Source organism: Lepisma saccharinum, chromosome 8, assembly GCF_977018435.1.
Source record: "Lepisma saccharinum chromosome 8, izLepSacc3.1, whole genome shotgun sequence".
Taxonomy (NCBI): domain Eukaryota; kingdom Metazoa; phylum Arthropoda; class Insecta; order Zygentoma; family Lepismatidae; genus Lepisma; species Lepisma saccharinum.
Genome location: NC_139236.1, coordinates 46,417,021 through 46,489,109, shown reverse-complemented (window position 1 = coordinate 46,489,109; position 72,089 = coordinate 46,417,021). Strand labels below are relative to the sequence as shown.

The 72,089-nt window shown below is 38.9% G+C and overlaps 1 protein-coding gene across 1 annotated transcript; it reads right to left on the bottom strand.

Annotated features, from left to right (window-relative positions):
• Positions 1–13,908: 13,908 nt before the first annotated feature.
• Positions 13,909–60,871, bottom strand: LOC145991450 (methyl farnesoate epoxidase-like). Its single transcript, XM_083127455.1, has 9 exons — positions 60,756–60,871; positions 27,661–27,771; positions 24,526–24,774; positions 19,675–20,093; positions 18,498–18,603; positions 17,654–17,834; positions 17,153–17,267; positions 15,325–15,463; positions 13,909–14,338 (listed from the first exon to the last, which is right to left on the bottom strand). The coding sequence occupies exons 2-9, from the start codon at positions 27,737–27,739 to the stop codon at positions 14,157–14,159; spliced, it is 1,470 nt and encodes a 489-aa protein (XP_082983581.1). The 5' UTR covers positions 27,740–27,771; positions 60,756–60,871; the 3' UTR covers positions 13,909–14,156.
• Positions 60,872–72,089: the final 11,218 nt, after the last annotated feature.

Genomic DNA, 72,089 nt, shown 5'->3' with positions numbered 1-72,089 from the left:
CTATATACTCTTTTCCATCCCTACCGATTTCCCTTAGGTCCATCTCAACGTTGTCCCTCCATCTTCGTGTTGGCCTTCCTACAGGTCTCTTACCATCAGGTTTCCCAACAAGAATCCTGTAAACTCCTCTTTCCTCTCCCATTCGTGCCACATGGCCTGCCCACCTAAGTCTTCTTGATTTAATTATTCTAATAATATCTGGACATGAATACAAATTATGTAGTTCTAAATTATGTAACCTTCTCCACTTACCTGTCTCCTCATCCCTTTTAGGTCCAAATGTTTTCCTAAGGATCTTATTTTCAAATACTCTCAATTTATGTTCCTCTTTCAATGTAAGGGACCAAGTTTCACATTAATATAATACTACAGGCAAAATTACTGTTTTGTATATTTTAACTTTTAGTTTCTTAGATATTAAACGAGAAGACAAAAGTTTATGAAGAGCGAAGTAACATGCATTTCCTGAATTAAGCCTACTTCTTATTTCCTCTTTAATATAATTTTCATTTGTTAATATTACTCCTAAGTATTTGAATTTGGGAACTGGTTCAAACGAGTTGTTATCAATAATTAGATTTTGATTATTACCTAACATTTGGTTTTTGCCTGTAAGCATATATTTAGTTTTCTCTTTGTTAACTTCCAAACCTATCTCTTTAGCAGTTTTGAAAAATATTTTAGCATTATTCTTAATTGTATTCACATCATCCCCGAATAAGTCTACACCATCTGCATATGCTAACAACTGAATCAGACAATTTAATTTTAATCCTTCGTTAGTCTCTTTTACCTTCCTAACAGCATATTCTAAGGCAAAATTAAAGAGCAATGGAGATAATGCATCTCCTTGTTTTAACCCATCATGAATTGTAAATTTGTCAGACATATTAATACCCACACGAATTTTACTTTCTGTTTCACTGGTGCATATTTTTATCATACTAACAAGCTTCTTAGGTATTCCAAACTCTACTAATATATTATATAATTTATCTCTTTTGACCGAATCATATGCTTTTTTGAAATCAATGAATAGCTGATGGACATTTTGATTATATTCCCACTTTTTTCAAGTGTCTGTCTGATGTGAAAAATCTGATCTGTAGTTGATCTGTTACGTTTAAATCCACATTGATAATCACCTATAATTTCATGACATTCATTATCAAACCATGGCTTACTTTTTCTCGGTTTATGGTAACCTATACTACTTTCTTTAGCTGCTGATTCTATTGCATTACGTATGTGCTTCCAATTCTTATTTACGTCTGTTTCATTTATATTTTCATCATCATTTAAATCCTGCAAAACATCAAATCTATTTGACAGTTTAATTTGGTAATCTTTCTTAATTCTTTCATCAGTAAACTTTCCTGAATCAAATTTTATAACTTTTAGATTTTGTTGCTTATGATTTATCACTGAGAGTCTTTCTCTTAATTTAGCAATTACTAAATAATGGTCACTGGCACAGTCAGCACCTCTATGTGTACGAACGTCAATTATACTAGTATGCATTATGAAGTGCATTATGCATTCGGGAAGTTCGCATCGCACGAAGCACTCATCGGCCTCCATGCAACAGAGTAGCACTAGAGGGAGCCTCTTGCATTGAAAAACAAAACAAAACAAAAAAAAATAGAAAGTAACTGGGGATGTTGGTTAATGAATGTTGTGAAAACCATATCCGAGCAAGTGTCGCTATTTTTATTTTACAGAGTGTAATCTATCATAGAGTCAGCGACTAAAGTACACTCAGAGAACTAAATGCATCATGTCGATTGATGCACCAGAATGCATCGATTGATGAACTAAAGTGTGTTTTTTGGCTTCTTCAAGGAATCAGATTCACATTTGATGCATTTGGGTGCATTTTTGTATGTAGTGAAAAAAACACCAAAGTGCATCATTTGATTCAAGTGTTGATTTATTTCAGTCGAGATGCACTTCTATGTATCAGTTGATGCGTCTTGATGGACTTTGATGCATTTTGATGCACCAGAATGCATCTATTTTATGATGCACTTAAACGTTTAGTCTAGCCCAGACCAAATGTTTAAGTGCATCATCAAAAAAAAGATCCAGGAAGGTGCATCAAGGAACATCAACTGATGCATTGAAGTGCATCTCGACTGAAATAAATCCTCACTTGAATCAAATGATGCACTTTGGTGTTTCTTTCACTACACACAAAAATGCACCCAAATGCATAAAATGTGAATCGGATTCTTTGAAGAAGCCAAAAAACACACTTTAGTGCATCAATCGATTCATTCTGGTGAATGAATCAATATGATGATTTTAGTTTTCTGTGTGTAGTTGTAAATATACTCAAAGAAGTAATGGAATATAATTTAGATGAAGTGATTGATTTACGGAAGGAATTAAAAAGCAAAAACTGATTGAGCAGTTAGAGGGGAAGATCGTTAAATTGCGACAGCATGAAAGGAGAGATAGCCTTCGTATTTTTCTTAAGTGAAACAAATAACAGATCATACTGATACAGTAGCTCTGAAACTGCTCGAGGAAATTCTTGATCCATCACTGAGAGATTTCTACCATTAGGAATCCCAGATTTATCATACACAAGATATCAAACTTCCAATCTGTTAACAATAAAAACTCACAAACCTGAATTGTATAGGCGGTTCGAGACTGGAATGTACTCTGACATGAATTAAGAAAAGAAAATTTAATATGTATATTTAAGAGAAGATCAAGAAGAAGCTTTATGAGTTATTGACGAATAATTAATACATGTTTAACAAAACTAAATATTTCTCATGGTCTGCTATATGTGTATGTTTCGTCTATATGAATTGCTATTTTTACTGTGGTTTGTCTGTTGTGAAAAGTGTATATATTCATTGTTTTTTGAGTTTATATGGGAATCATATTATGAATGTATATTATATTATAAATTTATTGTATAGGTGAAATGTAAGACTAGACATGAGCCTTAATCTACGACATAGGGTAAGTGGGGGGAAAATGGGCACGTGGGGAATATGGGTACACGTAAGGTTTTTACGTCATAGTACCAGCTGTGTGTGGTGAAAAAATCTACTGCAGGTTGGCAACATCAGTGGAGACCAAGTTGTCGTCTGTGTTGGTTGTCACGTCGCAGCTGAAGACAAGGAAGATTGTGTGTTTGTTGAAAGGTAAGTGCTGTTACAAATTATAGTCAAATTCACGTGATATTATTTTAGAGTAGCTGGAGTTAACATCTGAGCTGAGCGTAACGTAAAATAGCGGGAAACTGACATAGCAAACAACGAAACTACAACAAAGGAGCATGCAATGTAAATGGCATCACCCGGTGTCCCGCGTTGTGAATGTAGTAGTACAAACGTACGTAAAATGTTGCTAGTTGTGGAAATATGAGCACATCAAGTCGGGGTAAAATGGGCATAGGAATTCTGATAAGTGGAAGATGGGCATTTCATAAACAAATAATTCAGAGACATGGAATATATTTCCAAACCTCAGAAATCTCATTAGGCTGTAAAGAAAAACTGCATCCTATGATATGTTGCTCCTTATAGTATAGATTCTGTGTGAATCGTTTGAATTGAAAACTTTAAAACATCTACAATCATTGTACTGTGGACTGGTAACGGAAGTGTATAGAAATGCTATCTCGCTCGCGGTGAGCAGGTTGGTATCAAACATACGTACCATAGATAATTGTAGTCCTCCTTTGCTGATTCTTCATCCTAGTGACCTCCTGGGATAGATATTTTCTTGCCCTTGCTAAGAGTTGTGTTACATTCATCCACGTATCGTGTCCCTTGGTTTTGTATGTTATTCATTGTTTCACTCTTGCATTCCAGATGCCATGATACAGACGGACGTCCAATAGGCAAACCTGACAAGCAGAGCACATGGAGAACACATGATGAAAGATCCTTATTGCAAGACGACACAGCCTCGTTCAACCAAGAGGCCCAACCAATTCCAAGCGGAAGCTCTCAAGTGGTCATGGAACAGTCTGTCAACAGTCCATCCTGCTCAGGATCTCAGAGGTGTGAATCTACAGTTCCTGGATCGCCCAATGACGCTGCTTCTCTTACATCTTCACATGCAGTAAGATCAAAGTGTGCAAACACGCTTACACGCACAAGATATTCACCTCGGAAACTTGTGCGCACATTGTCACCAATTCCTGTTCTTTACAAGCCACCTGTGACCCGAAGAAGGCAACCAAGAGAAGCAAGGGAGCTTATCTCATCAGAAACTATTTCTGCAGTCAAAAAGAAGCGTCTCACTCAAGTGTCTGCACGATCCATGGAAAGTTCAGGTACTATTCCATCTACAGTTGCATCTAGCGGCGAAGATAGATATACAAGGGTTGGTATCATTGCGACAATGAAGGTGAAGAGTGGATACGTTGTGAACACTGTTCCGTGTGATATCATAATAATTGCGTTGGCATAGAGGAGGAGGAAGTACATTTTATCTGCCCTGCTTGCCGCGGGCGAAGGGCTATTTGAGCGATACAAGTTAATTTTATGATATGTACCGTATTGAAGAATCATTCAGTGTTATATCGTGACTTGCCTTTAGTCTATATTTTGTAATATTTACTTTCAAACTCATCATGCTCATATTCCCCAACAGTGTGCTCATATTACCCCCACGGTTCGGGGTAAAATGGGTTTTGTAGTAGTTTTTTTTTTTTTTTTATTGTTTCTCATTTGCATGAAGAGAGTTTCGCTCATGTGTACTACAATGTATTGCGGAAAGACTATTGTAAATTTTGCAATATCTAATTTTTCTGTATTTCAATACATCTCTGAAATATTATAAATTTTGTCTTAAGGTGGTCATATTCCCCCCACTTCCCCTATGCAATAAGAGAGAATTTTTAAAATTTTTAAATTATTTATGGGTCATTAGAAAATTTAGCCATTTGGACTATTTGTAAATAAAAATCACACTTAACTTACTCTTCCACAAAAAAAAAGAATCTCGTCAATCATAGATATATGTAGTCGTATCTAAAAAAACTAACATTAATTATATAATGAATAAATTAACATTTTTTTCATTTAGTGTCCTTTTTATGCAAAGTTTGGATAATCGCGACGATGGGGATGACTGATGATATGGTTAAATTGATGAAGGGGCAACCATGCACAGGCTGGGATTCGATCCCAGAATCAAAGCGCAAATGTACTAATCACTCCGCCACCGATATTTTGCGACCGGCCAATTTGCCACCAAAATCGACCAAGCGGAAAATTTGAAATTACAATACTTATATGCCATTGATAGATGTTTAGAAGTTTGATTGGTATACAAATACAAAAGAATACTAAGATAAGAATATAGTATAGTGTCAGTCATGTATTATTGGCACATATTTTTTAACATTAAAATTAATTCAATCTAGAGTAATACGAAATACGATATAATAAACGTAGGCCATTTATGCTGGTACTTACTCAAATTGGTCGGTGGTCCGTTGGATCAGGCTTTGGGTTCGGCCTAAGAGACGGTCACTGCTTCGAGTCTCCTGAGGGGAGGCGTAACAACTTTTCTCCTGAGATTTCGTCCTGTGCATGGGACCGGTGGCCACCCACCATCGTGAGGAAATTTGGGAGCTACGAATGAGTAGTGTAACTCGGCCACGGAAACCTACATCAACGACGGGGGTGGGGTCGTCGTGCTGACCACACGTCACCCCGTAACTGGTTGGATGAACAGGTTTCTAATATGAGCGAGAACTTGATATGGGGCAAACCAAACCTCCTAACATTATTGAAGTAACGTTCCCTTTACTTCATTTGCAATTAAGACTCATCATAGAGTGATGTGAAGGTAGGGCCCCACACGTTCACGATCTGGACCATTTCTTTTGCAGGTGATGTTATCAGCACCACGTCCCGACCACCTCTCCCACCCCTCCCTCGTTACTTAATTATTAGAGGTTGATGAATGTGAGAGGCCCTCCATGCAGAAACAAGGTAGGAAGAATTTTGATCCTAGATCACCCACTCCGAGAATCGAACCCATGTCCCCTTCCTACTATCAGGACCACCCAGGCTCCCATTTAATTATTGAAGCATTGCTCAAAAATATTATCTGATAAAAATCTAAATTTGTCAACGACAGGCTGAAACCCATGTGATATGTTTTCGGGCTTACATTCCTAACATATTCCCATAGTTTCCTATGTGGCATTAATGACAGAGGTATCGAAGGATATGCGAAGTGCATAAGAGTCATTCCATGCCAAATCAACACAGATTTGTGCAATTTACAACCTGACCATCTCCGATTTTCATGAAATTTGGGGAGTTAAAACTATGAATGGAACTTAGTAACTATGAAAATTTTTAGTTTCGTGCGTCTTGTAATTGTTAAATTATTCAAGGTCAAAGTTAGCATAAATTGCCGTTTTGAGTCCGCTTAGCTATAACAAATGTTTTGTAACTCCGCCCCTATTTCGCCTAGGTAGCTCAAATAAAGCTTATTGTACAGGGAATTGAACAAGATTTCCAGTGATATAAAACGAGCCTACCTTTGGATAAAAATATAATTTGTCACATGATTGACCTTTGAAATTGAATATCTCAAAACATGTCATCACCAAAAATCGTGAAAAGAAGTATATTTGGTCCCTCATGCCATACTATAAAACATATCAAAAAATCATTCTGGGACTGCAATGGGATCAGAAGATACAAAATAATAAGTGTAACTATATGAGTGATAAAAGCCTCATTACATGAACTATGACGAGTCAAAAGTCTTTTAACACCCGCTACAAAATGTAAAGTTGTTATCGTGGTCATGAAAGAAATAGGTTAGGCACAGGGAGATCCCTAGCTGTGTGTGTCAAGTGCAGGTCCAGCATATTGTGACCGCCATATTGAAATCAACGAAAAAATTTCAAAGGGAAGGGGGTGATATGATATATCAAATCAAGCTAGAATTTCACATCAAATGAAGTGACAAAGGTTTTTCCAACATATATTTAACCAGCAAAAAGTTATTACTGTATTCTTGTAACCATTTTATCCTTTTCGAGGTGTCAAAAATAAAGCATTAGAATGCTCCTAACCTGTTAGGAACTCATCGAGATCACACTGATATCTCGGGAGAGAAAGAAGTATACGCACCATTGCATATGATTTTAATCAGCGACATTCACCAAATAGTTGAATAGTGAAGAATATTGGAAAAAGTATCTCAAACAAATACGTGACATTTCCTTTGGAATGAAAAATTGTTCAGTGATGAGGCTAATTTTTATGTTCACGGTGAAGTTAATAAAAAGAGCATGCAATACCTGTGATTTGATAATCTACAGTAGACAGATCCCAGCCGAATGGTTGTTCCTGGTAAGCTAATGATGTGGTATAGTGTTTGGAGAACGGGAATGATTGGTCCATATTCAACAACGGAACCTTAAATGGTGAGGGCTTCTTGGATTTGTTAAGTGAACATGTTTTTCATCCTTGATTACGGAATATGGCACTTTTCCAGAGTTTTGAAACTGGACAGAGTGTGACCACACTATGTGAACATTTTGGCAATTTCTTCATGGTAAATTTCTAGGTAGATTGATGGGAAGACGGGGATCTATTAAAAGATCTGCTCATTCCCTAGATCTAACATCTTAGGAGGACTTTTACCTTCAGAAACATTTGAAGAGAATGGTGCATGCACTAAAAGTCCGTGATATTGACCATCTGAGAGAAGACATAGTTGCTGTTTGCGATGATGTTGCACCTGCTACATTGCCAAATGTTCTATGTGAGTGTGAGAGACGTCAACGAGTGTGCTCATAGGAACATTGGCAACATTATAATGTGCATATATCGTAAGTGAAAGATATGCGTATAACTTTTTGCTGGCTAAAGATAACGTTGGAACAACCTTTGCCGCTTCATTTCTCGTGAAATTCTAGCCTGATTTGATATTTCACATCACCCCCTTTCCTTTGAAATTTTTGCGTTGAATTCAATATGGGGGTTAACAATATGCCGGACCTGCGCTTGACACACACAGCTAGGGATCTCTCTGTGCCTAACCTATTTCTTTCATGACCACGATAACAACTTTACATTTTGTAGCGGGTGTTAAAAGACTTTTGACTCGTCATAGTTCATGTAATGAGGCTTTTATCAGTCACATAGTTACACATATTATTTTGTATCCTCTGATCCCATTGCAGTCCCAGAATGATTTTTGGATATGTTTTAGAGTATGGCATGAGGGACCAAATATATTTTTTCACAATTTTTGGTGATGACACCTTTTGAGATATTCAAGGTCAAAGGTCAAGATCACGTGACAAGATTATATTTTTATCCAAAGGTAGGCTTGTTATATATCACTGGAAAGCTTGTTCAATAAGCTTTATTTCAGTTTCAGGGGAGGAGTTACAGCACATTTAGTATAGCTAAGCTGGGTCAAAAAGGGCAATTTATGCTAACTTTGACCTTGAATAACTTAACAATTACAAGACGCATGAGACTCAAAATTTTCATAGTTACTAAGTTCCATGCATAGTTTCAACTCCCCAAATTTCATAAAAATCGGAGTTGATCAGGTTGTGGGCTGTGTTGATTTCATATGGAATGACTCATAAATTGGTTGATTTGATATATTTTGCTTCGCTTTTCTTCCACTTTTCGCTAATCGTGAAGATGAGGATGAATGGAGATGAGAAAAAATGGATGAATTTGAATTTGAATTTGATTTTAAAACTTTGGGTGCGTCAGCACTTAGGCTATTTTGCACCCGTCACATTATACGGGGTGCAGCCCCTTATCTTTACGAAGAACAACTCTAACGTTGCATAAGTAAAATCTTAAAAGTTTAAAATGTTCTGACTTTCGTTAAAAGCTGAGGCTGTACAGGGGCACTCAGCACACAGAAGGACAAAAAACAGGACAACACACACAAAATTATACTGGCCAGAGAACCAGTCGCCAGAGCCTCGTTCGTCTGCAAAACGCAGTCCAGGGTGTACTAACGTGGAAGTGAGGTTGACAGTTGGGTGTACTACGTGGAAAATCACCCCTTACACCCAAAAAAAAAAAAATGGATGAAAGAACTATCACAAACACATATGGTGAGCACCTCCCCCCCCCCAACACAAGTCCCACAGAAGATTATACTGGCTGCCAGTCCAGACGCCACAGCCTCGCTAGTCTGTTAAATGCAGTCCACGGTGTATGTACATGGAGTGAGTTTACATTTGCGTACCTTCGGAAATGGTAACACCATACACCTCGCGAAATACACATGGAGGTTCCCGTCACATTTCAAAGCTGTGCGATTCCTACTTTGAAACTGTAGCACAAAATGGACTTATACATTACCAACTGCGCACTTCACTTTCTTAAACAGTCGGCACCCTTGGGTAAGTTAGTGGTTAGCACAGCTCAGGGGTCGCGGGTTCGAATCCCGGTGTGGGCATGGGTGTTCTTTGTGAGTGTCCCTTCATCAAATCGTCACTGATCCTCTCCTTCGCGATTAGCCAAAAGTGGCAGAAATGTAAGGTAAAGTAAACCAATCATTCATTCATTCACTTTCTTAATGACGCAGCACAATACAGAAGTTTCGTAAACACGAAAATAGAAGGGAGAGAATTATGCAATCGCTCACTCGCTTCAGGTGTTGGGAGTCCCAGGAAGATTCGACAATGACCTTGGACAAACCTGTTCCTGGAGATGAGACGAACCTACTCCTGCATGCGAAGCTATGATCTTGTGGCCAGGAGGCAAAGTGGCTTTCGTTTCAAATGAGTCTGAAGTACTTTCACCTTCTTTCGCAATCTGCTCTTGACTTCTTGATTCTTTTGTTCTTTAGAACAGGAGAGACTAATTTGGACTGCACTTACATTTATGAGATACGAAGCAGGTGGATTATGCCCTGGAATAAAACCAAACCACAAGGTTCTTGATTTGAAGGATATGCCACTGTACTATCAGGCGACTAAAAATGTAACTTCTGCAGAAACTATACACTAATCCGGTAATCTCTTGAGCAAGCCCGAGCATAAAGGTAAAGAATGGGAGAAAGCGAGTAGGCGGAGCGAAGCAGTACACGCTGCTGCAAAGGCTAGTAACTGCATTTCCCCCTCCACGCAATCCCGTTCCCTCACACTTGTTCATTGGTCGAGCCCTCTCGAGTTCCTACTTGCGAAGAGATTTGCTCTCGTTCGCCCACTCCAGAGATTGCCGAGACAGAGGAATTTTTTTGTTAGTTTTTTTTAAGCCCACTTTATGCACAGATAGACTAATCGGGGCTGGACATACAGTTTACGGGTGCGCGGGACTCCTTAACAGAGACTAAGATGACAAGACTATGACTAAGTTTTATCCGCTTTTATTTTCGTTGCGTAGCTTTCTTACCTCATGGATTAATCATTTGTTACGTTAATTTGCATATTTTTCGTCGCCCTTCTTCTACTTTTGGTTCATCGCCACGTTGAAGATCAATTGCAATTAGATATGAGATTAGATGAAAGAACATCACACAAACATATTTGAACGTTACTACATAAGCCACACATTATACTGGCTATAGTACAGGCACCAGGACCACGTCAGTCATCAAAAATTAAATCACTAAAGTGTTTTGGAAATGCTTGAATCACTCGATAGCAAGACGACACCATCAGTCGCCTGCCTCCATGACGGGATGATCATTGTAAACTCTCTGCGTCACCAAAGATTTAAGGTTCGAATCCTGGACAAGATACCCCTTCATCATTCATCCTCATCGCTTAGATTAACCACAATGACCAGCTGCTGTTTCTGTCGAGACAAAAGTAAGATAATATTTTGGTCGAGGATCACTAATTTTTCGTTAATTTGTATAACATAAAGTGTCAAGATCGCAAATACGTTTCCATATATGTTCTATTGACTTAATACTGATTGATTATATTTCTATATCTACCTGTAACATCATTGAGAACATTAAAATATAATGTTCTGTATCTCTGCACATCAATTTGCTGTTCATATATACTTCCTGCAAAGCAAGAAGGCAAATCTTCAAGCTGACAGATTGCCAAAATGTAATAACGTGTTTTTCTACCCTCGGGTTTTAGTACAGGTAGGCACATTGACGTTCTTTCTTCATTAAATTCGCCAAACCATCACTCACAGTCACGATTAGTCAAAAGTGCAGAAAAGCGACATGAAACAACAATATGCAAAAAATACAAATTTACAGTTCTCGGAAATCTTGGAATCTCGTGATCACTTTTCTTTAAATTCTTGATTTTGTAGTGACATGTGTGTAGAAAATTTATTATCCGTACTCCGTTTGTTGAAACGAATTAGTTAGACAAGGAAGCACAGAAATGAAACGCAAATAAAATAAATAACGTTTGTTTTATACTCAGACAGGGTAATCAGGGCTGTATCCTAACCACTGTGCAATGTGCCTCTGCTGGAAATCGAACGTGGAACCTCTTGCTTCCAAGACGATAACGTTAGCGCCATCCGGGAGGCACAAAATAGAAAGAAGAGTTCTGAAAAGGGATAATCAAGGACAGAGAAATGGGCGGAAGGTGTCAAAATGAAGGCTGAAAGAATAGGGACAAGGAGTTGAAAGAGAAAAAGAAGGAACAAAGAAGAAAGGGATGGATGGTAAAACCAAGAAAGGAGATGGGATGACAGCAAACATAAGGGAAAGAGAAAAACAGAACGAAACAGAAAAAGATATAGAGAAAAAATACAGAAATGCGGAAAACATGTCAGGGAGAGAAAGAGTAGAAAAAAGTAGATATTGAGAGAAAAGAGAAAGAGATGGAAAAGAAAATGGAAAAAAAGAGAGAATATTTAGACGGCGAGACAGATAAAGCATGAAAAATCATAAGAGGAAAAAATAGAAAGTGTTTGAGACCGTTGGCATTGAACTCTGACTGTTCAAGGACGGGAAAAGAAAGTCATTATCCAAGAGAACGTCTACCACGAGCTCCCTCGGGGTTTCTGGAGCAGAAAAACCTGAAGAACTTGAAATCTACGACCCAGACCTTGCCCGGACGTGTGACCAGGAAAACAGACCTGCAAGCAATGTGATATTTTAACACCAACGGTCGCTTTATTTGCATTGTTTTTTCGCAACTCATGTTCTCCAAGCCAAACACACCCTAATCTATTGATTTGATATTTTCTTCGATACTTTCACGTATGTCAGCAACTGCTAGGCCCACAAAGATTAAACAGTTCCGGATTTGGTTCCCAACAAGGTAAAGGTTTTCCGTCATGCTTGTCTTTTAATCTATTTGATGTAATATTTGATAATTGCCATCAATATAATTAACCTTGAGATAACAAATAAAAACAAAAAATCGAAATACAATAATACAATGCCATTTTTGTGTTAGATATCATAATTTAGCTCGACTCAACAGGTTGAGTCAACAATTTAATATACAGGTACCTGTAGACGTTAGTCATAATTAGGGCTCGAAAGTTGAAGACCTATAACTTGCCAAAAAAAAAGACCTATAAAAATACCTAAAAATATAAAAAAAGGCCCTAAAAACGGAAAAAAGGACGTATAAATGTGATCCAAATTAATTAATAACTACAGTTTTGATTACATATTTAATGCATAAAAAATACAAAATTCTGGTGGTATGGAACACACAGTGCGAAAAAACAATATGAATGAAAAGCATCTTCTTTCAGACATTATGTATTTTTTAGATTAACAGAATTTGAAAAATCATACTTGAATAATCATATTTGGCCTAACCACACTATTGTTACAGAAATAGAACTTCGGAAACCTTACCTCAGTTGGGTAAATATATATATATATATATATATATTTATTTATTTATTTATTTACTACAGAAAGGATGTTTAAGAGGTGATGAACTGATGATGATACGAACTGAGAATGGGCAGTAAAAACGTAGTCGAAAGAAGGTGAAGTTGCAAAAAAAGCCGTTAAGACCTTAAAAAGGCTAAAAAAGGACCAATAAGCCAAAAAACGTCGAAAAAGGAAGAAAAGGACAAATAAAACCCACCTTTTTCTGGCCTACAATGACCCAAAATGAACATATATTATGTTGGGCCTCGTCTTCAGACACTAGGAAAAAAAAGGATATTTCCTCAACTTCAAGATATCCAGGGTAGGTACTGTAGGTCCGGTCCCGATTAGGCTATCTGTTGACTAAAAACAAAAATTAAGCCAGCTCGGTAGCCGACCGCGTTGTTGATCCCGACACCTTAGTTCCCGAGGTCGAATCTTGTCCTGAGCATGGGTGTTATTTTCTCAAAAGGACGATAGCCAAAAGAGGCAGAAAAAGAAACGCTAAATAACACAAATACAATAAAACAAAACAACAAACACTCTCTTCTTCTTTATCTCTGTCTGTCTTTCTTCCTTCGCTCTCCCTCTCTCTCTTTTTCTTGCACTATCTCTAAATCCATATTTATCTCTTATCTTGGAATTCTTTTCGCCCGTTCTTTAAGGCACTCATTACAGCTTCGTGGAACACCAATGCCTCATTATCCAGGGTTCCTGGGTTCGACACCCACTGGTGGTTCGGACGCCATTGCATACAGTAGATCCAAGTCGCGGTATAAGCCCAAGTACCGAACATTTTGCCTTTCCTCTCCCTCTCTCTTTCTCTCTGTCTTCCTGTATCAACTTTCTCTTCATCATCATTTTTGTCTTTCTTTGTCCCTCCTCTCTCCCTCTCTCTCTAATACTTTCGCTCTTTCTTTCTTACTCCCTCTCCCTCTCTCTTTCTATTACTTTCGACCTTTATCTCTTTCTATCTTCCTCTCCCTCTCTCTCTTTATTACTTTCGCTCTTTATCTCTTTCTTTCTCCCTCTCTCTTCCTATTGCTTTCGACCTTTATATCTTTCCTAGTCCCTCTCCCTCTCTCTTTCTATTACCTTTGTTCTTTATCTCCTTCTATCTCTCTCTCCCTCTCTCTTTCTATTATTTTCGACCTTTATCTCCTTCTTTCCTTCTCCCTCTCTCTCTCACCCACAATTCGAAATAAATTTCGATCGTCGTAGCTTAGAACAGAAAGAAAGAAATACAAACACAACTACATTTATTTTTACACTTAAGAGCAGGAAATTGGTTACAACCGAGCTTGAAGGGATTTTTAAGTGTTCTTTTTTTATATATAATGTCACAGTCTTTATATCACTCATGTTCTCTCCGTGATGATCGCACGGAAAGGTTTTGGCTTCATGACGACACCGTCGTGAGATTTTGTGGTGGGTGGGTTCTCCAGAGGGGGCAGCCGGAAGTTGAATTTCTGGAGGAGGATGGTGAACACTAGGAACTGGGCGTTTCTCGCCAGAACTTCTCCTGGACATCGTCTCTTGCCTGCAAAAAAGAAAAGTACTGGAGGTCAAAGCAAATATTAATTTTCATGGAACACTTGTTCGATTTTTTAAATCATGCTCCTTTTTCTAGAAAATCTCTAAAAAAAAATGTAGAGTTTTCACACAAGAGAAGACGTTATATGCGAATTATTTTAAAAAAATTGAAAAACATGCAATATAAAACGGAAGAAATGATATATACATTACTTAAAGAAATGAAGTGGAGAAAAACTTTCACTATTGGAGGAAGAGTAATGTATGAATTAAATTTGGAAATAATAATACGTATATTTATTCTTGTGTTCACTATAAAGTGAAGAAAACATTAATTCATTATAGAAGGGACGAAGTCATATCATTTTTAAATAAAATAATATTCACTATAGAAAATAATAAATTATATACATATGAAATTTAGAAAAAAAGAAGTAAGCATTCACTGTAGAAGGGAAGAAGTGATATTAGAATAAATTAATTTAAAAAGCGAAAAGAGCATTTACTATAGAAGGAAATAAATGATATACGAGTGAAAATAATCAACAAAGTCAGAAGTAACAACTAGAAAGAGTACAGAAGGTAAAAAGATGAAGAAAATATGAAATATGAGTTTTAAAATTTAACAAAAACATTGCAAGAAGAGATGTGGTGGTAAATAGATAAATATAGGTAATAAAATAGTGTCAATTGCCACTTAAAAAGGAAAACGAGCAATAAAATAGTTAAATTAGTGCAAACACTCAAAGATTGAATATTGCCACTTAGAGAGTAAAAGGGAGTAATGAATTTTAAATGAGGGAAACATAAACCGCTGAAAGAGGAGAATGGGCAATAAAAGTGGAAAATAGCCACTAAAAGATGGAAAAAGTAAACAACAAAAAGACAAGTTGGTAATAATGGAAGAGAAGTAACGATTGTCTGAAGACTGTAATTGAAGATCTGCAAAACAAGTAGAAGGGAATTTATAGGTCTTAAACTGACAATACTCACCACCACCGAATGGGAAGTAATATTCGTCCGTGATCACTTGTCCATCCTTAAGGAATCTTTCGGGCCTGAAAACTCTTGGGTCCTTCCAATGATCCTTGTCCATATGTGCACCGTATATGTTCACCCACATTATCGTACCCTAGAATAAAAGATAAAACGAAACCATTTAAGATTATCCCAGTGTCCTAAAAAAATTGATTTAAAGGATGCACCTAATAAGAATGAAAGTTAGTGGCTCATAGAATGTGCTTTAGTTGAGTTGATGTTTTAAGTCCACTTTATGCACAGTAAGGCTAATTGGAACTGAAACTACAGTTTAAAGCAAAGATGTCGAATTGGAGGTCGGAGGCTGAGACCCTGTGAAGCCGGAGGCTGAGTTGAAGGTCGGAGGCTGAGGCCGTGTGAGGCTGGAGGCTGAGTTGGAGGTCGGAGGCTGAGGCTGTGTGAGGCCGGAGGCCATGATGGAGCTCGGAGGCTGAGGCCCTGTGAGGTTGGAGGCTGAGTTTGAGGTCGGAGGCTGAGGCTGTGTGAGGCCGGAGGCCATGATGGAGCTCGGAGGCTGAGAGCCTGTGAGGTTGGAGGCTGAGTTGGAGGTCGGAGGCCATGATGGAGCTCGGAGGCTGACGCCCTGTGAGGTTGGAGGCTGAGTTGGAGGTCGGAGGGAGACTGAGGCCATATGAGTAAGCCATAAGTTTCACTCACTTGAGCAATAATGAATCAAAATCCAACAAAACCTAATATTAATAGTTTCTGAGCAAAATTAACAAAATATTTTTTGTTAAACGTGACTTCCTTTGTGTGCCACGTTTAGTTAGTTGCTTTATGTACTTTTTTTTTGGTGTTGCGTTATTTGAACTGTTGGTGATTTGTTTTTGGTTTTTGAGTTTGTGAGTTTCTAATTGTATCTAATAGTATGTCAAACAGGATTGCGAAATATTTTTTCCCTCATCTCTCATATCTATTAAAGATATTGCAATGAAACTTGGCGGACGCATTACGTATAGACCACAGTATTGTTCAAGTTAGATTATAATCGGGTACCTATATCCAGGGCCGCTCCAGAGGGTCCCAAAGTTACAAAAAGGGATTTTTTGGAGGGAAATTTCTAGAATTATCCCCTATTTCCCTTTCCTTTTTCTATTCTGAAGAGAAAGACGTATGAACCATGATACTCGGATGAATTGTGCTGAAGCAGTAGCTACTTAAAAATATTACTACGCAAACTCAGAAAAAAATACCCAGAGCGGGATTGCATTTTGTTAGATATTTCACAGGGAAGAGGAAACTTACAATGCGATCGTTACAACCTAGAAGTGTCCAAGTCTACAGTGCATCTTCTGTGTACGCCACGTCATAACTTAATATATATCTTCATGCTGGGAGATCTTAGGAGACGTCAACGTCATAATTTTGCAATTAAGCAAAACTGGCAGAAACGCGGAAGAGAAAATAAAACAAATCATTCTTTCAGTCAGTCAGACAACGACATTGTGTTTGAGATGAAAACCAATCAAACCCCGTGTGGTAACGCTGACAGGGATAATTCCACGCAGGTAAAACACCGGTAGTAAATAATCAGGCTCAGTGACGCAATTGGGGGAGTCTGCTGTCATGGCGGAATGGTCAGCGTAGGTTCCAGGTTTGAATCCTGCTTAAGACATTTATAGTTGTGGTTGTCTGTCCTGTTGAAAATTGAAGAGCAAGAAAAATGAAAATAAGTTTTCAAAAGAGGTTTTTTCTTTAAGTTGGTAGAGGAATGTTTCGGTTCGAGTCCTGGTCGAGCCAGTATTTTTCGATATTTTTTTTTGTTGTTATATTCATTTATTACCTTTGGAATTCTATATCCATTCAGCTCTAAATCTTCCTCCGCGAGTCGAGGGACTATAGGAACCAATGTAGTCATCCTGTTGATTTCAAAAAGGGTTGCCGAAGTGTATGGTAACCTGCAACAAAGAAATTTAGCATTACTAAAATCAAAGGTGAATTAAGTAAACTGCTAAAATAGAAGATATTTCAAGACTCAATGATATAAAAATCGAGTTCCTCGTTAAAGAGTTTTGTTTTCAGACTAATCTAACTCTGAATAAATTTCCTAACCACTTCGTATGTATACTTTTATCCTTTCCCTTCTCATCTTCTCGAATTCTGCTTCATAGTTACTTCCTTGCGCTCTTATGTTCGTTCACTTTTATTTCCTTGAGGCTTATTTCAATACTTAATGTTAGTTTAGCGCTTATTTCAAATCTTGAAGCTCCCGTTCCGTGAAATAATAGAATAAACTTTGTGTTTGGACAATCATGGTAATACTTATGGATCCAACTCTACTAACCTGGTGATATCCATAAGTGTTGGGAGATTGTCTCGTCCTATCACACTGTCAATTTCCTCTTGTACTCTTTGCTGTACATCTGGGTACAATAAGATATACAACATTGAATATTCCATTGAATTGCTTGATGTATCCAATCCACCAAGGAGCAAATCCAGGCATACATCAGCAATGTTAGCGTCTGAAAAATAAGTGCAATAGTATTATGAGCTAAAATTTCAAACATGCTCAAGTATAAACCAATAATGCGCCGTCTATTTTATCATTGAGAAACCAAGTGGTATTACTTAGAGGAAAATGTTCATAAAATTTCAGTATGATTTACTAATACAACCTATTTAAAATGGAGAAAGAATGTCCTCATGTTGAAACAACTTTTGTCATAAATGTAAAAGTGGTGTTACCCTATATCATTGTCCATGAGAACCAACGCACCACTATGAAAAAGAAACAATGGAGCAATATCATGGTTGAAGGTCAGAAATAAGCAAGTGTGCTATACAAACATCACCCACACATCTACATCAACCTTGAGCTCTTCAAAGGTATGAAAAACAACAAGGTCTTATTTTAATAATAAAGTTTTCCCAGTTTAAACATTATTTAATACAATATAACTCTTCTAAACATCCTGATGCATCAGATTTCCCAACCTTGAAGTCTCTTACTTTTCCACATTATCAGCCTTATTATTGTTTGCTTGCCGCACTAAATTTTAAAGACAGTTATTGCAGTGGTAACCATGAAAATGTTTTACCACGTGTGTGTTTACACACACTACTGTCAATGATATTATAATGTTACAAACTATCTTAAAATATAAGTTTAGATTGAAATCACTAACCTGTTATCTTGTAGTTTTTATTCTCTTCCATCTCGTTTAACAACCCATCAATGAGATCACGTATATTGTTCTTGTTAAATGTTTGCTTGTGTTCCTGGATCAAATTCTGAAATAGAAATAGTTTGTTTTTAGTGGTTATTATAGAGCTAATGTATCTTTACTGCTGTGAATCTTCGTGTTACAAACGATCTTTGTTTTCTTGCACCGAACATATCTTTTCTAATTGAAAATTGTATAATGTATTTGGTGATTCTGATATCCGAATTTTGTAATTTATGTCTACGCATTGGCCATTACTATGATGGTGGGTACATGCCAAAATTTTCAAGTCGATCGTTACATGATTTTTTTTTCTTGTTTTTGTACCAAAGGTTGGTAAAGTGTCTTAAATACACACATACATTTGAATTTGAATTTAAACTTTTTGATGCGTCAGTACTTAGCCTATTTACGTTATACAGGCATGGAAGAGTCACCCCATACACCCCTACACACATACATAGGTGACAGATGTGTATGAGGGAAGGCGATGCTTTTCCTTGGCCTATCTGTTGTCAACCCTGCAATATACCAGTGTAAAGTTCAGAATAATTTATACTCTTTTCTGCTCTTTGGTTACTCCATGCCTCTATGTACTGCGACAACTTAGGATTAAAAGAAAGCCAAGGCTTAGATCTTACTTTTCAAGTTGCTACACCTATATTTCTTCCATTTTTTTCACTCGTGCAGTTGAATGTACAGCATGTTCAATCCACTCGAGTATTTTAATAAGCTTTGATGTTAAGGATATTTTCAGGCATAGCTTCTATTGTTTCTCCACAAGCTAATTTCATTACCTAAAATGTTTCCGAGGAATTTTCCATGTTATGTTATTGTACCCTACTAGGAGAAATTGACAGTGTGATAGGGCAACACAATCTCCCTGTACTTTAGTATAACACCAGGTTAGTGAATCTTCTTGCAGATTATTTTCAAGAAGTTATGTTTTATCTTTTTAGTCTTTTAAAAGCAAATTTGCATCTAATAATATCTCTTCTTGTTTTCAAGAAAAAGCAACATACACCAAGAAGTTCTAAAAAATTCTCTCACATCTTACAACTATAGAACTTATTGGAACAGTTTCTGCTTTCTTCTATCATTGATTCTACTAGCACCAACACTAAAACTAAACAATTACCTCGATATAATCAAAGCAGAACTTCCCTCCTACTTTCATAGCCTTGTACCCAGTGAGCTCCGGCACGATGTACCTCAAGAGAGGCCAGGCGTTCAGCATGAGTCCCGAGTTCATGATCTTGCTCTCGTAGTTTTCCAGGTAGCCCACGATCTTCTCGAAGGTGGGGTCTCCGTACTGGAACTTGTGGCCCCCGATGAAGTGCCAGAGGTTGTTGATGACGAGGGTGTGGAAGGCGTGGTCGAAGGGGACACCAGCGCCCCCTAACTCCTTGCTCTTCTCCTTCAGGATGGACGCCAGCTCCAGAGCTTCCTCCACGATGGTCGGTTCCATGCCGTTGGAGTTGAACCCAAGCGTCTTCAGGATCTTCATTGGCACCAGCCTGTTTCGGATCCATATGTCACCGTTTGTGAAGAATATGCCTGAAAATACATGGATGAATGTTAACGCATGATTTCTTTACAGCCCCTTTATGTTAAGGTAGGTTAATCTGGAGAATTGCATATTATATATATATATCTATATGTACAGTCACAGGCAATAAAAATGGAACACCTAAATCCTGAAATACTCGCTTCCTTGTAAGGCGTTATGTGTGTTGCCTAACTCTACGGTTATGAGTAGATGTGATTAGCAAATTTTCAATGACAAGTTCTTTGGTTCAGGATATACGTGTCCCATTTTTATTGCCTCTGTATGTATGTGTGTGTGCTGGGGAAGTGGGTGTTTTCACATGTTTTTAAATTATTCATGAATATTTTATCCAATTGATATAATCTTATAGTTTCCTTTGTTACATGGGCGCCCGTTGGAAGAGTCACTTGACTCCTGGAATAATAAAAATTACCTTCGAGTCATTCCATGCCAAATCAACACAGATTTGTGCAATTTCCAACCTGACCATCTACGATTTTCATGAAATTTGGGGAGTTGAAACTATGCATGGAACTTAGTAACTATGGAAATTTTGAGTCTCGTGCGTCTTGTCATTGTTAAATTATTCAAGGTCAAAGTTAGCATAAATTTCCCTTTTTGAGCCTGCTTAGCTGTACTAAATGTGCTGTAACTCCGCCACTATTTCGCCTAGGAAGCTCAAACAAAGCTTATTGTACAGGGAATTGAACAAGCTTTCCGGTGATATATAACGAGTCTACCTTTGGATAAAAATATAATTTTGTCACGTGACCTTGACTTTTGACCTTGAATATCTCAAAACATGTCATCACCAAAAATCGTAAAAAAATATATTTTGTCCCTCATGCCATACTCTAAAACATATCAAAAAATCATTCTGGAACTGCAATGGGATCAGAAGATACAAAATAATAGGTTTAACTATGTGACTGATAAAAGCCTCATTACATGAACTATGACGAGTCAAATGTCCCTTAACACCCCCTACAAAATGTAAAGGAGTTATCCTGGTCTTGAAAGAATTAGTTAGGCACAGCGAGATTCGTAGCTGTGTGTGTGAAGCGCAGGTCCGGCATATTGTTGACCGCTGTATTGAATTCAAAGCAAAAAAATTCAAAGGAAAAGGGTCGATGTGATATATCAAATCAGGCTAGAATTTCACGAGAAATGAAGCAGCGAAGGTTTTTTCAACGCATCTTTAGCCAGAAAAAAAGTTACTACTGCATGCTTGAAACCATTATCTCCTTTTCGAGGTGTTAAAAACAAAGCATTAGAATTCTCCTAACCTGTTAGGAACTCATCGAGATCTCGCTGACATCTAGTGAGATATGTTTACGCACCATTGCATATGATTTTAATCAGCGACTTTCACCAAATAGTTGAATAGTGAAGAATATTGGAAATGATGTCTTAAACAATTACAACGTGACACTTCCTTTCGAATGAAAAATTGATCAGTGACGAGATAAATTTTTATGTTCACGGTGAAGTAATTAAAAAGAATATGCAATACCTGTGATTTGATAATCTACAGTAGACAGATCCCAGCCGAATGGCTGTTGCTGGTAAGCTAATGATGTGGTATAGTGTTTGGGGAACGGGAATGATTGGTCCATATTCAACAACGGAACCTTAAATGGTGAGGGCTTCTTGGATTTGTTAAGTTAACAGGTTTTTCATCCTTGCTTACGGGATATGGCACTTTTCCAGTTTTGAAACAAGACAGAGTGTGACCACACTATGAGGACATTGTAGCAATTTCTTCATGGTAAATTTCTAGGTAGATTGATGGCGAGACGGGGATCTATTAAAAGGCCTGCACATTCCCCAGATATAACATCTTAGGAGGACTTTTACCTTCAGAAACATTTGATGAGAATGGTACATGCACTAAAAGTCAGTGATATTGACCATCTGAGAGAAGGCATAATTGCTGCTTGCGATGATGTTGCACCTGCTACATTGCCAAATGTTGTATGTGAGTGTGAGACACGTCAACGAGTGTGCTCACATGAACATTGACAACATTATAATATATTGTAAGGGAAAGATATGCGTATAACTTTTTGCTGGCTAAAGATGCGTTGGAAAACGTTCGCTGCTTCATTTCTCGTGAAATTCTAGCCTGATTTGATATATCACATCGCCCCCTTTCCTTTGAAATTTTTTGCTTTGAATTCAATATGGCGGTCAACAATATGCCGGACCTGCGCTTGACACACACAGCTACGAATCTCGCTGTGCCTACCCTAATTCTTTCATGACCAGGATAACTCCTTTACATTTTGTAGAGGGTGTTAAGGGACATTTGACTCGTCATAGTTCATGTAATGAGGCTTTTATCAGTCACAAAGTTACACATATTATTTTGTATCTTCTAAACCCATTGCAGTTCCAGAATGATTTTTTGATATGTTTTAGAGTATGGCATGATTGACAAAATATATTTTTTTTCACAATTTTTGGTGATGACATGTTTTGAGATATTCAAGGTCAAGGTCACGTAACAAAATTATATTTTTATCCAAAGGTAGGCTTGTTATATATCACTGGAAAGCTTGTTGAATTCCCTGTACAATAAGCTTTATTTGAGCTCCCTAGGCGAAATAGGGGCGGAGTTACAGCACATTTAGTACAGCTAAGCAGGCTCAAAAAGGGCAAATTTGACCTTGAAAAATTTAACAATTACGAGGGTCACTATTTATATTTTGACCCTAACAATGAAAACCAGGAATTTGGCATTGAAAACTGCTTTATTGTTTTTCGAAGTATTCTCCTTTATGGTCAATACACTTTTGCATTCGTTCGAACCATTTGCCAAAGCAGTTTTTCCAATCTTCTTGAGACAACTCCATAATATGGTTTTTGAACACATCAACGGCGTCTTCCGCCGACGAAAATCCTTGTCCACGCAATTTATTCTTGACATTCGGGAACAAGAAGAAGTCATTCGGTGCCAAATCAGGACTGTACGGCGGATGACCCATCAATTCGATTTTTTGACTGTTCATAAAGTCGGCTGTTAGACGAGATGTGTAACAGCTGGCATTGTCTTGATAAAGAATGATCCGACGGCGTTTGTTTGTTTTCCGTATTTGACCGAAGACCTCTGGCAAACAAATTGTTGTGTACCATTCAGAGTTGACCGTTCTACGTTCCTATAAAGGCACAGTTGCCACATGACCAGTTTTCCCGAAAAAACAGGCGACCATTTGTTTCGATGTGCTTCGAGCGCGAACAAGTTTTGTTGGATTGGGTTCATCTTGAAACACCTATACAGTCGACTGCTGTTTACGTTCCGGCTCATATGCATATATCCATGATTCGTCACCTGTTACAATCTGATATACGTCTTTTGAAGCACCACGATTGTATTTATTGAGCATTTGTTTGCACCAATTGACGCGAGCGTCTTTTTGAGTTTTTGTCAAATTGTGTGGGATCCAACGAGAACATACCTTTCTCACAGCTAAATGATCATGTGATATTTTATATATGCTGGTGGAACTAATGCCTATGGTTGCCTCAATCTCACAGTATGTCACATGACGATCTTGCAGTATTAGGTTTTGCACAGCATCAATGTTTTCTTGAACAACAACTGATTTTGGACGACCTTCGCGAATCTCGTCGGTGAGCGAATGGCGGCCACGATTAAATTCGTTATACCAGCGTTTCACAGTGGCAAAGGATGGGGCTTCATCGCCAAATGTGGAAGTAAGTTGATCGATGCACTCTTGTCTTGATAATCCACGTCGAAAATCGTAAAAAATCATCGCACAAAAATGTTCACGAGTTAATTCCATTTTATTGTTGTCACGCAATCTCCAAGGCAACATAAACAACACAAATCAAGCTATTGACAAAACATTTGAAGTACGTTATGGTCAATAATGCCAGACGATTCCGTGCAAACGTCAAATCGCGCCTAACTTCAATTAGTGTTGCCAAGGCTCAAAATATAAATAGTGACCCTCGTACAAGACGCATAAGACTCAAAACTTTCATAGTTACAAAGTTCCATGCATAGATTCAACTCCCCAAGTATCATGAAAATCGGAGTTGGTCAGTTTGTGGGCTGTGTTGATTTCATACGAAATGACTCCTTATTTTTTCTTTCTTTTTGTTTTCCTTTATCTTTCTTTCTATGTCATAGTTGCTCTTTGTGTTTACTTCCATTATTTTTAATCTCTTTCTCTCCCTATCTCTATTTCAGTTTTTATCGTATACATTTCATATGATACCGTTTGATTTGGTATTTATTATAGTGTGACTAAGTATTAATATCTGCCTACTTAATTCTATACTATGTATAAAACATGTTTCACGTCTATTTTAGGACGAAATATACTACTTGGAAATGGACCTACAATTGAAAGTAGTGTCCTAATCCCCGCAGTGTGACTCCATTGGAAATCGATGTGTATTTCCGCTACTTACCTCCGTCGGCCTTGTAGGCGTACTGATAAATGGGCAAGTGCGTCCTCGAGTTGCTGGCTTTGCTGGTGAGGACTGTCTTCAGCGCCTCCTTCCCAGACACGAGGACCTGCGTGAAGCCGAACTGCTTCAGCGTTACCACTGGCCCGTACACCTTCATGGCCCACATGCACACTAGTTTCATGGAGCGGAATCGAAGCCACGATGCTCCGAACCACAGGTAGTTGCCGAAGAAAGGTACGATTCTAGGACCTGTGAAAAAGAGTGCCATACTTGTTATAATACATCTTATTGAGTTATATTAAAGTAATGTATTGATTATTTCATTGGTCGATTGTCACGGGTTGGTCACATGATAGCACACAAATGTCCAAAAGATATCCACTGGAAGTTGTGTCGGAAGTTCTGGATATCCAATACATATCCGGGAATGTCCAAACGACATCCCCTGGATATCTGCTGGATATCCATTTGTCCGCACACGTGATATCCAAAAGATATCTTTTGGATATTTGTGTCGGAAGTTCTGAATATCCAATACATATCCAGGAATGTTCAAAAGACATCCACTGGATGTCTATTTGTCCGCATACGTGATATCCCGGAGATATCCAGAAATGGATATGTTTTGGACATGAAGTGGGACGTAATCTGTACATTATGTTTTGCTTTAGACATTTTTTGTACATACTTTGGATATTGCGTGGACACGAAAAGTACAATTTTTGGACTATATAGTACATTTGGATCTCATCTGGATATTACGTATTTCGATATGAAATGATGCATGCAACAGTCAACCACCAATGTTTGTTGTTAATTTTCTTGTTTCCTCTTAAAATAGACACTAGTCAAGTTGGATAGTTCAATAAACTAACCGATCTGTAACTACGCACTGGTAATGTAGAGGCTATAGCTTCTGATTATACAGGGTTATTATTATAGTCATGAATCAGAAGGGTTGGTCACTGATTCACTTTTGTTCACTGCTTTATATTTTCTTCTCATCCTTGTAGCTTAATGTTCACACATCTTTTGAAGCGTATTAAAACACAATTTTTCATTATATTTATAATCAAATGTACCATTATTTGTGCTACGAAAACTTTAATTTCTTTTATACATTTTGCCAGTGCCATCTAGCGACTGCAGCTCACACAGCACACAAATGTCCAAAAGACATCAATTGGATATCCTTTATGTATTTGGGTCAGAAGTTCTGGTTATCCAATATACATCCATTGGACGTCAATTGAATATCCATTTGTCCGCATACATAATATCCAGAAATGGATATGTTTTGTACATTTCCGGATCACTTCCAAGATAAAGTATGAGAAAGTATACACAACGGGAATACTATGACCATTTTCTAATATTCGAAACACATCCTATTTATGTTCCTTGTTGGATAACAAGTTCTGGATCAGTTCTAGAAATGTGTTAGATATCCAGTATTTGATGTATTTTGGATATCCCGTTTTGGACAAGATCTAGATATGATTTGGATATCCTGAATTGGATGTGTTTTTATATCCCGTTTTGAACAATATCTAGATATGTTTTGGATATCCAGAATTGGATGTGTTTTGGATATCTCGTTTTGGACAAGATCGGGATATGTTTTGGATATCCAGAATTGGATGTGTTTTGGATATCTCGTTTTGGACAAGATCGGGATATGTTTTGGATATCCAGAATTGGATGTGTTTTTATATCCCGTTTTGGACAATATGTTTTGGATATCCAGAATTGGATGTGTTTTGGATATCTCGCTTTGGACAAGATCGGGATATGTTTTGGATATCCAGAATTGAATGTGTTTTGGATATCCCGTTTTGGACAAGATCGGGATATGTTTTGGATATCCAGAATTGGATGTGTTTCGGATATCCAGTTTTGGAAGAGATCTGGAGACGTATTGGATATTCGGAATTGGACAATGTTTCTGACAGTCAGTTCTACACACCTTTAGGCTGTGTATTAGATATCAAGAATTGGTCGAGTTTCAGATATCCAGTTCCTGATATCCAATAGACGTCCCAAGGTTATCCAGAATTGGATATCCAGAAATGAATATCTAATGGATATCCATAATATCTATGGATATGATCTTGACATTGTGGATATCTAATGGATATCCCTGGTAGATTGATGCTGTATGGGTAGAAAGAAGCTCCGCTAGCCTTCACTAAAGGTGAACTTTCCCTTTCATCTTGCTGATTGAAACTATGGTAAAACTCAATAAGGACGACTTATTCTTTTTCTTTCCTGAATAAAATATTTTCTTCTTTTTTTTTTTTGGCCTTTTTAAGATCGCGAGATTTGATATCAGACCTCTTGAATACAGATCCGTCACCGTAGCCACACGCCCATTTTACGGTATTGCTGTAGCAGTGACACAGAGCTTGGAGCAATCTCGCCAAGGAATGTTACATGTTCGAGTTCCGTCTTTGGAATACACACTGTGTAGTTATTCGAATGTGAGTGCCCTTTATCAATAATCCTCATCGCCGCGATTAGCCTAAAGGGGACAAAAATCGGCGCAAAATACAAAAAATGTAAATATTCAGGTATTAAAAATATTGCATTATATTGCTTGAATCACCACAGGAATAAACTTCTATTTAGAAAAATAATGAGAATTAAAAATTACCTGATAACATTGGTATGTATAAATTCATCAAATTTATTTTCATCTCAAACTGCTCTTCTGATATACTTGGGATGGCTTATAAATAACATGTATATTAAGGTAAAGACCTATTATTATGATATGATAACGTGATGTTTTAATGTGTTATCTTCAATTCTTTACTGTCACAAATGCAAAGGAATGTTAAAATGAACCGTTTATTTTATTGCAATATAAACTCAGTTATTCACAAATAATAGGTGTAAAGATTTTTCTCTCTTTCAAGCTTATGGTTTTTTAAAAAAATATTTTATTTACCATTTAAAATATAGCCACTTTGTAAATATTTTCATACATAAATGGTTATTGAAGACGTACACAGAGTTAGAATGAGATTTATAAATACATTTGAGAAAATAATGTTTAAAAATTGGGTGCTAGAAAGGAGGTGCCTACGATTGTCGGGAAGGTACTGTCGTGGTACGTATAAAAGGAACTCTTACCTGGTGGCATTCTGTCCGGTAACCTTGTGTCGAAGTACATGTAGATTGCAAGGGCAATTAGCACAATATACCAGAACATCTTGGATGTGTTTTTGTACCTTCAACAACGAGCTGCAAAATACATAGAAATTACATAATTACTACCATAGTTACAGACATTGAATAAACAAAACAATAGTTAAGTACTTCTAGAATCTGTTTCGGTGGCCGAGCGTGTTGAGTGGTCGACTCATGCAGACAAGTTCGTGACATGGTGTGGGCATTGTTGTAATAAACAAGAATAAAGGGAGGAAGAGAGAGAGAGAGAGAGAGAGAGAAGAAAGAGAAATATTAATGAGCAGAAACGAAGAGAAAAAGTAAAACAGAAAGAGATAGAAAGAGTAAGTGAGAGAAAATGGAAGAAACAAAAATAAGAATCGGTGGCAGAAATGAATAAAGAAGAAAGATAGAAAGAGCACGGGACAAAAATGAAGACAGGAGGAAATATAAGGAAATAAAGAAATGAAGAAAACAAGCTAGGGACAGAAACAAAGAAAGAGTAATAGACAATAATGAAGAGAAAGAGTAAGAGAGAATGAAGAAAAAGATTAAACTGCAGAAATAAGAAATGAGATAGAAATTATAAGGGACACGAAAAAGAGAAAGAGTGAGAGACAAAAATAAAAACAAAGAGTAAGAGAAAAGTAAAGAACAAGGGTAAGTGACAGTAATAAAAAAAGAGAGAGGGAGAGAAGGAAATAGATAGAGTATGAGACAAAAATAGAAAAAGACTACGAAAAAGAGAAAATGAGGGAGGGGGAGAGTAAGAGCCAGAAATAAAGGGAAACATAGGATACACAAAAAAGACGAAAATAAAGAAGATGTGATAGAGACAGATATAGACACAGAAGAAGAATGAAATAGGAACAGGAAGAAAGAAAAGATGTAACTAAGAAAAAGAAACAGGAAAAGGGGGAAAAAACAGAAAAGGAAAGACAGAGTGAGAAGAATTAATAGAGGAAGGTAAATAAGGAAGGAGGGAGAAAAGAGATACTTAGTAGTGAAAGCCACCAGAGGAGAGCCCGTCTGAAGAAATTTGTCAGCCTTTAAACTGACCGAATTGATATTCCCAGGTGGTCATTGACTTCCAGGGTATTCGCGACTACTCCTCCAGATCCGAACCAGGCACTTGATTGAAAGATGAGAGTATCGCAGTGAAGGTAAAAGATCTACCCGAAGAGTAGGACAAATCGTTCATATGGAACGCAACAATTAATCGAATCAAATTATTTGAAAGGGAAACAAATATTTCTTGTTATATAACGCAGAATAATTATGAAGCCCCTCATTACTTTAAAATTGTTCACACAGCGCTTTTGCAAAGAATTTAAAAGCCATTGTACAGTTTTTATTTTGTGTGAGTAGCATATCATGAAAGTGTCTTATTTCAAGTTCTCTTTTCCTTAAAGAGATTAATTGAATTGCATAACTGAACAATGTTCATTAAATGCATTCCTGACCTAGAATGCAAGAAATAGCAGCCTTCGAGACGCTTCCCACGCCCCTCAAAAGCAAAGAAAAGGATATGGATTTATTAATTGGCATACACTTTATTGATCACTAATTTAGACTGCAATATTTTTGTTTGAACTTCCAGACTACTCTTAATGTGCTATAAAGATCTAAGATGCAGTTAGTGTTATAAGTCTTTGTTAAGTCTATATTAATGATTGATTGATTGTTTGGTTTTATCTTACATTGTTTTTCTGCCACTTTTGGCTAATCGCGAAGATGAGAATGAGAGATGATGAAATTGATTGTCACTCACAAAGAACACACGTCCCCAGATCGGGATTCGAACCCGAGATCTGCTTGTCCACGGATGATCAATTGAAAACCACTCTTGTAGTACACCACAGCAAAATACATACTGGTGTGGAGTCTTTCAAGACAATACAATCTTCTTACTTCAAGTTATGGCAAGGTCTTACCATGAAAAGACGTGTGTAATGTAATTCAATTAGCCATTTATAGCGTGATAAGTTCTTGTCATGTCCTCAGGACAGGGAACCTGTTTTACAAAACATCAAGACGCCGCCTGCCACTCTGCACGCCATCTAGGCGGTGCAGAGCTGAAGCATCTTTCTTGTAACATTGTTAACCCATCGGCAAGACTGGAACAATGCCAGAATGTGTTTATTCATGTACCGTTCGTACGCACTACACGAGTACGGCCTGTTCGTGGCAAGAAGTTGTGGTTAATACATGAATGAAGATGTTTTCCAGGAGTATAGTTCTGGAATTCTGGTTTATTCAGGGACGTTGCGGTGAGCGATGGGTGAGGGAGGCTCTAGCCCACGGCGAATTGTTAATAGTACACTAAAATAGCTTACTTGAGAAAAAATTCAGGATCATTTTTAGCTGAGAAAGAATCACACACACACAGATTGTGATAGAGATGGGTCATCAAGGGGTCCTGAAAAAAAGGTACGTCTCGATTAGCCTATCTGTGCATAAAGTGGACTTAAAACGCACCTCGAACAAACAGACAGACCAAGAAGTAGAGAGAAAGAAAGAAATTGTTACAAAAAAGGAGGAAAAAGACGGGATGGAAGGACGATAGAGGAATAGTGGAAGATAGGAGAAAAGAAAAATAGATGGGTAAGTAGAGACACTGAAACAAAAATAGGCAACCAGAGTAAGAAAGAGAGAGAGACAGAAACTGGATGAGAAACTGATGGGAAAACCGAGAAAGGAACAGAGAAAATAGATAAAAAGCAGAGGAAGAAAAAGGACAATAGAGTAAAAAGAGAGAGTTGAAGAAACAGAGGAAGAATGAGGGAAATAGAAAAAGAAAGCTAGATAGAGACAATAATTGGGGAACAGAGGAAGGAACAGAGAGGAATAGATAGAAAGTAGAGGAAGAAAAAAGAAAATAAAGTAAGAGAGAGAAAGTGATAGAGAAACCGAGGAAGAAACAGAGAAAAGAGAGACAGGAAACAGGGGAAGTAAGGAGGAAATAAAGTAAGAGAGAGAGAGAAAGTGATAAAGAAACAGAAACATAAAGAAAGAGAAATAGAGAAAAAATGAATGGAATAAAGTAACACAGAGAGAAAGTGATAGAGAAAGAGGGGAACAGAAACTAGATGAAAATAGAAGGAAATAAAGTGAGAGTGAGAGAGAGGGATTGAGAAACAGAGGAAGAAAAAGAGAAGGAGACAGAGAACAGAAGAGTAAGAAAGAGAGAGATGATGTAGCACAGGAAGAAGGACAGAAAACGGGCAAATAAAGAGAAGAATAGAGATAAGAAGAAAGAGGAAGACAAGAAGAAAGCAGGAAGTAAAATAAGAAAGAGAGAGATGATGAAGTACAGGAAGAAGGACAGAAAACGGACAAATAAAGAGAAGAATAGAGAAAGAGTGAAAAGGGGAAGGAAAGAGACAGAAACCACAGTAAGAAAAAGATAAATGAAGTGGTGGCTGCAAGGTGTGTGTTCGCTCCTCTCAGTCGACCCAACCGCACCCCTATCGAGCTCCCATAAAAAGAAATAAGTAAATAATTAAATAGATAAATGTTCTTTTCTTCTAAATATGAATGTTTGTGTGATATTCAGATGTAGACCAAATGTGACTCCACTCCAGAATATACCCCCATCCCCAGTGTTACCACTAGGTCTACACTATGAAGAATTTACTGTTTGTAACTTCTTTAGAAGCATAGAGAAAGGGGATGAAATTTGCTACCTAGAAGACGAAAAGAGGGATGAATTCGCCCTCATCACCTCCTTACAAATAACACCCTGCCTACGCCACGAGGGGATCTGCACAATGGTGCATGTTCTTTTAGAAATATGCCTCTTCCCAAATGCTTACAAAGCCAATTGTATAATTCCTCCCTCCCTTCGATCGAAAGTAAATACTATTTCCTTGCCATAAAAAAGTAGACTTTCCTTTGGCACATACACAGCCTGCTTCCTTTCTTTAACGAACCATGTTTCAGTCCAAGTTATCTTACGTTCTTAACATGGAACAGGTTCAATAAATCCATTTTCAAGAAACGTAACAGGATATTTGAAACTGTCACTTTGGGATCCGAAAAAAATTGCAACCATTGATATACGATGCGGACATGCATAGAAACCTGTTTTTCTGAGAACCCAGCTCCTGTTCTTGACTTGCAGGAAGCTTGTCATAGCAGTCAATTCTATTTTGTGTCAAGAAGAGAAATTTCAGCAGTAGAGGTGATTGTCCTGAATCTCTGAGGGATGGTGTCTTCTGTGCGTTGAGATGTTGTCCTGGTAACCTTACATAAACAAGAGGAAACTTGTGGCTTTGATATCATTTCCTTCCGGTACTCCTGATCCAGTTTCTTTCCAGTCCATGTCCTCCAAGAGTTCAATGACATGAACGTACACGCTTTTCTGCTCAGCGTTCATATTTATGCAAGACATAGCGAGGGCATTGTCACTTTCTACAGCTATTTATAACGTTTCTATTCCAAATACGTGCAGATTTAATTCTAACGTTTCAAACATTATTTATCGTATCCGTAACTCCGCGTAGTACAGACGGGTAGCTGAAATCTTGCAGGTTATGAAAGCTCTGGCGCCTTGTCCCACGGCCAGTATAATGGATGATATTCAATGTGACGTCATCGGCGCAGAGCATGATGGGAAATCTGGCCAAAACTGCATGGTCCGACACTCAGTCCGGCAAGCCATAGCAAGCGTGAAGCGAGGAAAATGCTGCGTGCATGAAAATGACCCGATGTTTAACATGTTTAATTGCATTATTGTAGATTTTCAAATGAAGTTTCCGTTTGGTGAATTAATGCGTTGCGTATGGATGTCTGTGTGTGTGTGTGTGTGCCATTATTTATGTATTAATTGTGTGAAAACATCATACCTTCATACAGTTTCTTCGGTAGTTAAGATGGCGCGATATTTCCAATGCGGGGTAAAATATGAATCGTATTTGAAAGGCAAGTACGTGTATATGACTAGCATTATATAACTTTTATGTTACTCATTACATCTGCATGCTTTGCAACGCATGTTTTTGCTGTACGATCTCGAATAATGTTCACAGAAAATTTGAAATACTGCTTATCAATCAGCGGATGTGTTCACAGTATGCGTATATTTGTATACACTTTTCAGCATATCTTCCATGTCTGTCTCAATACACATACAAAAAGTGACAATGATACGTTACGCCATTAAAAGAACATAGTACACAATTTTGCACTTCGGAACATTTCTATACATTATAATTTTCACGAGACAAGGTTTGTGTTTAATATACTTTAAATATATATATATATATATATATTCCGTTACCCCACACCCCCTATAAGCCTTCATGGCGTAGTGCTAAGCACAGGGGAGCACTTTACCTTTATATATTTAATTCCCTCCACCGGGAATCGAATTTTAGATCCTTCGATTACAAGCATTAGCCACTGCACTATAGGATTAACCCGATTGATTCCATGAGAAACAGGCTCCATAGTCCTGTATTTTTTCATATGTTACGTAGCTTTATACAACGTTGTTTTGTGGCAAATAACATCTTTTTAGATACTCTAGTCATTGTTACGAGTCTTAGCAAAATATGAAAGACTACATTTGGCATATAATCGTTATGTTTGTACCTTGAATCACTGCCATAAAAGCTGTGAGCGCAATGCTTATCAAACATGTTTCCAACACGCTCCGAAACGTTTGCCGCAATCATGGAGGCGGGCATGTTTTCGCGCAATGAATTGTGGGGGAAGTTGTTCGCTGAATATCATCCATTCTCTGTGCTGATTGTGTTGTGTGCTATACATGTGTGTTTGCGATTGTCCCTCCCTACACTTCCTCTTATCAACATTCATCCTCATCTTCGCAATTGCCGAAAAGCGACAGAAGCACAAAGTTAAATAAATCATACCAATCAATTAGTTATAGTCGGTTAAGTTTCAGTTCCAATAGTTCTTGGAAAATTACTTTATGATTACTGTATACTGAAAGAAATTGGTGTAAAAGCGACAGAGACAATGGTTTCAGGATGTCTACACTACATTTGTCAACGTTTAACTTAGTAGCAGTGGCAGTGATTAGGGGGACGTGGGGGGAAGTGCCCCCCCACTTTTTACAAATTTGCTCCCGCACTGTGCTAAACCTTACCTACCAAGGGGAAGTAAACTGTCCTTGCCACCCAGTTTTAGTACCTTGCACCCCCCCCAGTATTACAACCCAATCGCCGCCACTGTTCAGAGGTGTTGAAGTAACACAGATAAATGTTTGAACTAAACACCGTTGTAGCATGTGTGAATTATACGTTGACCAAAAGAGTTGTGAAGTTCTTCTGTGTCGTTTTGACACCAATTTTTTTACAGTGTAGTCAGGAGATACCTCGGAAATTTGTCTGGTATTACATTTGAATAAAATCAGAGTGTTTCAAGATGGCGGACATAAGCCTACTGACGTTTTCAAATCTCCACCTACACAAAGTTCTCGGCGCATATAGAACATACAAAGTCCCATCAATTTTAGACCATCCCTCGGACTACTACAATTTTTTAATAAAACCCTTTGCAGTGTGGTATGTGGTTGACCATGTTAAAGAAACAAACAGGCCAAGACATTCTGACCACCCTATTTTTTCTGATCGATATTTTTAACTCGAATGATCGGACATTGCATTTGAGTGAAATCAGCCAATGACCTTCAAGATGGGGGACGTCAAACCCGAAAAACTCTCGAAAATACATTTGCTGCTGTTGATCCCCGGTCGAAATATTTACATTGCGTTCCTTTTTCTTACATCTACAACATGTATAATGTTTCTCTTTCTGAAAACATATATTTACTTTCAAATTTGTTTTTCGTAACTTGAGGCAGGAAGTTTATTCTTATCATGATGGTAGTAGAACCCATTACGCATCTAGTACAAGAATGAAGTTAAAGTAAACAAAACCACGTGCTTCCGAGAAATAGTTCCGTTTCTGTTTGTTCTTTCGAGTGATATTTTGCTCATGAATACATTTGTCGTGTATGTAAAGATCTTAATATAAGGCTCCACAGTTTCAATATAGCAGTTACGTTAAGTGGTATGTTATTATCGCATGCACTATATTCTTATGCGCAAGATTCCCACACAGCTGCCATTGATACAACCAATAGAATTTCTTACAAGTCACGTGCATTTTTGTTTACATTGATTTCATTCTTACAACGGACGGACAATAGTATTGAGAGCCTCCCATGTAGTGAACTCTCACTATTCTTAAATGTATGATAAGTTGTAACTGCAAGAATCAAAATTCTATGACAAATATCATGAGCTAACTTCACACCTTTCGCAACCTAGTTTAATTTTTCATTAATTGTATGTCGAGTTGCGTTAATCACTTGCCTCGACAAAGCATTTAGGACTAAGTAGTTATGCCGACAAGAGAACGAAAATTTGAATACAGAAAACACCGCAGTATAAAGAAAAATGCGGTCGCCACATTTTACAGAACGAAAAAAAGTTCATTGGAAGCTTGACAGACATGTCAGCTTCAATCAGAACGGAAATTGTCGTACGTACACCCTGATTAAGTCGAGAAAATATCGATTAATCAGCTTCGATAATGAAGGTTGTTAACATTAATGACTACTCACCACAAGTATCCTTGTCTTGTCCGAGAGGAAAAACCTGTTACTCAGCCCATCGGTATAAGAAGCAGTTGTGTGCAGAAAAAAGTCAGAGCATACAAGTATGATTGCTCGGAGCGAAAAATTACAGTCAAGTATTTAGGCGGCCTGCAATTCGTTGCTAATTTAGTATTTTGTTTGTTTCTTTCTCGGAATTTTTGCATTCCTTCGCAGTTTCCCCTCGAGCAAGTGTAACAGATCGCTTTGTATCGCCATATAATAATTAGGAGAATGGAACTTGTAATGAAAGTGTCATAATTTTTAAGGAAATAACCATTAGCTCGTTTCGAAGTGAAATTACCATTGTGGACACTTGATGTCTACATTTTCCACCACTATCCGTCTGTAACACAATCGTCCCGTATAAAGAGATCCTGTGTTCGATTTTGGACGGGACCTAATATTTCAGTGAAAAGCTTATTTTAAAGCTGAATTTACGGAAAAGGGCTAGTCGAAATAATGGCACAACTTTTCCTACAATTACTACACGCCTGGAAATCAAACACAGCAATCATCATTTACAGTAGTAGCCCACTGTTCGCGTAAATAATTTTGAGCCCTCGGTTTCCGTGCTTATATATTTGTAATCCACGTGAGGGAGAAAGTCCAATACAGTATTATACTTCATTGGGAAGCCTCAAGTATCTATTTTTAATAACCGTTAACTAAAAATTAATCTTCAGTCTATTTTCTCATTAAAATGAAAAATTGACTAAAAACTATAGCTCTATCATTTTCTCCCATTTTGCAAGATTAGGTAACTCATGACCGCGTGCACCAACGCCGATTATTTCGAAGTTCAGATGAACGAGATCAATTTTAATCCACTCTAAATTAACTTGGTTTAAAGATTTGCATTTCACCTACGAAAAACGAAAAAGGAAAACGTGAAAGATCATGAGTAGGATGAAATGGAGAAAGGTACTTGTGGTTGGCGTTTAATACATATGCATAGAACCGTCTCGGTTTCCGACTTGTAATCTCTGTACCGAAGATTCCGGGCTCGACTCCTGTCCTGGACTTCATAAATTTCATGTAATCATCATCAATCCACATTCTCCAGAAGTGGCAGAAGTAAATAATACATTTGTGTAGATGGAGTTTCCACAAGGGGAAGAAACGAGAGGAGGGAAATGTGGTTTGTGGTCCACCTCCTTCAAGTCAATCAAATCGTAACGTTCTACCTACAGTTTGGGAGTTATCATTGGGATTTGTGTGCATTGCTTCCTCTACTTTGAGCGCTAGGTTACTGACCTGTTTGGCTAGCGCTTCGATAGCAGTTGATTCTGAAGTAGGGTGGGACGTTTGGCGTATTTCTATCAGGTCCAATTCAAACTTGAAACGCGTGCAGCTGGGAATTTGCATCTTGATTAGTCCTAGGCAGTGACTCCGGAGCAACCGCCGTAGTGCTGACTACTGGGTTATGTTGCATTGGATGTTCCCAATATATCTGTATTACTTTTGTTCATAAAAACATAAATGTAATGTAATTAGGAGGCAAAATGCACTTGTTGAGCATATCAGGCGCCATCTTTTAATCAGTCTCATTTGACACACTCACTCCAGTGACATTGTACAATTATTTGATAATGGTGGTAATTATTGTAATTATTATATTTAATAAACAAATGCACCTCTACAAACAAAAAGGCATTAATAAAAAATATTATTGATTTTGTGAGTTTAGTGAATAATAAAATATATGTGACACTCATTCAATAATTGGTTATTAAGTTTTATTTATGATATAAATTTTTGTAATTATTATAATTAATAAATAAATGCACATATATAATCAGTAAAGCAGTGATTCAATAATGAAATGGTTTCTTGAATTTTAGTGATAAAAAAGTGTGGTCCTGTGAGCCCCCTCCCCCCCACCAGGGTACAGCGCGGGTAAGCTAGGGTTAAAACTAAACGTGTAGTCCTGATGAGCACATCTGACCATGAAATGGACTTAGAACAAGCTTTTTACATGTTTCTGTCTCAATTTAAATGTTGATGTCATAAAATATTCAATGTTTAGGTACAATTAAAAATCTTGACTGTTCATAACAAATATGTAGAAGTATACGTATTACGTGAATGCGTGTATATATCCTATTAACACAGCTTTGAGAAGGAAGTGACACGTGGCTCTTAGAAACCAACCCTTAGAAGTTAGTGCAACCTTTCGAACCGAAGCAACATTAGCTGCAAGTGACCCTTGTCACTTGGCCTGTACCGTTTTCTCAGGGAACTTTCAGACCGAAGCAACAAGTGATTGTGTCCTTGGAAGCAGACCCTCAGTAATCCATTCAACCTTTTGAATCGAAGTGCGATAACGAGCTAAACATGTCACTTGCATGTTGCTTGGACTGTACTGTTTTCTCAATGGTGTACATCGTGTCGTTTTGGTCTGTCGTTCTTGCATGCACGGTGAATGTTTTGATTATACTGAAGGCGACTGTGTAGCTTGTCATCTGTGACTTCAGTCTGAAAGATCCTTCAATAGCGCGCATCATGTCCCCTCTGTCTTGTTTGTGCATGCATGGTGGATGCTTGCTTAGACTGAAGGGTCACTTCAATGACACACCCTCCACTGTCATGTGTTGCTTCGGTCTGAATGTTCTCTATACTTAACAAGGTTGTTAGCTACTTCATCAGAGATTAAGATCTAATTTACGCTGTAAATCACGAAGAAGAAATTGCAAGTACTGTTGTTGGAAAAAGGCCGGTTTTCTGATAGACGGTTTCTTTTATAATCATGAAGGGGCTTCTGGAGTGGAATAAATTAATGTTGTTGCCTTCTAATAATAAGGTGTCTGACGTCTTGTAATCAAGGGGTCCCGGGTACAATACCCAGTGGAGGCACATAGTGGTTCGGATCCCACTTTAAACAGTAGGTCCAGTCCCGATTAGCCTTACTGTGCATAAAGTGGACTTAAAACATCAAATCAAATCAAAGAAGGGGTCTGAGGTTCAATCCTCAGTGGAGGCAGAGTTCTTCGGATATCATTTCAAACTGTAGTTCCAGTTCAGATTTGTTAAATAGATTATTTTGCTATTTGCGGCCAATCTTATTTGCTTCTGCTTCAGTTTTAGTGCCAGTAATTCTCAACCAACGGGCTGTAAAAGGTCCGTTGCACCCAGGGGCTGACGACTAATTTAAATCTAATTTTATATTTGACAGCAAGTCGATACATAATTGAACAATAATTATGCCATAGTTGATATATTAATATTAATTTAGGGTGCATATTAATTTTCAAATAAACTTGAAAAGGTCAGAAATGTAATTATGAGTGAATTTTTTGGGTTCAGGGTGTATCGTCTTTCCAGAAATAAATTTACTGCACTGTGGTCTCAAAAAGGTTGAGAACCACTGCAACAAACACCCAAAATACATCACTAGTTGCTCCGTTTTCAGGTTTAGCGGCCATTTAACTAAAGTATACATGATGTACTGGAAAGCCAGAATACAAATATAATTTACTGAACACAAAATTTAATGTAAAGAGATTTGATACTAGATTTTCAAAAGGTAGAACAGTATTTTATATTTTGCTTCATGTACGTGTTCGTATAACAAATTCAAACATTGAAAATCATATCATACAATTAGGTTCTATTGAAAACACATACAAAACTACTCTAGTTATGTGAATATGTTTATACTACATAGATATATTTAATAAGCCTACAGAAATATGAAGATAACACTTGGAAAAAAACCACCCATTCAAAAAAGCCAGCTTTCTTGAAAACACTGTTATTGTCCAACTAAGAATTTTATATTGTAAATTGTATTTCATATTTAGAAATTAGTGTCTATTTTACAGTAGGGAGATAAACGAAAACCATGGAACAGGAAAAATACTGCCAACTCCTGTATTTTTATTGGTTTGAGACACTTTTGTGACAAAAGCCGAAAAAATCCCAACCAAAAAATTCGCGGAAAAAAACTCCGGTTTCTTTTCAACCACTTCCAACTCTCTCACTGTGCGTAAAAGCTCCCAAAATAAACTTAAAAAAATCGCGGGGAAAACAATTCTGATATGTCACTAATTAATGGTTGAATTTATTTTCATTCCATTTTCGAAGAAACGGATGAAAATCTGGCGTAAAGTACCTCACCATGTATCGTTGCCTATCCTTTCAATTTTCATTTATTTCGAATTGAAATAAATGAAAATCCCGCATCTCCAATACGTAACGTTCCACCCTGTAGAACGTGGGATCGGACAACTAGAGTTGTAGCTCATCCTTAAATTACAACACTTGCTGTTTACGATGGCCCTAAAAGGGTTAGATGAGAGGTAACTAAACTAATAATCAAGTAAATGACGTGACAGATGTTTAAGTCCCCAACCTTCTGACTGAGAATGGCAGATTTACACACACACACACAGAGAACTAAATGCATCATATCGATTGATGCACCAGAATGCATCGGTTGATGCACTAAAGTGTGTTTTATGGCTTCTTCAAACAATCCGATTCACATTTGATGCATTTAGGTGTATTTTTGTATGTCGTGAAACACACACCAAAGTGCATCATTTGATTCAAGTGAGGATTCCTTTCAGTCGAGATGCACTTCATTGCGTCAGTTGGTGTTCCTTGATGCACCTTCCTGCATCTTTTTGGATGATGCACTTACACGTTTGGTCTGAGTTACATAAACTCTGTAGCTCAGACAAAACGTTTAAGTGCATGAAAACGCATCAACTGATGCATTGAAGTGCATCTCAACTGAAATAAATCCTCACTTGAATCAAATGATGCACTTTGGTGTTTCTTTCACGACAATGTGAATCGGATTCTTTGAAGAAGCCATAGAACACACTTTAGTGCATCAATCAATGCCTTCTTGTGCATCAACCCATTTGATTCATTTAGTTCTCTGAGTGCAGGACAAGGGATAACTTACCCCGTTCGGTACGAATAGACTCTCCTCTAGCAGTGTTTCTTCTCTCAACGATGACCATCAAAAGACCCGCTGCTTCCCAGATCACCTGCTTTTCTTTCTCTTGCCGCCACCTTCAATCACTTTTTCCCCCAGGTGAGCCACGGCAATTTCCTTTCTAAAAACCTCTTTTTTTCAATAAAATCCAGAAGCTGGTTCTTACATGTCTGAACAAGATTCTACTCGTACCGATGGAGTATGTTACGAAATATGGGAATAACTATTTTCGTTTTACAATCTTGCATAACTGCAGCTTGCCCAGTTGCAGTTGCCGTTTAGTGAAGCTGAACTGGTCACGTTCTGGACACAAGAACAGGGGGAAAAATAACCAATGCTCTTTCTTGTGTAATGTGACTTTACATTCATATGTAAACTTAATAAAATTAGCTTAAAACTTCGACCGGGTTCGCATGTGCCGGAACATTTTCCCTGTTCATATTGTATTTATACGGATGTTTCCAAATTTATAGACAAAGTTCAATTTTAAGTTTCCGCTAAATTTGACTTCAGCAGTAGTTGGTTGTTGCCGTGTCGACAGACCAGACGTGTGTGTACGTACATACAGAATGTCGAAATGGCCGAGGTAGTGAGTGGGGTCGAGTGTGCAATAGAATCGGAGAGGGACTATTATTGAAGATCTTTGTGTTGAAAGTTCGCTGACTGAAATCATAAGGATCTTCGGGTACTCGAGATCGAATGGGTAGGAGAGCGTACACAAGCATGCGGTCTCGGACAAGTCCTAGGATAGTTTTCAGAGCCTTGCGAGAAAAATTCATTCAAATGAACAACCCCGGTAGTTGTCCAGAGAGCCCAAGAGCTCATTGTACAAGACCCAGGAAGTCACCTTGGGAGGTGAGTGAGGCCACCACGCGTCGGATCGCTGAAGAGTATCTGAGATACACGTCATATGTGATCAAGGTACGACAGACGCTGTATGAGGCTGCCAAGACCAAGAGAGTTGCCAGCTGCAACTTGCTTCTGGCCTCCGAATAGTCCAGATTTAAACCCTCTGGACCATTTCGTGTGGAACGTTATTGAAAGGGTTACTAACAAGTCCAGGCACCCCGACGTGTCATCTCTACAGGCCGCTATTGACGCAGCATTCGCGGATGATGGACCAAGAGCCCTTAAAGAGGTCAAGCTCGCGCTTCAGGCAGAGAATCGACGCAGTGATAGAAGCGAAAGGGGGTTGCATTGAATAACAGGACTTACGAAGAATGCTTGGTTGCTTGTTTGGTAAGGGTAAGTTTTTGACGAAATGTTAAGACAATCACAATTATCAAATGAAAACAGTAAAGAACTCTGAAAAAAACAAAGAGATAACTGAAACACCACCTTAAAATGATCCCCGATTATAGTTCTTAGTCTCTGAACCAGGGACGTAGCTGGGTTGATCAGTTTGGGCGGCACAAAAGTAACATTTTTTCTATCAAACTATTTATGCACCATATAGGCCTATACTGTATTTATACATACAATAAATATATTTATATATATGTATGTATGTATGTATGTATGTATAGTCTTGTTGGAAAGGAACATATTTTTCTCCTGTAACCCCAACAGTCGTGAAATCCACAGCCATTATTCGGGAAACTACAGGCGGAATGAACTCATTAACTCAATGGCTGATACACCAAGAACAATATCATTAGTCTTTAGATTTGTAAATTTGCTCGAAGAAAATTGAGAAGTAGATAAAACCGTTTTTCGTGTTTTTAGATATAAAGGAGTGCTGAAATCAGGTGTTCAAGTATGACAACAGTGCGAATATGAAATGCGTGCGTAATGAGTTCAAGCTAGGCATCTCATGTATACAGTTTATACCGGAATTGAATCCGGTACCCCTTAGTTCAAGACGACCGCGTTAAGCACTATTCCATAGAGCGGGCCCGAGTCTTCTATGGTGTCCGATTGTTCACTTGGAGAATGATGACGATAAGAAATTTTATTCACGTACGCGTCCAATTTCTTAAAATTAATCTTAGGTATGTGTGTGTGGAAAACTGAATATATGATGGAACTCGATAAAACTCCACACGCTGAAATGATTACGCTCTCGTCTTTGGTTCGACAGGTTCAAGGTTCGATCCCTAGTGGGCAGGCCCGTTGCCAGAATTTTATTTCCGAGGGGGATTATCCCTTATCAGTAGCTGCCATCTAAAGACAAAAAAAATTGGGGGAGGTAAATGCGCTGAAGATGAATTTCTTGGTATATTACAACTTACCATACAAGATGTTTAATTCCTTTAATGAAGTAAATTTAATTACCACTACACACGATTAAAATCAGGTATTTGTAGGATTTCGGGAAAGGGTTGCAGATACCTGAGCCCTTCCCTGGCTACGTGCCTGCTGGAGTTAGCTCCAAAATTTCTGTACTGTCCCAACATCGTGAGGACAATTTGGGAAATACTTGAAAGCGATATCGAAGCAAATTCCGCTTTCAAAACTATAGATAGGACTCGATGTGATGACCACGCGTCACCGAATGAAAGAACACTTCGCAGACCTTGTCTCTCAATATTAATTTTATTGACTAATTGTAAGTTTTTTGGGCCTCCCCGATGACGCAGTGGTAGCGTCGCCGCTTTGTAATCAAGGGGTTCCGGGTTCGATACCCGCTGAAAGCACATAGTTGTTCGGATCCCACTTTAAACTATAGGTACAGTCCCGATTAGCCATACTGTGCATAAAGTGGACTTCAAACACCAACTCGATCGAACTTCATAATTGTAAGTTTTTAGAACATCTAAACATGTTTTTTTATGCATTGTATTATGTAGCTTTCACCCTACTATTACAGTTTTTTTCCTAAGAATTCAACCGAGTATAACACTCTACGAAACCAGAGGTCCAAGGTTCGGACCTTGGACAGGTATTGTTGTATCATGTCTGTCCCATTGTCATTCCTTCGACTCATCATTCATCCTCATCGTGGCATTTAACCCAAGAGGTAGAAAAGCGGCGTAAAATAAAAATTCAAATGACTGATTTGGTTTATTTTACTTCGCTTTTCTGACACTTTTTAGCAAATTGTGAAGATGAAGTTGAGTATGAGTGATGTGAAATTGATTAGAGGATCATCATGCAGGACACACATGCCCAGCCGAGGATTCGAACCCAGGACTCCTGGCATCGTAATGCACCTTGCTATAGAGCAACCACCAACAAAAGAATCTTCGGCTAAAGTCCCTCATGCACCTTCCCCTCGATCCGTTCAGCTCGGGCCATGAGGAAGCATGCTCCACTCTCCCCCTCCCCGCCTCGTGGGAGGATGGTTCACAGGAGTCGCGGGTCTGCGCAGGGTTTTTTTTGCTGGTGGTTCCAATATAACCACTGCACCACGCAGGTCGTCCCAAATAGAAACAGAAAATGCTTGATAAGTAATTTTCTTCCCCATAACTCATGATTATAATATATAACTATTATTCGCTGCATAACTTGGGATAAATTATATTTGTATGTCTAGTTAACTTTGCCACCTAAACAACAGCAGCTTCCGCATTTGCAGGTGGAGGCTAAATGATGAAATATCACAGCTATCCAGAATTTGAAAATAATACTTCTAGAGCATGTAGATGGCTGTAAAAAAATTATACATATCTAGTTTTCTTCCATAATTGAAACGTGGTCTATTCAACCACCCTGGGAATCGAACCCGGAATATTGTGTGGCAGTCAGACTCCCTTTTAGAACTTTCAGAACTCATTGTGTTTGTACATTTGGTCGATCGGTCTATCCTAATCCATTGTTTCCAGAGGAAGAAAATCTGGCAGCTTCACATTCGACATTTCACTCGCGATGTACCAAAACGAGATCTCAAACACTCCGTGATTCTACCCTCTCGCGTTTACAGAAGCTAACCACCGCTCGGACTACAAACCCTACTTCAAACTAGCTCACAGACATCAATTGCCCACCAAATCAACAGATTAGGGTGAACCGACCGCTTTGATGTTTCTACGAATTTTCAGAAAGTGGCCTTTCTCCTCCTTTGCAAGTGATCAGCAGTAGGGTTGGGTGCATGTGAGAATAACCGCCAGCCATGTCATTCATCCCCGCGCCGGAAAAGGGAGAGGAAGTAGAGTTCTGTTCTTGCACTTTGAAATGCATAGGCATCTTTCCTGAGACATAAAATAATAAACCCAGAGAGTCATAGCTTTCCTGAACCATAAATTAATTAACGCAGAAAGTTCTAGCACCCGCAGCTAAATCTTCCGTGCGCAGCGAGGAAAAGTACATTTTCAAATGGTCTCCGACTTCCCTGACGGAGCGGGCCCTAAAACCATTAACTGCATCCTCTAGCAACACATCTGTTTGTGGTCAACAAGCAAAAAAGACGAAAATAAGGGTAAGAAGACGGTGAAGCACAAGGACCCTTGCTCATCGACACGGAGAAAGGTCAGGCCATAAACATTTTTGGGATACAATGAACGGAGGTATCTCCCTCCCCCAGCACAAACCGCTCTGTCCAGTCCACCAATTCTTTCAGTTGAGCGTCAATAGTGGCCGTGTTAGCGCAATTTTCTTTTAGATAAAATGTCCAGTGATTTTGGTAGTGAAGATTAAGATTAGCTTGTCATTAGTTTCTAATATTTGTGTAATTTCGTGTGAATAAACTTTCAAGAAAAAATAAAATATGCAGAATGAAAGTCTTGAAACCCCCTCCCTCCTTCTCTGCATTTGCATAAATTCGACACTGCTTCCCAAGATGCCTAAAACTAAAAGTAAATTATCAATTACGAAGCTTAGGAGTAAAATGTGATCACCCGACTCCGCTCCCCCACCCACTTAAATATAAGCAGCCTCCTATTTGAGAGTCCTGTTATAATCCCACCTATCGCATTGTAGAAAGTAAAATTGTTCACGTAAAAATACGTAGCACAATATATTGCATGTGGTGCGAGCGAATCTAGTAATAATAGTGATTGAATGATTTGGTTTATTTTTCTTCGATTTTCTGCCACCTTCAGCTAATCGCGAAGATAAGGATAATTGATGATACGAAATTGATGAAGGGACACTCACAAAAAACATTCATGCCCATGCCGGGAATCGAACCCGGGATCCCTGGCGTCGTGGAGCGCTGCGCTAACCACTCCGCCACGGAGGTTGAAACAACACATAAAAATGTAACAAATAAAATAATTACTGTAAATGATTCTATTTGGATGGAATTAACAATGGGTCTACAAGTACATTCAGTGTTGCTTATACGAGTAGTATTTGAATTATATTTATTATTAATATTTTTACTCTTATTTTAAATATTTCATGTGGTGTAAGGCTTGTCGTGTAAATAAATAAAACTAGTCCTCCACCTGAGAATACTACAAGTTGATGTAGAGGCATTAGTTGCACATTCTTGTGTGGCACGAATGAGTCTTTTACTAATTATGGTGGTGATTACGAGAGTAATGCAGACTTCCGTGACGCAACGATGCAAGGTGTCCAGGGTTCGAATCCCGGTCTGGACATGGGTATTCTTTGTGAATGTCCCTTCATCAATTGCATCTAATCATCACTCAACCACTTCGTCGCCATTAGCCAAGGAGACAGGAAAGGGACGTCGAATAACTAAATAGAAATACAGTTAAAATCATTAATTAGGAATATTGTTGGGGTATATCGGTCTCTATGAATCATTTTAAATTTGTAAAACAGGGCACACACATTTTCTTTGCCAATCTATGGAGCAACGTGCATCCAACCTTTGCCAAGATGGTATTTAATTTAAAGCAATTTGCCGGTCGCCGGGGCGGAGTGCTTAGAACTTTGCGCTATGACACAAGGGCTCCTGGGTTCGTATACCGGCCTGGGCATGGATGTTTCTGTGTGTCCATTGATCAATTTAACCCTATCGTCAAGTGCACGAGAGTTATCTAAAAAAATCCACATGTGAGGGTGAGTCGAGCTATGTTTCATTCAATAAGACTCTTCCGTTCAAACATATTTTGCTCTATAGCTGTCGATTTCGAATGGGCATCTAAGAGTGGTTGGTTAGCGGATCGGATTTGGAGCAAAATCACGGACTGTCATAATTGATTGATTGATTTAGTTTATTTTACTTCGCGTTTTGTGCCTATTGGCTAATTTGCGAAGATGGGGATGAGTGGTGAAATGATGAAATTGATGAATAGACATTCACAAACTACCAAGCCCGAGCGGGATTCGAACCCGGGACCCTTGGGACTGTCATAATTCCAATCACACTACAGACATAGCAAAATTTGTTCGCCTGAAGATGAGAGAAGAGGTCAATCAAAAAGAAAAACAAATGGATAATGTCAAATTAAGTCGGGACGCTGTTAGAACAGGTGTTCATTCACAGAGCAGAAGGGTTATTTTTACAAAATCTTGTTTCCCTGCTGGCTGTTTTTGGGCTTTGTAAAGTTGTTTCTTCTTGCCCAAGCGGTAAGCCCACTTGGTTGTTTGACCACGAGTTCCTTCGTAGGTAAACGCGGCAACAGAGGTTCACTGTCATAAAGGTGGTTCCCGCGCCGGCTGAAAGAGCGACGGGAATTTAAAGAAGCATTGCCACTAACATTCAGACAAACATCTAAGAATTTCCTAAGGTTTCAAAGCTGATCCGAAGGAACAACAAATACTAAAAAAAGCGACATGAATTAAATGATCGATTTGTCCGTCCTTCTGTTGATAAACGGCAATTCATATTAACAATAATAATCGTAAGCTTATCATTAAAGAGTCAACAATCAAAGCTAATACGCACCTTTTAATCAGAAATTACTAGATGGTCAAAGTTGTGTTTGTATCTTTTGTTATTTTAAGTCGCTTTTCTGCCACTTTCGGCTAATGAGGATGAGTGACGTTTAGATTAAATTGATGCCGTGATACCAATACTGAAGACGGGGCTCGAACCCGGAAATTCGTGGGATCGGAAGTGGATCACTTAACGCTGTTGGCCACCAAGCCCGAAGAGTATCAGAGAGCCGCCTCTGCGGCCAAGAGCGATTAGTGGTGGACTAACGATCCAGACACCAAATGTTCCGGGTTCGAGTGCCGTCCGGACCTTCGTCAATTTCATAATCTTCAGAAATTCCTTCACAATCTAATATCATGTGAATCAAATCTGTCAATAATGTGAGTATTAATATTATATAATATAATATAATGGTGCAGGTGTGTGAAAGAGTAACCATATGAAAACCAAGGTATCAATAAAAAAGATTTACAAAGATAAGTTGCATATGGAGATATGTGTAATTAGTTTTGTTCAGGGATGTAGCAAAGGACATCGGTTAAACTGTGAGGGGTTTCAATACTGTATCCACCTGCCGTTGGATTCAAGCACTGCATCTAATCGACGAGGCAAGTGTTTTTTTTTTTTTTGTTTTTTTTTTTTTTTATATATATATATATATATATATATATGTTGTCTCACACCCCATATCCTTTGCTGTTTCTAGCCAACGGTACTGCTTTATTTGATCCTACTTCTGCGTGTTGTCTTCCTCCTTGTTCCTTATTGCACTTGCATGATGCACTTATACTTTCACTCGGAATTTTCGCTATGGTGAAAATCCTGGTGGGTATGTTACACTTTGAACTTCCTTATTGTTTTTGTTTACATGGAAATGTTGTGTTTTAGTGCGAAGCTATACAGCGTCTACATGATGGGTATTCGAGGCTGACTTATCAGGGTTGGGATCGACACCGGAAACGGAACATCTAGTTGTAGTAGGGTATTGGAAAAACAGATGTGTTATTGTTTGGCTGGGATCACCGCATGGACAGGAAGTTGTAGGTACCACATGTATTCTTGCCAAATGTTCATTCACGAGAACATGACCCGTGCGCATTCTCAAGGTGAACACAATCACTACCCGAGGTATTTTCAAAGATTGATGCTAAGGTTGTTTTTTTTACCGATTTGCGCGTTCCACTTGTAAGTGGTGGTGTTTTGGATTTCATGTGCACACCAAACGTCCCAGTCTTGTTGGATTTTCATTTTCACTCGAGGGAGCAAGTCTGTGTACGGTAATCGTAATGGGGTTACGTGTTCGTGTGTCCGAGCTTGCTTTGCGTAAATGTCTACTAAGTCTTGGGATTTGTATTGATTGGTATGTGCCTTGATGTAGGTGAAGGTCACTTCCTGCCCCCGTTTTCGGAGTCGTAACGTTGCACTTTGAATAAGATAAGGAAAAATCGTAAGTTTGTAGGCTGCTGTGTCTGCTCGTGACAACGTTTGGATCACGCTCAAGGCGTCGGTCAGTATGAGAGAATGTGAAGTAGAGCTCTATAAATTGCGTAACATTCCGCCGAGTAGATTGATGCGTCGGGATGTAATTTAAATTGTCTAATTATTTTCTGGGAAGGGATATAAAATTCCAAACCTACTTCGGTATCATGTTTTGATCCGTCCGTGTATATTAGCGTCGACTCCGGCCATCTTTCTTGATATATTCCATGTTCACCGCGGTCGACGTAATGGATATCAAGGTTTGACTCTATAGGGATAGTTAATTGGTATATGATGGGGTGTTCGTGGGTAAATGATATCTGGTAGGCCTTTGGGTCTATGAAATAACAGTACAAGAAACAATATCGGGAGGTTGATTGATCAATTATCTTTACTACCTCCCATTGTCTTTGTATTGCGAATTCTCTATTGAAAGGGTGGGGGTATAGCCCATGTTTTGAGGAGGAATTGTACTGCGAGTTTTTTACGTCTTTGAGTGAGTGATTGTTCATTGCTCTCGAGATATACAATCACGTTTGGGCTGGAAGGCATTAGTCCAAGGCAAGTACGTAAGGCCTGTCCTAACGGATTCAGGAGTTCTGTATTTGCCCCACCGTATACTGGGGCTGCATATTCGTATAGTGATCTAAAGCAATTTTTATAAAATAATAACATGATGTATGGATGACTCCCCACTTAGTGGTGGATATGCTTCGTAATATGTTTATAATTTTTTCCCCTTTGCTTTAATGTATGCAATGTGGAGTCTCCACGATATGTATGGGACTCTACGAGAGGTATGTTTTGGATACTTGGAATATTGTTTGGATAAGTGAAGGATTGTCGGTGATTGAAGATTATGATTTTTATTTGGAGGGTGGGAAAATTTGTCCTATACTTCGTAGGTTATTCCGAAGTACAGTGGTAACTCTTTTTAAAGCAATAATGCCTTGAGTGGCATCTGAAGTTTATTGATAAGTTATTGTAGTAAGTTAAATTCAGCGAGATCTAATTAGTGGATGTCTTGGGTATATATGTTGAATAGTAGGGGGCTGAAGGGGAACCCGTGTGGGATTCCGTTTCGTCCTTTTCGGGCCCCGTCCACTCGATCATCAAACCAAAATACAAGATTTCGTTCGTTATGTAATTCCAGATAATATTAACAACGGAAGGATGTATTTGTAATTTATCTAAGACATTGCATAGTATCGGGATGTAAACCGAATCATAGGCTTTCAATGTCTGTAAACAGGCTAAAATAATAGTCCTTAGTTGTCTGACTATTTTGTATTGTTACTGTGAGCGTGGATACGGCGTCTTGGCTGCCGTGATTGAGCCTGAATGCCATTTGTGTTGGGGGGAAGAATTGTTGCTTTTCCAAGGCCCAATTTATTCCATGTTGTAATGTATTTTCAAAGAGTTTGATGAGTACCGGAATTAAGACAATGGGGCGGTACGGTACGATTGTGCGTTGTTAAGAGGTTTAGATGGTTTGAGGATAGGAATTACGATATGATCGTTCCAGGTTGTGGGGATGGTGCCGGTGCGATATATTTCATTGTAAATTTTTACAATGAGTTGGATACCTTCTTCCGGTAAGTGTCGAAGTATGTCATATGTTATGCCGTCGTATCCGGTTCGGTAGTTTTGAAGGAGTCTAAGGTATTTCGGATTTCTAATGCTGTTACCGCAGGAAAATCATCTGTGAAGGTCCAGTTTAATATTTCGTCTTGTTTGTATCCCGAGCTGATCGAAGGGTGGGTGGGGTTAAGGAGGAGATGAAATCGTTTTCCCAGGTTCGGTCTAGCGTTTTTGCCTTACTTTGGGTGGGTTTGCGTATGGAATTAAATTTGTGTCAGATGGAGGTTATGGTATCGCTGCCATCTAATGTATTGCAAAAGTCTTGCCACGCTGCTCTCTTCGTATAGAGATAAGAATTTTTTGGCTTTCGCTTGTAGGCGTTTTAGTTCAAACAAATTTTTTCGGGTGTGGTGTCGTTCATATTGTCGGAGTTGTTGTCGTTTTCTGATTTTAATGTTTTCGCAGTCTCGCGTGCACCAACTTATGGATGGGTATCTGGCCGGGATACTGAAGCGGGTACGAGTCGCACTGTGGTCCATAGCAATCTTGATCGTTTCAATGAGATTGTAGTAACCTGAGGTTACATTTAGGAATGGTGTAATTTGGATAAATATCTGTAACAATGTGGTCTTGAACGCATCCCAGTTAATGGAAGCTTTATTCCATCGCCTTACTGGGGGTGGTTGTAGGGTGTCCAAGCTTGGATGTCGATAGTTGTGGTGTCGTCTGATTAATAAAATGGGGTGTGATCGATGCCTTATAAGTCTTCGTCTATATGCTACCTGACCTGGATGAATATTTCCAGAGACGTTATCGTCAGGTCTATGCTAGAGGGGTTATTTCAGTTTAGGGGGTAGTGGGGGGGGGGTCCATCGTTACAGATTATGAGGTTATTCACCGTGATCCATGTGTCAATTACGTTACCTAGTCTGTCGTTATGAAGGTCTCCCCACGTTGAGTGGTGGCCATTAAAATCACCTAAAACGGCGATAGGTCAGGAGACGTGTTGCATCAGTTCTTCAAGATCTCTTGAACGTATGCGTTGGGAGTTTGGATTGGAAGGAATGTATAACGATATGGCTGTGAATGTTCGTAGGAAAATGGAAACGCGAATAGCTACTATTTCTGCTTGAAAATCTTGCTTTTTAATCTTATGTCATTCGGAATCGGGACTCCTGCATGTTGTATTTTTTCGTGTATGAATATGACCGTTCCCCGATTAATTGTTGGTGTACCGTATATGTTACAATGCGCGATACGATATTTTTCGCGTTTGGTACCTTTAACTTTCTGTAAACAGAGTATTTGGGGTTTACATTCGGCAAGCAAGTTTAGTATTTCCAATTTTCTCGCGGGGAAGCTATTGACATTCCATTGTACTTTTATTTCCATTACCGGTATCTATCAAACCTTGTTCTGTCACGGCGTGTATTCCATAATAGCCAAGAGGTTGGATGTTAGAGATTGTATTTGTTTGATAAATTGAATTCGGCGGATTTTGTTCTCTGCGTCCCGTACCGCCTGCCATAGGTTTGGAATCATTTCTAGGATCGAATTGTAAATTTGATTTTGCTCTATTGTTATACGCGCTGAGGTTGAGTTTCTCGAGGGCATATTTGTTGGTGACCGAACTGGATGCTCTCGACCGATTTCACTCGTACTCGTCAAAGAAGCGAGCCGAGCCTTCTGTCCTATCGGTTTTGAGCGAGTGCTGTATTGGAAGTGGGACTGGAGGTCCTTGATTGTATTTCATCGTCGTCATACCAGTTCCTGCTAGTGTTCGTTTTACGGGATTTGTGCTCGTCTTTTCTTTTTGTTTTGGATGGACGGTGTCGAGTGGAACGCTTTGGCGGTTTCATGGTATCAGCACCCTACTTCTGATTCATCCCTTGTGAGTCCCGCTTCTGTATGCTTCAATATCTCATAGTAGTTGACCGTTTGTGTCTTAGAGGGAACTCGAATCTAGTGTTGTCCACCGATTGTTCCGACCTTGGGAGGCGTAATGGGGTAAGTTAGCACCTGTACATTTTGGGCGGAGTACTTCCTTCCAGGTGGGAATAGGAATAAAGAGCCCTTGTAGTTTACTTCTTGCCTTGTGATATGCTATTTTTCTTCAGCCATTTTGTTTTGTATAGCTGTTTCTAGTCTACGTCGGGGGCAATTTTTGAATAAAGAAGAATGTGATTCTTTGCAGTTAATGCATGAAGGTGTGCTTTCACACTGGTCTTCACGTTTTTCATTTGCACAGTTAGCGCACATAGGTTTCGAACGGCATTGCCTCTGGTGATGCGAGTAGCGGAAACATTGTAAACACTGAAGGACTGCTCTTGTTCGCGGACTTACTTCATGTATATGGCTATTGATAATGATTTTATCAGGAATTTGGTTACCCCGGAAGGTAACACAGAAACGTTTTGTTGGGACGAGATCAAATGTCCCATTTTCTCGCCAGATCTTTTTCGGCAGACGTTTGACTGTGAGAACCCTGATGGGGCTTTCTACACCTTCCAATACGTCTTGTTCGGAGGTATCATGTTCGATACCAAAAACCAGGCCCTCCCTTTGAACTAGTGAAATTGGCACCCGCGATTTAACCAACATTTCCTGGTGTAAATCAGTCTGCAGCATGAAATTGTTTGCTGCAATCAATGCAAATTAAAAGAGTATATAAACTCTACATTATTATTGACTCATGCATTCCCTTAAAAAATGCATTGTTTTCTCGCACGTTTCAGCCCGCAATGAATATAAATGTGTAATCTATTAAATTAAAAAGGTGCATGCAGATTTAAAAATTGGAAAATATCGATAAGATGATTCAATTGTAATGTGTTTTGCTAGAAGTATTTTTCTCCTTAAAAGAGTTTGTTACAGGTCTTCAAGAATAGAATGTCCATTTACATGTATTTATAGCCATACAATGAATTCTATATATATTGTATTTTTTGTAACGTTAGGCACATAGGGCAACTATTAGCACAAAATAACGTGTAATAACAATATAACAAAGCAAATTTTAAGTGCAATTTGTGCTCAGAGAGTTTCATCTTGACTGATCCTACAGCTTAAAGTGGTATCCAAACCACCGTATACATCGCACCCAGAATCCCTTGATTACAATGCGATGCATAATATGCATAATGTAATGTAAACTTAAGTTGAACTTTCATTTGAACCTAACAAAATACGGATGCATTTTATTAAATTAAATTAAAGTTAATGTATTAAATTTATCAACTTTACAAAGTTCTCTCACGGATTTGATTGAATGATTTGGTATTTTAAGCCTACTTTATGCACAATAAGGCTAATTGGAACTGGACTTACAGTTTAAAGTGAGATCCGAACCACCATGTGCCTCCACCGGGAATCGAACCCTGGACCCCCTTGATTACAAGGCGACGACGCTACCATTGCGCCATCGGGGAAGCTCTATTCCACTCACGGAGATAATTCGGAGCAATATAAATGCCCTATATCAAAACAATTGGGGAATATGATTTACAATGTGGATATTCTTCGGTAAATATGTTTCTAACTACAATTTACCTAAATAGTGGAGACGTGCGGTGACAGATAGAGACGGAATTGAGAGAGAGAGAGAGGGGGGGGGGGGGACACACAATTTTCTGTTCAGTGCGAACCTTTTGGATTTCTTTTTCATAGCTCACCAAAAACACAATATACAAAATACGACCCAATCCTTCAATGGCGAAATTGTGAGTCAATCACTCAACTGGAATAAAAAGTACGGATTTATATGTAGGAGGCCAGAAGATAGTTATTGCGCTACCATGTGCCAGGACACAAAAAAATTCACTTTGCCCGCTAGAATTGTCGTGTCTGAGTGACATGTAATTTACGTTCGTTGTGAGAGTTGCTACAATTCCATTGCATGTCAAGAATAATAATGATAGCGTTGAAATCATAAAATACGGAAATGTGCATGGAAAAAGTAGATCCTTGTGTTTTACTTTCGAATTTTACTCATTTTATGTCAACTTTCTACATATAGTCAATGAATGGCGGCAGAGGAATGAATGATGCTTCAGGGAAATTGAAGATTGAAGAAACAACAAAAAAGAAAAACTCACAATTATCAGAGGCTAGGGCTCAAGAACCTTGGCTACGCAGCATGTTATGATATTTAAGTATATCACGGATTGCTGCTAAATCCTTTCCGAGATATTTGTAATGGATGAATCCCCGCCCCCGCTACGAGAAAAAGAAAGACTATGGGATGTGAAACATTAACAATATAATTGCAATGTTTTACATCGCTCTTGGCTGTATTCCGAATGTATTAAGAGATCAGCGATAAGTTGGATTTTTTTTACCACGGTATAAGTGTATTTGAGTGCGAGGGCTACCTATCTCATCATTTATAAAGAGTTAACTTCGTCGTTACGCTAGCACCAGGCACAAATGCATCAATTTTTATTTCAGCTATTTTAATTCACTCTTCTGCCTCTTGTGTTAATCGCGATAATATTCAATTATCAATTTATAAAATGGTGACCGGACATACTCAATGATACATTCATGCCTGACCAGAGTTCGAATCTGGAACATATGGCCTCGCTTCGCTAAAATGTCTGCCAGAAATGTATCGCAAAAGTATAGGTGTGTTCCACCTACGTCACAAACTGTTGCATTGTGGGATCGAGTAGCCATGATTGTGGCGGGTTCTTGTAAACATTCGGAATTCAAGCGGGCGGGCGGGAGATTTGAACCTTCTTTACGATGCTTTGGCAATATTACGTATATTAGGTTGTATAGGGCTAACAGGCACTCACGTTTATCCTAGAATTTTCCGAGAAAGAACAGAAGGTGCAATTCACGGCACAGAATTTTGCGATTGTTGATCAGAATACGCCGTCATGGCGAGAATAAATCGTGCCAACATTAATGAACAAAACAAACAGTACAGAGCGGTGGGAACATTTCTTTTCAGGTAGGTTCATATATCACATTTTTCTGTGACTTTCAGTACAAATCGATTGAACTGGTGTTTTTTTTATCATAATTGCAAGTAGCGTTTCCTTGTTATTTTTTTATTTGGTAGAAAGGTTTGACGATAAAAATTATAACATTCAAAGTTAAATTCATCTTGATAATTGCACGCTTGTACTTGATTATTTATATTTAATTCATTAACACAAACCGTTATTAATTGTTATCCTATTCATGAGAAAATGTGCCGGTAGAAAAGCACTGCTTTGATATATCATTAACATGTTTTAATCAAGTATCTCAAATATATTGATTCATTTGGTTTATTTTACTTTGTTTTTCTGCTATATTTGGCTAGTCGTAAAATCAGTCATGCCTAGGCCGAGATTCGAATCCGAGGCCTCTAGCATCATAGTGTGTTGTGCTAACAACTCCGTCACTGAGGCCTGCATATCCCAAATTGTTAACGAAAGGAGTGAAATTACTGTTTTTGAACGTTAAAAGGAAACATAGAAGATAATGGCTGAGTCTTGGAATTTTCAGTTAATTTGTACTCAAGATTGTCGATTACCACTTTCTCCCACCCCGAGCGGGAAACATAGGTTACTTACTGAATGTAAATATTTCAAGCAGAATCCGAACCACTAATAAATACGAAAACAAACTGATTCCATGTAGCTGGTTGAAGTAAATAAACACAGGTGAATTAGAGTTGTCTTTTCGTTGCACTTTTATGCAATGTTACCGACGTTTTACACAGTACTAACAACAAACGTGCACTTGGCGCAGGTGTAACGAACGCTGCGTGGTGGGTATTTCCTTGCAGACGACAAACAGCTTTGCCGCAAACATGGCGGCGGTGCGAATCCTGACGTCACATGAGAGCTCCAAGAACCGGTTTAACCCAGCGCAGAGGATGAAATCATTTACAGCGACTCGCTGTGGCAGTGTTGCTTGCCACCTCCCCCTCGCTCGCAGGTAGCCTTCTCAGCACCCCACCTGCTGATGGAAGAGTACCGTCTAAGAACTAATACGAAATGAAATATACGAGAATCGGAAGTAGGCTGAACGTAGCATATTGGTATTTAATAAACGTGGAAATAAAACAATCAAAGGAGCCGTGGTTCGATTCGTGACGGAGCTCATATTTGTTGTTCGAATCCCACTCTACACTATATGAAAGGTAAAGTGTTCCCCTGTGCTTAGCACCACGCCATGAAGGCGTATAGAGGGTGTGGAGGTAACGCCTCACACTTTCTTGATCCGGTCGTGAGTGGGAATGATGTGATCAGCATCACGTCCCTGACCGCCTTTACCCCCCAGGGTTCCCCCAGGTACCCATGTCATTCGACGCTGGGTGGGCGCCGGGGCCGCTTCCAACGTTAGAAAAGTTCCCGGATTTGAACCGTCCAGATGCATTTACACTTGAAACAAAGTTCGTCAAAGTTTTTCCAAACCACATGTTGCCAAAAATTTAAAAACAAAAAGAATAACTCTGAAGAAAAATGCCGCAAACATTACTGCAAAATGAAAAAAAAATCTTCAATGGATGCAAATAGGATACAGTTGGAAAAGGCAAGCGTGAGAGACATAGGCACACTGAACGGGGAGGGGGTGGTTATGGGGGTCAGAATCCTCTCTTTGGACTTACCTATGGTGGCAGGATCAACGAGAAAGAGGTCTCGAAAAGAATAACTGCAGTAATGGAGTTCGGTGGTCCGCATTAGCGCGAGTGATGTAAAATCCAATCACAAGTTCCACGCCATTTTTGCTTTTGTCCTTCAAGGGTTGGTCAGAGGGTTGTTAAGAACGTTTTTTTAGTTTAATTTATACACAGATACATTATGGAAACGGAACTTATGTTCTAGAGTGGTGGACCACCAGTGGGAATTGATTACAAGGCGACTTTACGCTATCGGAAGGGTTTCTTTTTTTCTCTTAAATAGATAACAGAGTTAGTCATAATGCCAAATTTTCGTCTGCAGGACTCTCTCATGGGAGGTGTCAAGTATCCGAGCGATAACGAAATCCGTGATACCTCCTTTCTTCACACATTCGTTCGGAAGTGGTAAAATAATAAAAAAAATCTCAAGCATAAATGTTAATAACTCTTGTTATTATTACCAGAGACATTCTCAAAATAATCTTGTTCTCCGTTGAAATCAAATCAATAGGAAAGCAAGATCCCCACCCGCTCACGTGAATCTGTAGCTAGATTCAAGAGTTTGAAACATTACACTTCTCGCGAGATACTCTTCCAGGCGAAACTAGCGGATATGAAATTCCGGGTTGCATAACCTTAAGGGTGGACGTTTCTCAATTTTTCCAGTGTACAACCAAGGTCCGTGAAGACTTTCCCCTATCCCGCTTCAAGAGGTCTGACCATAACAGCCCCTTTTCCGCGGGGGGCGGGGAACGTAAACTTGTGACGTCACCGCGGAAGCAAACTTTAAATCTGCTTTGACAAAGTCGTTTGAAAAGAACGACGACGTGTCAATATTTTTGAATAGTTACAACAAAATATTTGATTCATTACGTCGTTCACTGTAGACTGTAGACGTAGGCACTGTCTAGAAATATATTCGGGAAGGGTTCTTGGACGCTGGTCAATTGTATCACATGTAATAAGAATAGCAAAATTGTCTTGATATTACAATATCTGCTAATAAGTAATATATTATAAAACAAAGAGCGCATAAAGTGGTCGACTTTCGATTTCGCCCCAGAAGTTCCCAGGTCAGAATCCCGGCCTAGGCGTGCGTGTTCTTCATCAATTTCATCCAATTATCACTCATCGTCACGATTATCCAAAAGTGGCAGAAAATAATTAAGTAGAAAGAAATAGATACAGAATAGGTAATATTTGTAATAATTTTGGATTATTATGTGAATAAAGGCAGGGAGCCGCGGTGATTTAGTCGGTAGGGCGTTTGACTGCTACGAGACCCGAATTCGATTCCCGATGTGTGTGATGTAAGGTCGGAATTTTTCCGCCCTTGTCCCTGCATGAAGTGACTCTGGGGTTCACCCAGCCTCAAATAAATGGGTTCTTGTGGGCTAAGTCGGCCGGAGCGTCATGCTGATCACTAGGGCTGGGAAGTTGAAGACCGATAAATTGCCAAAAAAAGACCTAAAAATATCTAAAAAAAGGACGTATAAATGTGATCCAAATTAATTAATAACTTTAGTTCTAATTACATATTTAATGAATATGCGCGGCACCTCCTTATCGGACTTGAGATCTTTGCAGGCGCATGCTGTCTGGTCGTATACACCGTGCTGAAAGCTTCAAAACAAGATAAAGTTGCCACTTACAGCGCGACCTTCTAGAGGACCTTGAACCGTACCTGCTTCAGTGGTTCAAAAATGTTTTTCTTTAGTTTCAGGGATGGTTCAAATATATTTCTTTCTCTCTTTTTTTATTTCTTTACTACAGAAAGGATGTTTAAGAGGTGATGAACTGATGATGATTCGAATTGTGAATGGGCAGTAAAAACGTAGTCGAAAGAAGGTGAAGTTGCAAAAACAAAAGCCGTTAAGACCTAAAAAAAGGCTAAAAAAGGACCAATAAGCCAAAAAACGTCGAAAAAGGCAGAAACGTACAAATAAAACCCACCTTTTTCTGGCCTACAATGACCCAAAATGAACATATATTATGTTGGGCCTCGTCTTCGGACACTAGGAAAAAAAAGGATTTTTCCTCAATGTCCGAGCCCTAATCATCACCATGCACTAATTTCCGCAGGCAATGTCAATACAAAACTAATTCATTCAATAGCCGGAACGTCAACCACAAATTAATAGGCATGGGAACTACTTGGATTTGATTTGAATTGGTTGGGTTTGGTTACTTCGATTTTCTGCCACTTTTGGGTAATTGCGATAATAGCGCGATGTGCTAACCACTCCACCACGGGGGCCGGCTCATGGGAGCTACTACATCTACTACTACTACTAATAATAATAAACGTATTAAAACAATGTCATTTTATTTATTATATTATTATCAGCATTAGTGATTTTTTTTTCAGGGAAGAAAGGTTTCGGTACTCTTTAGGTTCCTTTGTTTTTATTATTATTTGTTTTGTTCATCATAAAAACTACTATAAATATTGTGGTATGTTCGTAAATGATCGTGGGGGGTGCAAGGAGTGACCCCTTTCTCAAGACACGCAAATGTCAACCTCACTGAACTACATTATTCAGGGACGTCTGAACCCATGGCCAGTATATTTCTCTATGGGGCTTGTGTTGCGTGCTGACAATATGTATTTGTGATTGTCCCTCATCTCTATGTATCTTATCACCATTTTTATTCGTCTTCACAAAAGTGGCAAAAAGCGCAAAGTAGAATAAAACAATTCGTCATTCATAATTGATCGTGCAAAAGAAAAATGTAGTTATTATATTATTATTATTATTGCATCCTATAAACATAAGATCTATCGCGTCTGCCACTTCAGGAAATTATGTTCTCCATTACAACTTAAACGAATTGCACTGACCTGACTTAAATGTATATTTTTTTCTACATTTCGGACCACCCACCGACAAGAGACAAATTTAAATCTCTTTCCTCTTCACCTATTGTTTACAAGGTGTAACAAAGGGTGACTTCCGTGTATTATGTTGCAGAAGGAACTGAGTTCCAACAACAAACGGAGTTCCAAAGCGTTCCGGCTCACTTTAAACCCTACATACTGCAATTAAGTATTTTGGTTATTTAATTTTAGTACTTGGCAACTTTTCCTGGGGAGCTTCATCCCCCCGCAGACTCCCTCTAAATACGACGTTGCATACAAAAACTCCAACAACAATTGTATACACATATGTCTGTATACTAATTGAAAACATTCGTGCCTCCAATGCGCATCCATGTAAAAAGATTGGCGAAGGGAGGCAAGTGCTTCCGCGATGACGTCACAGAATTCTCGACCGCGGGGGTTGTTAAAAAGCCCAGTTATGGCGGGATCTTCTCAGGTAGGGAGGATGACTGATTCCATGGACCTTGGTGTACAACCTTATGTAATATTACGGATACTGTAATTGAACAAAACCAATTTACTTGATGCCAATTTCTACAGTAGTATACATAAAGATTCGTATATTGTACGAATGCTAGTGATAAATACAGTTTTTTTGTTAAATGAAAATCTACCTTTATATTGAGTGAATAAATTGAGTTTCAGTGTGTGTCTATGTGTGTTTGTGTGGTGTCAGTGTTCGCTTTCTATAAAATACACAATAATTTAAAATATTATGGAGGAGACACATTTGGATCCTGTATATTCAAAATTCCAAATTATCAAGTAATAAATAATGTCTCCTTTCCACATTTATGTATACACATACACTCTGCGTCTATAAATTTAAAAAAAATAGTTGCCAGAGCAGTCAGAGCAATAGGACAGAATATAAAACGGATACTGTAATTGAACATGAGCAATTAATACATATAAAGCAAATATTTATATTGAAATTGCTTAGAAGTAAGTGTTTATATTTATAATTTTAAACCAATTAATACAGAAGGCATCATTATTATAATTAAAAGATAGTAATGTATAATAATAATATAATATTACTTTAGGATAAGTCGAACCTATGTTTACGATTGTGTCTCCGGCCACTTTGCTAAAATGTCCAAGGTAAATCCACCCAATTTTTTGGGCCGAAAAACAAAGCCAACAATGAAGTACACACTGAAATTTACTTGATGCCAATGTCTACACTAGTCTACTTACAATTCTTATACAATCTGCACGATCAGTCGCCTCCTAAGTATGCACAAATACATGTAAAAATCTAACAGTGACTCAGAAACCAAGGACACGTTCTTTGAAGTACATTTTGCCGCGCCGACGTAAAGCAATGTGTAGAAAGGGAAAAGTTCACATGAACTTTTAAAACTTCGGCCCGTCATATGAAAACTGGACCGCGCAAAAGACCTCCCTCCTCGGGAAACAGGTTATAGATTATCTGTTCCTGATTGAACTCGACGAAAGGATTGGTGCGACAAGGTTGCTGCGAATGTTTTCGTCTTCTTTCTTTTTTCCTAGATTCGCGGACTTCATTCCTCCTGTGCCAAAGACACTGCAGAGGGAAAGTAAGGAATCTTTTTAATTGCGAGCATTGTGATTCTTGCTGCGTGTAGGGAAAAGGAGAAAGCGGTATTTGTTTTTTCTTAATCCCTCTGCTACTCCCGTTACTGTTAATTGCATAATTGTAACGAGCTCAAATGTGTGTTTGGTCACAGTAATGCTTTCCTGATAAAATCACTAATCAGTTCACATATTGACGTTGTTTTATTATTAATAATAATATTATTATTCCCCATTTTACTCAACATTCAGATTGTTACAGTCACGATACTTCTGAGTTAGGATTGTTACGAGTCTAGCTTTCCGCAATCACCCGAATGTCAACCTCTCCTCCTTGGACTGCATTCTTGCGGACTAACGGGGCTCTGGCGTCTGAACTCACAGCCTGTCGTTTTTCTACCACTTCTAGGAATTCACGAAGGTGGGGATGAAAAGCGACACGATGAAATTGATCAAAGGGAATCACAAACACAGATGCACACGACACTGAGGATTAGACTAACTTTGAGTTCAGATGTCAGAGTCTCGTTAGTTTGCAGGAATGCAGTCCATGGTGTGTTACGTGAAACAAAGTGTTTACTTTCCGTAAACCTACAAATGTCAACCTCTCTTCCACGTAAGTCACCGTCCAGACATTCTTATACAACTCTTTTATGGTCAGCACAGGATATCAACAATAGCCAGTTGGTGTTATATCTGGATAAACCTTCAGAATGATATCCTTAACTAAAGCACAACAAAACGATGATGTGTTGGATCATTTGACTTGTTATTGGTACTCAGGCACGAATAAATTTCAGTTTCCTACTTGAATATATATTTCTACTTGCTTAGCATCATACGTAAGAATATTATTACCCCCGGTAGATACTTGTCGAGAGGGGGAGGGGATATTTTGAGGAAATCATATCATCACGGGAAAGGTTATACAGTAGACTACTGTACTGAGAAATGTAAGTACGATATTCATAATATTACTCTACACCCCATTTATCACATATGTTTTTTTTTTTGCCGTCTCTTCCTATTTTCTCTACGTTATTTCGTATGAGTCCATTTTTTAATAGTTTGATGTTGTCTCGATCCCGTCTATCCGAATTGTCGGGAATCTACAGCAGACAAATATGGAAATTAGTCAACCTCTCTCTGACGAAGTACTCTCTGGAGACTACAGGCAAATAGGGATCTGGCGGCTGGACCTACAGGCTCCTCAGTGTATGTCCGTGTGTATTTGAATCTTTTCTCAATGTACATTCAGCCAAAAGTGGAAGAAAAGCGACATAATATCAATGGACAGTTATACAAATAGAGAAACAAAGAACATTGATCGGGGCTCTAACTTCATTGTTCTCAGGCAAGTTTTTGCTTTTTCCTTAAAAGGATTTTTAAAAAAGCCTACAAGTGATGAGAAAGTACGAATTCTTTCACGTTGTTTTGGAGTCGGGGGCCATGTGGCGTTTCCTTTTTCCTGTTTCCGTGAAACTACTCACCAGTTGCAAACGTTACTTGAAGCAGGGATGACTGACTGTTACGTGACGTGATTTAGCTATGATATCGCTTTGACAGGGAAAGCCTCGCTGACGAAACTTGCTGTCTCATGGTCTACAAATCTATATTTATTATTCTGCAAAATACTTTCTACAAGACGTCTGATGTGGGATCCTGCTCGAAACATAAGTAGAATGAACAAACAGTAACAATCACCAATTCAAGGCAGCAAGGCATGGGGTTATTCGAACAAGCACCACGGCAGTATTTTCTTTACAAAAAATATTATTATTATTATATTGGAGATTAGATTAATAAAATGGAAATTAACTTTAAAAAGTGTAATGTTTTTAAGATGTACTAAGAAAATACATTATTGTAGTTTCTAACTATTACATTTATCAATGTAATCTCCAAGTGTGTAATAGCTATAAAGATTTGGAAATATTAATAGAATCATCTCTTATATTTGATGAGCACATTTCAGAGCAAAGAAGCATCTTCGTTACATATTTTTCTCATGGAAAGTTTTTGCAGAAAATAATGTATCTTAATATAGGCTGCTTAAAACAATAGTTCGTTCTATTCTTGAATATGCTAATGAATTATAGATTCTAACATCCAAGAATTAACATAAACAAAGTTATGAAACTTTTTGTCAGGTTACTACACGTATGTATGTACAACGTTTAGGAAGAATTACTATAAACAGTATTTTTATGAATGGCTAACACAGTTAAATATGTCTTCCTTAGAAGAAAGAAGAAAATTATGAATGAATCATTTTGTACAGAAGATTTTATTTTTCTAAGTAGATAGATACGTAATACGTTTGAATAATCTTATAACATTCCAGGATGGAATACCAGGAATATCTCAATTCTAATATCTCTCAAAAAAGCCAGTCGTTTAATGACTGAACTTGTGAAAAGCTACAATATGAACTTAGATTATGTATAAGATTGTAGGATCATTGTTTTATTTTATAATTATTGTAATATAATTAAGCCTTGTTTCCATATTAAAAAACACTAAGTTGCTGACCAAGGCAGTTTATGAAGATGTAAAAACACTTAACATGTAACGTTTCAACACTGTATCAGGGTCTTCCTCAGACGAAGAACTAAACTAAAATGATGAAATATACTACACACAGAAAGATTACATACACATAGCAGGGTCACTAGCCACACAACAACAAATCAAGTTGACAGTCCTTATCTTCCAATCTAAAATATTCCAAGATAAGGATTGTCAAGATCTTGTTATACACAGACGCAATCGTGTATATTTATATCGAGTGTATTTGCAAGCGATATATCAAGGCGATTGCAGTTGGTTCTCAGGTGCAAGGCTGTAAGGTACAAATGGCCTTGCGTCCATCTTCCAACTGAAAAAAAAGAGGCCCTCGCAGATGGTAGAGACGTTGACGGCGTTGTGAGGCTTTGAACTGACATCTACCTGTACCAACGTTAGTTGGCCCCATCTTTTCAGAACCTTGAGAGACATAGATTGTCAACGAACAGTATCAGATGGAAAGCACATCAGATGTATAACTTCACGGCTTCAAGATCAACAACGCATTCTAGGTCCCAAATTGTGGAATCTATATTTGGAGCCATATATCAAAAAATTAGGAAATATTTCGGAGATGAAAAGCACAATAGACTTTGCAGATCTCGTAATAATTGTTATGGAAGGTGATTCAAGAACAGAGTTGGAAAGATAGACCAGTATTGCGATAAACTCTCTCGAGCATTTGTGTGATACGGCGAAATTGACGATTGCCGCCAAGAAGACCCACTTTATAATCCTAAAGAGTAAGATGAATGTTAATAAACACGCACAGATAAAACACGGAGAAAAATCTTATAAGAGTAAAGGAAGCTAAATACCTAAGTGTAAAATTTCGAGAAATGCAACGATGACATGGAAACTTCGAAAACTGAGCCTGTAATAAATAAATTGGTAGCAATATGTTCAAACACGTTAAGACTCCCTTAATTGCTTATAAATCCATACATATTCATAATCTACAACGCGATAATATCTTTCGACGGACCAATCTAAGAAGACTACTAAAATATACAACATATGTAACAAAAATAATATCATCACAAATGAAGACCAAGTAATCAAACACAGAACCGTCATATACTGGTACAAGGAAGGCCAAGAAGAGAGAATTTACAGATATGCCCTTAACATTGCAGAATCAACTCCCAGGCCATCCAGGAGTGACAGGAAGAATGGACTAACAGCGTCCACGGCAGGAGACTGTATCACTTCTTCCCATGTATAAGAGAGAAGCTGATAACAACAGATTGCTGTCGTTGGCGTCTCCAAATATGAACGGACACTTCACTTACGGTAAATGGTCGACAGGATTCACAGTTTCCAAATTCCTCAGCAAACAAAACAACTTTATGTTTCAGTGCTGCATCATATGAGTGATGCTTCTGTCTCTCCATTTTCAACATCCGTTTGATGTGCACTTTGCAAAAGCTGGCTCACTGGCCACCTATTTACAGGAACACCAGCATAAGAACAAATCACAGAGATCACTACTAAAAATAGACTGACTCATTGTTGTGAAATGTTGATTGTTCTAACAATAACAAATGTAATGGAAATTTCCATAAGCAAACTAGAAATATTAAGAAAAAAAACTTTTTTAGCACTGAATTTGAAAATTCAGGCAGCAGGTGAAAATTTTCAGGCCCGTAATTTTCTACCCCTGTTTATGCATACATACTCAGATCAATACGCCATTGAATCCAAGTTCACCTAAATTTTCAAGATCAAAGACCCGAGCAAAAGTGCGCCTGGAATTCGAAGAAATAGGGTAGGCTATTTAAATTTCATAATAACTTTGCTCAGGTATGCCTGAAGATTTTGTATCTATGCACTTTGAGATGTAAATTTTATGGACGGATCGGGGCTTTACATTCTGATCTCACCCAGACCCCGCAATATGTCGCTACGCCATAACAATGTTTAATAATAACCATCTCTTCAGCCCTGGACCCCTTAAAAGAGCTAATCCGTATAGCATAGTTGACTCCTGCTAAATGAACCATATAGCTATAGTTCATATATGAAACAGTGCAATTGTAGGTCCTGTGAGGTACCCGACTCTGAAATTCGCCCCTCCCAACAGTAATTTCTGGATCCGGCACTGTCTACATGCACATGTAAAAAACGTACCCAGAATTTGGCGGTAAAGGTCCCACAATGGAGGTATCGAGAATTAATTTTGTCCGGAGGATGGCAACACTGTACTAAATAACCACGCATAGGGGTAGAGTAATCTATCCACGACTGATGAAAACGTAGGAAAAATCAAGACAATGGTGCCTGAAAACCGGTGTGTGAGTGTGAGAGAGGTGGCTCGTGAGCTTGACATATCACACATGTCCGTTCACAACATTTTGACTGATGTGTTAGGCATGAAACGCGTCGCGGCACGAAGGAGCTGAATTTCCTGCAAAAAGCACATCGCAGGGATGTTGCTGAAGACATGATTTCGCGAGCCTGTAGTGACTCAACCTTCATGAAACGCATCATAACTGGTGAGACGTGGGTGTATGAGTATGACATGCAAACAGGTCAACAATCTTCAGAATGGCGCTTCGAGAATCAACCAAAACCCCAAAAAACCACACCAAAGTCGCTCAGAAATTAAGGTCATTCTCATTGTTTTCTTTGATTATCGTGGTGTTGTGCACTCAGAATTCCTTCCAGCGGGACAAACTGTGAATAAAGAGTTTTATGTGACCGTTATGATCCATGTGCGTGAGAATGTTCGCCGGAAAAGACCAGAGTTATGGAAAAACAATTCTTGGGTTTTGCACCACGATAATGCGTCGTCGCACACGTGTACTCTTGTTCGCGAGTTTTTGGCCAAAAACTCAACACATGTCCTTTCCCAAGCACCATATTCTCCACATATGGTTCCGTGCGATTTGTTTATCTTTCCGCGACTCAAGTTACCACTTCGGGGAAGGCGTTTTGAATCAATTGAACCCGTTAAAGGAAATTCGCAGAAGGAACTCAGGGCGATACTGTCTTCTGCGTTTGAAAAGTGTTCTGGCATAATGTGTTGCATCTGATGGGGCCTATTTTGAAGACGACAAAATAAATGTTGATGATTAACCACGTATTTTGTGTTTTATTCACAAATTCAGGGTACTTTTTGTACGTAGTGGTATAATACTAATATCGACAGTGATAATGGTGTATGCCAGTCTCTCTCACTGGTATTATATATACGTTATAATACAACCTTGGTGACAATGAAGTTCGACCAGAAAGGAATACGTGATTAAATGCACAGAGGCATAGGCGGTGGAATGGGTGACCCGCAGAAGTGACGCATGTGTGTAAGAGGAGGCGTGTGAGCAGGCAAGAATCGTGATCCCAGCATGTTGCACCCAAGGTCACGTAAAGAACGAAAACGCGTGACATTGAACTTCGACCAGGCACCAGACCCATACGGAAAATTTCCAGATAGTGGCGCATTCGACGGAAGCATGACGTCACGGACACGATAAGGGAGTCCGCCGTATATAAGCGCGTGCTATGCTCCGAGGAACCACAGTGCATCATCACCATGGCCAGGGGCAAACCTATTGACAACACCGTGGGGAGAAGAGTGGTGGAGTTGCAACGGGATGGACTCAGTGAACGGGAAATAGGGCGCCAACTGAACTTACCCAAGTCAACCGTCCACTGCATCATCAAACACCACCAAAATACGGGTACTACAGAGCCAGGTAAGGCCCCCGGTCGAAAACGCCTGCTGAGCGTGCGTGACCTACGGATATTTAGGCGCTATATCCAGACCAACAATCATGTTTCTGTGGCCGAATTACGACTGTGGACTCGAGAACGCTTTCACATTGAAGTGTCAACCAGAACCATTCGCCGTTACCTACAGCGATGCGGTTACCGAGTGTACAAGGTGAAACGTAAACCCTTCCTTTCCATGTTGAACAAAGGCAATCGACTACGGTGGGCACGAATGTACCGGGGATGGACATTTCGGCAGTGGAACAGGGTTTTGTGGACGGACGAATCCATTTTCAATGTTGTGTACGGGAAAATACGGAAAACAGTCATTTGTCGGAAGGAGGAACAGAATGAAGCAAAATGTTATGCACGTCGGGCACAGAAACCTGCGTCAGTGATGGTATGGGGATGCATGACGGTATCTGGGGTTGGCCCACTACACGTCTGTGAGGGCATTGTGAATGCACACGCCTATACACGCATACTGGAGCGGCATCTTTCCACAGTGCGAAGGCACCTGTTCCACAGGCGGCGTCTCATCTTTCAACACGACAATGCCAGGCCTCATACAGCGCGGCTGACAAGAGAATGGTTGACTCGCCATCACGTGCGAACTCTGCCATGGCCACCATCGAGTCCCGACTTCTCGCCCATTGAGAATGTGTGGCGTGTTCTTAAGCGACGTGTGCAACAGAGGGGACCCACGACAGTGGCTGCTCTTATCGCCTGCCTGCAGGAGGAATGGCACCGCATCGATGTGGAATACCTTGAACGACTCGTCCGCAGCATGCCCCGACGCATTGCCACAGTTATTCGCCGACGGGGCGGCGTCACACCATGGTAAACAGGATCCCCTCTAACAGTGGTCGAACTTCAATGTCACGTGTAGATGGACGAAAATGTTTTATTTTGTGTGGACACCATACATTGCTGCGTTGCAGCGGAAATTTATGTTTTCCTTTGTTCCATGTAGCCTGCTGAATAAAATATGTTCAGCATATGCATGTGTTCTCCTTCTTTCACAACGCATTCCTATATTTGTGACTGGTCGAACTTCATTGTCACTAAGGTTGTATATATCTTTCAGCAATTCTTACATTTCTTGAGGGGGTCCCGGGTTCGATTTCCAGTGGAGGGACATAGTGGTTCGGATCCCACTTTAAACTGTAGATCCAGTCCCGATTAGCTTTACTGTGCATAAAGTGGACTTAAAACTCCAAATCAATCAATAAAATTTCTTGAGGGAAAAGAAGTACATACATATCTCATTACCTTTCATTAAATTGTTAAAAGGCTAAATGAATCCTTTTAATTTGTTAAATGTTAAATTTTAGTTACAGGACCACACTTATGTCAAATGCTTTTACACCCTCCATCGGTGCTACAGTTGAGCTTCTGAACATCACTGGAAATTCTTCCGTTTCGTTTCCTATATATTCCTGGAAGATTTGTAGATATTTTGAAACTAGAGAAATACACTACATGGCACTCCTGCATTTGTTCATAAATATGTTTGTTGCTTTGGAGAGAATAGTGAATGATTGTAGCAAATTACTTGTAGACTGTACAGAAGGTTGTTTCACGTTGATGGTAACGATTTTGATCACCAAGGAGCAGCACGTAGGCATAGCACAGAGCAGCCAGAGCCAGTAGGACGAAACTACTGTGTGTTGACTTGCAAAAACGATGGTTGGTGTATGAGTGAGTGTTTATATGGCACCAAAAATTCCAGTGTTTTGGGAGGGGGTACATCTGTGCCATTTCCGGCGTTGGTTATAGTTATAGCCAGATAATTAAACAGTGCCACATGAAAGCATTCCATGTGTCAAAGAAGGGCATCAATGCAGTGTTCAATCGCCATAGAACTTGCACTGTACCTGTTGCTGGAACCAGTGAAAGTGGGCCTCGGACATATCGGAAGCCCAAACGTTCCTCCGATGTTGTGCGGAAAGTGAGATCCTTGGTGCGATGTGAAAACCCTGCAACGCAAAGAGTGATTGCACAGGCAGTGCAATGTTTCCCTGCAACTGTAAATCGCATCATAGCCAAAGATTTACAACTTGTGCGGAAGCACAAGGCTCAAGTTCATAAGTTGCCTGCCTCACATGTCCAAGAGAGGAAGACCAACAGTTGGAAGCTCTACGAACGCCATCTGGCAGGGGATCGCTGGAAGTATGTGGTGTCCCTGGATGAAGCATGGGTGTATCTGTCGGGATGTGGTAAAAAAAAAAAAGGGCCATCTACTGTCGTCCATGTGATGCAAGAGGTCGATCTGAGTGGGTATTTGAATGTGCTGAAAGTTTTGCACGTGGGTTCATGGGTGTTGGTGGTTACTGCCATAACGGCAAACTTCCACTGCGCAGAGTGTAGAAAAAGTCTAAAATAAATGCAGCCTATTACCAGACGAATATTTTGGAGCCACTTTACGGACATGATATTCCTTCTCTGTATGGCAGCGACACATCTCGTGTTGTCATCCACCAGGACAAGGCTTCCAGTCATACGGCAAAGTTCACGCAGGGATACATGGATCGGATGGCACGTGAAACGGGCATTCATGCAATCCCCTTTACAGACATCCCTGTGAAATCCCCCGATGCCTCTTCCATGGATTTTTGTGGGTTTCCGTTGTTGAAACGAGCCTTGGGAAGCAGACGGCCCCGCACAATTGACAGTCTTTGGAAATCTTGTCAGGAGGAATATGATCGTTTGGACCAATGTGTTTTTCAACGCAGTCTCCTCCAATGGAAACTTCGCTGCAGGGCATTGCTGCAAGACAGGGGTATCACGTGGACCACCATGTCGTCATGTTTTTTCTTAAGGTGAGGTGGGTTCTAACTTTGTTACCATGGACATGAAACGACCTTCTGTATACGTTATGGAAAAATGACCGAACAAGGGTTGAAAAGGTGAAAAGTGTACGTACATCGCCACATGAAGATAGGGATCCAGACAATCACTGTCTCGGCCTTTTGTGGGGGTGAATGTGATCAGCACCATGTTCCGGCCGCCTATACTCCACAGGTACCTATTTATTAAGAGCGGGTGAAAATCAGGCCGCTACATGAAGGGACATTATCACCTGAAATCACCCATCCTTGGAATCGAACCCGGTTCTCCAAAACTGTAGAGGGTAAAGATACTATGGAAACCATGCGTTAGTCAGAACAAGGTAAGCGTCGTATAAACATACAGGTACAGAATGCTCAGAGCCAAACAGATTAAAGGTTTTTTCTATGAAGTTTCAGGAATTGCAACAATCTGGTCAATCAACCATCTGCCCCTCCACCCTGGAAAAGATAATTGTATGGATAGCTAATTTACACACTTAGTGTTATGAAGAGATAATTATTTCAGGATAATCGATATTTCACAGCGGCAAGATGGATACCACAGTGGCCAAATAGCAAGAAAAAAATGGAATATTGCTTGAGGTAATGCACTTTCCCTTTCCTTCACAGAAATGAATGCTGCTTATGAACTTGCTTTGCCCTCCGAGCTACGGCATGCTAATTATATGTCATTATTCTTCGACGAGAAGCCTTACGTGAGGTTTCTTCAATTTCAATGTCAATGTTAACGGGCACAATGTTATCGCTTAATTACACTTTATTATAGACTTGTTTGCAATGAAAAAAGCAGTCGTGTGAATGGAGTGACGTGACGGTACAACAATGTCGTTTTAAATGTTATCCCATCCACTGATGACAGTTCGGAAGATGTGCAATTAGAGTGGGAATTCTACAGTAAATAACAATAATATGATGGTTATTACATAAGTCATGGCAAGTTTTTTCTTGTCTTTTTTCTTAAACTGAAAATCTCTGTATACGTTTGCAAGCCTGTGAAGTACACCCGGATTCGATCACCGGCGTGGGAAATAGTTTTCCAGCAACCGGAGCTACTCTGGGGTTAACCCAGTCTATAATAAATTGGTACCTAGAGGCAACCTTGGGTAACAAAGGTGACCGGAGCGTGCTGATGATTATAGCATCTCATAAATGGCCAATATCGTGTATATGAGGAGGCTTACCTACATATCCCTATATGCCTCCATGGCGTGGGGCATGTGTATGGACACCAACTGGTAAGGGAGAAACACAAATCACATGTATTGAAATCGCCATTTTAATATGACACAAAGCGAACACTGAACTACGATATACAATGCAATCGACAAAGTTCGAGTACAGACTTCTAGCGTCACATGTGACACAGACTTCCTGATGGTTCAAACTGTTGAATGTTTTCAACCTTCCAAGTTGTCTTACAAGTTTCTTTGCCATCGACTGTGACTGTTGGCGCTCTTTCACATTTAAAATCCTTTAACCACCTTCGGGAATTCAATGGGGGAGGTTTCAACCAAATGAAAAATCTGGGGCTGTAAGTTAAGTGGACCTTCGTGGTATGTACAATATCACCTGTCATTAATAGGTTTCAGGTTTGATACACGGTGGCAAAACGTGCATTCGAACACTATAATTATCAGCAGTGCACCTTCGTGCATTTTTACTTGACAAATCCTTTCTTTCTCCTTTTCTTCTTTTAACCTTTTAATTGTCCACATCCGTACGAAATCGACAGCATTGTCTGCCCATGATATTCCTTGAGGAAAAAAAATGTTACGTAAACAGTAATTTCTGTGAATAATTTTTCAAGCACGCAAGATATGTCTCCGTGCAAAAAAGGATGATATTG

What these genes read in the sequence shown, in the direction of transcription:
- LOC145991450 (XM_083127455.1), bottom strand. Translation starts at nt 27,739, where the DNA reads ATGTTCTGGTATATTGTGCTAATTGCCCTTGCAATCTACATGTACTTC. An exon ending in TAAAAACTACAAGATAACAG is followed by an intron (nt 17,835 to 18,497) that starts GTTAGTGATTTC and finishes CTTATTTTTCAG; the next exon opens with ACGCTAACATTGCTGATGTA. An exon ending in ACACTTATGGATATCACCAG is followed by an intron (nt 17,268 to 17,653) that starts GTTAGTAGAGTT and finishes TCTTTGTTGCAG; the next exon opens with GTTACCATACACTTCGGCAA.